This window comes from Tenrec ecaudatus, chromosome 4 (assembly GCF_050624435.1).
Source record: "Tenrec ecaudatus isolate mTenEca1 chromosome 4, mTenEca1.hap1, whole genome shotgun sequence".
Classification (NCBI taxonomy): Eukaryota; Metazoa; Chordata; class Mammalia; order Afrosoricida; family Tenrecidae; genus Tenrec; species Tenrec ecaudatus.
The window spans coordinates 134,961,035-135,033,123 of NC_134533.1; positions in this window are offsets into that span (position 1 = coordinate 134,961,035).

Consider the following 72,089-nt stretch of genomic DNA (forward strand, 5'->3'; position numbering starts at 1 on the left):
AATTTTGAGGGCAGGTCTTCTCCACATGTCTTCTCCAAATGGGAATATCAAAATTCCTCTCTGGAACAGCCCAAACCAAACCAAACTCACTGCCATCTTATTGATTCCTACTCACAGGGCCCCATTCGGAGGCTACAAATCTTCACAGGAGCAGTCAATTTTTCATTCTCTTAGCAGTCACTGGGGGTTTTCCGAAAGTTCCCTTCTATAAGAAGAGGAGGCAGAGAAGGGGGTGGAAGGGAGACTCCGGAAAGGGCAAGCTATGACTAAATAACAATGTATAAATTACCAAGGGCACATGAGGGAGGGGGGAGCGGGGAGAGAGGGGGAAAAAAAAAGAGGAGCTGATGCAAAGGGCTTAAGTGGAGAGCAAATGCTTTGAGAATGATTGGGGCAGGGAATGTGCGGATGTGCTTTATACAATTGATGTATGTATAGGTATGGATTGTGATAAGAGTTGTATGAGCCCCTAATGTTTAAAAAAAAAAAAAAGAACAGGAGGACAAAACAAGAGGGGCAAAATTCAAGACTGATTAGTGAGGACAGAATTGGTGCTTCAGGAAGGAAGAGGACAAGATCAAGGTTCTTTAGTGAGCTAGTGATCAAGCTGAATAGGCCACAGGAGGCCTCTTCACACTTGGTCACCTTTACTCTGATGGAGAGAGTTTTGTTTTGCTTCTGCTCTTTTTTGTGTGGTGATTGGCTAAAAGTAAGACATACAGTTTTTTGGAGTAATGAGCTAGTCTTTCTCTTCCATCTCGAAGGCCTGGTACAGGCCATATTTGTAAAATAGTGTCAAAATTACCTTACATTAATCACAAGGAACTAAGTGTTTTGAAATGCCAAGCCTACCAGCATGCCCTTGTACTTTGGTTTCTTTGCTCCCTCACATCAAATTGTAATTCTTCTGATGTCTGAAGGAATTCTTTTCCATGATACAGAATTTACTTATGGGAAAACCAACCACTCACTAGCAGTTGAATGAATTTTTAAAAGATTTCTTTTATATTCCATTGATGTATAATAAATGATTAGAAAAATTTGTGGTTTATAATAAAACAAAAGGCACAGTTATTTCTTATGACTCTCTTGGTTGGCTCAGTGGTTTTATGATTCACATGACATGGATTGGGGTGGAGAGATGGATGAAACTCCAAATGGCCTTATCCATAGAGTTGTGAATTAGTACTGGCTACCAGCTGGGAGCTCACTGGGGCCTGCTAGAGGCCCTAGTTCTGCTCTCCATGGTTTCTGAATGTGACTACTCTGGCTTTCTCGCATTATGGTGGCTGGGTTCTAGGAAGGAGCATTCAAAAAGCAAAAGGAAGTCCTAAAACTCCACGTGTGAGATTCTACTGATGAAAGCAGTTTCTGAGATTAGCTCAGACTGACAAAATGAAGAATTAAATTCTACCCCTCATTGAATGAGTGGCATACTGGTACAGGGATAGAAGGAATTAATTGCCATCTTAACTTAATCACATTTCTGAAGATTGAGATGTTTTTTTCTCCCCAGATTTATTCTACACTATGATAGTTTCATTAAATCCAAATATATATGCTAGCACAGTCTAATCTATTATTAGTATTATGTGGTCCTTTTATTTAGTTCTGGAACCGAAGGCATATTAAAGCTTACTTGGTCCTAACTGTATTATTTTGAGTAAAATGAACATTTAAAACATTACTAAATAAAATGTCAATTACTACTTCTTATTTTTAATATTTCTACTCCCACCAATAATACATTAATAGAAAAATATTTAAGGATTTATGCTAAAAATAAGTGAACTTAGATTTAATAAAACAACCTTTAAAAGAGGCAGAAATTTTCTGACAGGCTGACTTTCAAAAAGAAATATATATTGTTATAAATCACCAAATGATTATTAAGAAAAACAGTTTAATACATAACATTACTGTCAAAGTTTAAAACTAAAATAAACATCCATAAGCTAATATAATACAATGGAAAAAGCAAGAAGAAAGCTATCATGTAAAAGGATAGGGAAAACAAAAGTAAAAATGAGGCCAGTATTGGTAAAAATGACATTTAGAAAGAACATTCATGTCGAAAATAATTGAGAAATGTTTATCCATTAGGAGATCACTGTTTTATGTACCCAGAATGAGACATGGATATAACATATGTCAGCTCCTAAATCTGTTTTATTAAATATGTCCAAAAATCAACTTAAGGAATTAAAAAAAACACTACACTATTTGTCTTATTTATTAGCAGTATAGTCTGACAATGCATATATCCAGTAGGAAGCACGCTGAAAGCCCACACATAAGCCAGGCTGAGAAGCATAAGCCAGTCTTCTGTAACCAAAATCTCGCTATTTGTAAGTAGAGAAAAATCTGTGTGTGGGCCTCCTAATAGCGCGATGATAGACAGCATCATATGTTTACTTTCTGTTTTCAATAAGAAGAACTTTTATATTTATTTACAGCATAGAGGAAAAGATATTACTTTTATTTATGAAATGTAGGGATCTAATGGAGTCTGGAGGGAATTATTTTCATAGAATTCTTTAGAAAGCTTAGCAACTCAGAGGAAAAACTTTGCAGGGTTTAAAAATATTTTATATCCCATGGCTGGTTTGCAGATTGAGAAAATCTTGTGGTTGTTTATTGGCAAATATTTCATAGCTTATCTCAGCTTATATGAAATACCCTTTAAAAATGCTTAATATTCCGAAATTTTAAAGCTAGATGAAAAAGAAATTCTTAGGGCAATGAGGTAATTCTTTCTTTGCAAAAATTAAAAATATATATTAAAATTTTAACATCACATATTTCATAGGTAAGTGTTAAATATGTTCTTGTTATTGGGAATTGAATAAATTTCTTTTTTACTTAATTTTTACTAGTTGCTTATAGGTAATGAATTATTTGAATTAAAAAATTTAGGTGAGTCAAAACATCATTTTTTGTGTCCTTTGTTCTGAAGAGTACATAATTTTAGCAGAGACATAGCTATTAGAGAAGATAATAACATGATGGGCCTGATTGTCTTGGGGGAGAATGTCAACATTAGATAAGGCTAGAAAAAATGCTAGTAAAACACTCATAAGACAATGTGTAATATTGTGAAATGTAAAAGATAAATCACATTATTTATTTTTGATCTTTTATGCATGTATGCACATATTACATAAATAAAATGCAACCCTGATTATGTAGAAATAATTTAAGAGGACTGGTGATAAAGGGGGAAATGTAGTGAAATATCTAAAGATTATGCATTTTTTTAAATTAAATATTCAGTTCTGTCGATTCAATCATGGCAGTGGTTAGTAGTAGAGGTTCTAAGGCAGAATATATGAATTTAAATCCTTCTGTTGTAGTTACATAATCTGGTGTTAATTTGAGGATTAAGAATTTAAGGGATTAAGAGGATTAAGGGTGGAATGTAGCCTGTCAATCAGATCGCAGTTTGATGATTTCATTTGGAGGTGCGAAGGAGAAAAATAACTCATTGCAGACAGGACATACTCTCACTCTCTGAGAGACTCTCTACTGACAAGACACGTGGATCTGTACTGATAGCAGCAAGAGCCCTGGACCTGGAGGAGCCCCGTGGAGACCCATGCCAGTGCTATCACTTCCAAGATCGCTGGATCCAGAAACCCACTGGCCTGTGATCTTCATGCATTGGGTGTCATTAGATGAGTTTCATGAGTCAGAAGAGGACTTCATAGATTGAGATCAGACATATGGGCTAATTTTGGGTTTATGGACTTGAGATGTTTTCTCAATATTCAATTGCTCTTGTACATAAAGCTCTTTCTTATGCACATGAGTGCCTACGGATTTGTTTCTCTGGTCTACCTTCTATTAGCAGCAATGTAAGTGCAGCCTTTGGCCACTTAATTTAACTTATTGTGGTTCAAATTCCTCATTTTAAAGTTGAGATAATACCATGTTTTGATTTAAGGTGCCGTTGATTATAAGACACACCGTTGTTGTATGTGTTACTATGAAACAAAGAACACCCAAATAGGGAGTTTGAAAGAGAATTTTATGTAATGGATATTTACAAAAGGGCTATGATTTCAATGCTAAGAAAATTAGAAAGATGCCACACACACACACACACAGACGAATATTCGAAAACTGTGTCTCTTCAATATCGGTATTGATAAAAGATTGGTAGGAAGGGATTACATCACCTAAAAACATAAACTTTAAGTCAGTAGTAAAATAATTCAAGAGTCTGAGTTGTGCTACTGGTGTGATCTGAAATCTCACACCAGTAATTTAAGAAAAATTTATTGAATTTGGTCTTAGACTGATCATACTCCAGACGATTAACAGAAGCAAATCTAAATCTTCTCTGGAAAATCTAGGAAATCTAGACTGATGCCTCTCTATTATAGGACTGATATTAAGGCATAGATCAATGTCAGCGAGGTCACCCTGGGAAAAGGGTGTGTGATTGGTTGGTTGCAAACCCAGTCCCATCTTTTCTCCCTGTGTTCACTGTTAGCAACATGGGCTTGCAGCTTCTCCTGTCAACACGTCTTATTTATCTACAACGTGGATCTCTTGACTTGTTCAGGCCAATCTAGCATGGCAGATATGATGATTGGCCCATTTCAAATCTAGGCTTAAGAGGCCTTGTGCATTTACCTGTGCTTTCATGGAAGTCAGCTACCTCCAGGAAAATAAAGCTCAGCTCCTCTGCTCCCAATTGGTTACTAAGCACAAGGTCAGCATTTCAACATTGTCAACTGCTCCCGAGAGAAAGATGAGGCTTTCTGCTGCCATAAAAATTTACAATCTCTTCAGAAACCCACCTGGGAATATTTAGCATGTCCTATAAGGTGGCTATTAGTTGGAATCCACTTGATGATGGTTTAACTATTTGGAATCTGCTGGAAAGATGACAGATTGTGTAGATGGCCCCAACTAATTCCAACTGAAGCCCTGTTACATCACACAGCACCCAGCCTATCCCTCATCTGACAACAGATGCATGAGGCAGGCAACTTGCCATCACCTGAGGCCAGCCCAGAGTATGAGGACCTCCCAAACTGTAAACTCAACAAAAGTTTCAGGCTACTACGTTTTGGGGTAGTTTGCTAAGCAGCAAATGCTCACATGGTGTATCTTAGAAGCAATGAAGTACATTTGTAATGCCCACTTTAGGAGGCTATACGGAAAGAATCATTAGATTGCTGTATTTTGTCTGCAAATAATGTGCTCACATTAACAACATGTGTAGTGTTTACGCATACAGCAGACAGCGTGTGCTTAGCAATCTAATGGTGAGGGTGTTGCAGTTTAGAAAACTGTAAAATGTGTGCAATCATTTGTGAAAATGCACAAAAATATCAGTAATGCACATTAATTAGTGTCTCACATATGTTGTCTCTCTATTTAGAATATTTACTTAGGTTCTCTCATATTTGGTGGGTATTCATTTGTCTGTCTCTGTTATTACACAAAATAGGAGTTCTGATTTTTAGAATGATTGAAAAGATCAGACTCAAGAGAGAATGGATGTTTGTAACTGCCGCCCACTAGGTGAAACATAATTACAAACAACAAATATACATAAAGAGCTAAAATACAATTGTTTAGATGTCCAAAGAGGTAAAAACGGTTTATGCCAATATGGAAAAGCAAGTAATGAATTCTTTCTGGGAAACCTGGGGATAGCTTTATAAAGGAGGTGGAATTTGAATCAATTTGAATAGGAAGACTTCTTTAAGCTAAAGTGTCACTGTAAAGCAGAGTAGAAGCCAATATCAATTAGAGAAACTATTTGTGCAAAAACAGCTAAAGATTTTAAAGTAGCTATCATATGCCAGTCTTGCCTGCTTGTCTAATGTAATGAGAGTATAAGTAAAACGAGCGGCTGGGTATGACGCCAGGAAGAAACATTGAAATAGAAGGTCGAGTATTTCCTTAGATAAAAGGGGGCTTTTTCTTGTAAACAAATGAATGTCACCAAAGGATTCGAAGCAGGCTAATGTGTGGCCAAATCTATATTTTAAAAACAACCCTGAGAGCAATAAAGCAGAACTACTGTAGAGAGAGAAATAAACATTATCTTCTAGTTGAGAAATGATCAGGGACTGACTAAAATCTATTGAAGTTAGAGAACCTGAGAGATATTAAAAATGCACAGTTGAGGATAACTAACATTGTTATGTGCTCTGCTATGCAGCAAGTACTGAGCTAATTGTGCTCATCTACATTATTTTACATAATTCTTGTAAGTGCCTACGGAAGCTTAGGCATCACTCTATGACAACATTGTTGGTAGGTGTCATCCAATTGGTGCTTATTTAAAGAAGCTCTAGATGCACAATAGAATGAGGCACTGTCCATCCTGCACCCTCCTCACAACTGTTATGCTGGAGCCCATTGTTGGAGCCACTGTATCAATCCATCTTGTCAAAAGCTATCTTTCTTTCTTTTCTTTTTCTTTTTTTGCTGCCTTTCTACCTTATCAAGCCTGCGCTCCTTTTCCAGAGACAGGTGCCTCCTGATCACATGACCAAAGTATATGAGATGAAGTCTCATTATCCTTTCTTCTGAGGAACATTCTGTTATGACTGTGCTTTGTCCAAGAAGATTGCATTGTTCTTTTGGCAGCCCATGGTACTTTCAATATTCTTTGCGCGCACTGTAATTCAAATTCATCAATTCTTCCCCAGTCTTCCTTATTCAATGTCCAACTTTCACATGCAGATGAGGTGATTGAAAACATCATGACTTGGGTCAGGGTCAACTTAGTCCTCAAAATGACACCTTTGCTCTTCAGCACTTGAAAGAGGTCCTCTACAGCACATTACTCTTGACTGCTGCTTCCTTAAGCAATGATTGTGGATCCCAGCAAAGTGAAATCCATGACAACTTCAATTTTCTCTTTGTTTACCATGATGTGATCAATTGGTCCAGATGTGAGGATTTGGTTTTGTTTGCATTGAGTTGCAAAGAATACTGAAGGGTGTAGTCCGTTTTTTCCAACAAATGCTTCAAGTTCTCATTTTTAAATGTCTACACCATTCAATATTTTGCCACAGAAACCTTCAGTATTTCATTTTGAGGCTTGACTTTTCTTTCTTTTTTATTGGTACAAAAAAAAATCACAGAAACACTGGGCCCATTGAGACTAACTGTGGTAGAAAATATAGAAGGGCGAGAGAATAAAGAGAGATGAAACAAAGTGGTAAGTAAGGAAATAACTGAGTTTTGATCATCTGACTGTGGGGTTGGAGGAGTTCCAACTCTGTCTCAAGGTCATGGAGTGGTGTGCCCACTTGGTGTAGGGTCCCACAGATGCTGGCCAGAATTACCCTCGAAGGCAAGATCACGGCAGAGGCCAGGCAACAGTTCCCTCAGTGGTGTTGAGCACTGGAGTTCACTGATATAGCTGCCTTGTGCTACATGAAGCACTGCAGCAGGGTGGGGTGTGTTCCCTCAGCCACGTGTAGGGCCCCAGGATAGGCAGGACCTCCCAGCTGTGTGTAGGATCACTGAGAGTGGAGCTGGCCTTGTTGTCCTAGCAGGACCACTGATGCCCTAATAGCGCAGAGGTTGTTGGCTTTTTGTTCCTCCTGGCCAGCAGGAATTGAATTAAGTTATCCTGAAACCAAGGCTTGCTCCAAGGGGTCTTTGTTATGTTGACAGCCTCTGGGTTCTGTAGCTAACTCCTGGTCTTCCTTAGCAGGGGCTCCCTTATTATGCTAATGTATGTTAAAGGACTCATTCAACCAGTTGTCTTGGAGTTAAACAGGGAGCCTGGGATTTGCTGTTTTTTATTCAGAAAATATTTTCTCTGTGCTTTTTATATTGGGCTATGGCTGCCATGATTTTGGGGGCTGTCACACTGACCCTCAGAGGAGATCCACCTTATCAGAGAGGTTTTCTTCTCAGCCAGCTGGAAGTGAATTCGCCCCCAGGACTATGACTATCCTGTTTATTTTCTGCCACACTGCGAAATGCCTCATGTAAATTTCCCTTCTTCTTTTTCAATTGCTCCAAATATATGGAGCACCCCACAAACCCCAATCCCCAGGCTATGAGCTCAAGGCATCTAAGAGCACAGGGAGCTCTAGTGTGGGATCCTGTAACTAACTTTCAGACGGTCTCCTCCTATCTGGGTTTATGTCCCCTTTAAGGTGTCAGACTGGAGAAATTGATACTCACTGCCAAACTCGGGCTCAGGTAGTTGCTCTGTTGGAGCCCATCTGCTTGAACCTAGAGTGATTTAGTGCATTCTTGGTTCACTATGTGAGTGAAAAAATTTTAAAGCAGGGTTTAATAGAGACCCTAGTAGTACTGAGATTCTAATTTCAGGACTCTGCCTCCCAGTCTCCTTCACTTTATCTCCCAATTTTCTGGTCTGGTAGCAGGAGCTCCAGGTGGGTGAATCTAACTATATGCCATCTTCTCAGTTGTTGTTTTAAACTCAGATATATGATGGTTGTGTTAGACCTCTTGTGGGACAGACATACCTGGGTTCTTGTCTTTTCAGGAGAAAGAATTCACTCCAAAGCCTGGATAGTGATCCAAGTGAGTTTTAGAGTTTTATGCAAGTTAGAAGAAGTTTCAGGTTTATACAGGAACCCTCAGACCCAACACACCCTTACAGCCTGCCTAGAAGCTGCTCAAGAAAGTCACGTGGTAGGCTCCAGGAAACTGCCTTTTCAATTCCTCCACGGGGAGGTCTGGTTGATGACCCTGGTTGACCCCACTGGCTGAAATGAATTCACCTGGCCCAGATGGACCAATCCAGGTGCAACACCCACCTAAGTGTACAACCCCTTCTTTGCTGGAAGCTTCAACCACTGAGCATGCGCAGTGTACCACCCCTTCCTGGCTGGAAGCTCAAACTTCTGAGCATGCGTAATGGATGCCCCCCCTCCCTATGCTAAGCTACCTAACATTTCCCCCCTGAAGAGGTATGGACCCAATTCTTTGGGTACTGAGTGATGTCATTTCTAGCTACTTCCTGTTGACAAAATGAGAGAAGTGGGGCTTTGGGTCCACACCCTTCCTACTCTGTTGGAAGGAGTTGTCCATTCAGGGTCTAGGATGGATAAGGTTGAGGTGGACCAGGAGCTGGCACATTGTTTCAGAGGCCTTGGAAGCCTGAGAATTCCTGGAAAAACAAACAAATGCGCAAACAGGTGAGAACAGTTTAAGTGAGACAAGGGTAAGGCTATGAGGTGGTAGTGCCCTTTGAGTTAGGTTAGTGTCACAGGAAATAAATAAAAATCTTAGGACTAACAGACATGAGTGTTTGTTCACTGTGAACTCAGGAACGGGGTAAAAGTATTCACTCGCCGAAAGACTGTGAGGGTCAGAGGCAAAAGGAACTGGTACTGTTCATCCAACGCAATGCAGAAAAAAGGCATTCTTTACATCCAGGATGCAGTACCACTGTGTGGAGCTAGGGATTTCCCCTAGGAGGGCATAGGGTTTGGCACTACTGGGTCTAGTGGGATCACTGCTTCACTTATTATCCTGAGGTCATAGACCAGCTAATAAGACCCAACTTTCTTTTTAACTGGTAATATTGTGATGATACAGGAGGAGTTAACAGGGACCAAAAATCCATGTTAGAGAAACTTACTAATAAGGGGTTATAATCCTTTGATGGTTTCAGGTTTCAAAGGATACGGTTGCTGATGGGAAAACTGGGTAAGATCTTTTAGGAAAATCTTTACTGGGTAGCCTACTTAGCTTAGCCGGGGACTTTTGGGTCCCAAACTTCAGGAGTTATGGCTTGTTCCCACGGTGCCTATCAGGGAATCTGTGGCTCTTCCACCATGAGGAGCATTGGGAAAGCTGTAGAGGGATGAGGATGAGGCCTGATGATGATGCAGGTGTGTAGCGTGGACAGTATATCTTGGCCTATGAGAGAAGCTGGACATTAAGGGACTACTAGGAAGCTAGGAGAAAAATGGAAATTATCCCATAGGCACCTGAGGCGTTCAGTAAAATGTTTAACTACAGGTTTTCCTGACACTCCCAAGATGTAGCTGGTGCGGGGTGCCAGGAATGCAGGGAAGGAGATGAGGACAGAATAGATGGTCCCAGTATCTAAAAGGAAATTTACTGATCTACCTGCCATGTCGAAGCTCACCCTAGGCTCCAGTCCAGTGACATTTATCTCCTGCTGCTGGGTCATCTGGACTGGGTGCCTTCAATCCTCCATTAGCAGCTGCATTTGGTCTGTGTGCACCACTCCTCTAGGTTTTTGACCTGAGGACAGAGGCCATCCCAGTGGTAGGTCTGCTTGCAATGGTAGCATTGTGCTCGAGGAGGCTTGTTCCGGTTAGTGCAGTTCTTAACCCAATGACCCGGCTGCTGGCAAATGTGGTGCTAATTCAAAAGTCTGAGAAACCTGGGAGGCATTCGACTGGTGTCGGTTAGTGGTGGAGCCAATACCTGGGCATGCTGGATGTCCTTCTTTCTCTCCTTCTCCTTGGCCTGAACCTCCCCTTCCTGCTCCCTATTATAAAAGGCCAAATTAGCACAAGTAACCATCTCCTCTAGGGTAGATCCTTCAGGTTTCTTCACTAGTTTTTGGAGCTTCTTGCGAATGTCCAGTGCAGTCTGTGTGAGAAACTTGTCCGTGATTCAGACTTGCCCCTCATAGGATTCTATATCTATAGCAGTATGATTCTTCAGGGCCTCTTTTAGCAACACTAAAAAGCCTACCAGGAGACTCTGTAGGTCCCTGGTGAATCACTGTCACTTTGACATAATTAATGGCCTTTTGCCTACCTACTAGTCCATTTGTGATGCACACCAGGAAATGTTCCCGTGCCCATTTGTCCTCGGGATCACTATGATTCCAAGCAGGGTCAGTTAAAGGTACAGCAGTTTCCCCTACTGGGTACTTAGCACTCAGCACATGTAACTCCTTTGCAAACTTCCTAGCACCTTTGAGCACTCGTTCTTTCTCAAAGTCTGTCATAGTCTGTCCTAGTATGGCTATGACATCTTTCCAGGTGAAATCATAGGCTAGGGTGAGGTGCTGGAAGTGTTCTGTGTACTGTTCAGGTTTGTCAGAGTCATTTTTAATTTGCTTGAGTTCAATTAGAGTGAAAGGCTCGTAGAGTGCCTTGGGACCCAACTCCCCCGCTGCCTCTACTATGGGTAGAACGTTGGCAGGTTCAGGGCTGGAGGAATATTTGAGCCTCAATCCAGGGCCCCTTAGGAGGTCGTGGCTGAACTGGGTATGAAAGTCTCTACTGCTCCTCAAAAGGAAAAATGTTCTAACATATGGCATCTCTGCCCACTTCCCCATCCTTCCACAGAAATGTTCTAACTGAATCAGGCTTGGAAAGGAAAGTAGAGTGGCAAAATGGAATCAGGTTCTGTTTGTCCACCCTATCTGAATCAAAACTATCCCAAATAGACAGGACGCATCAAGGGGGAAATTCCTGGGTACTGAACTGTTAAGACCCATCTAGAAAACACAAAAGAAGGAGGTCATGAGAGTTTGATGCCTCAAGATCACTAACCACAGCTTCAGCATGCACCCCTAGAGTGCTGTGAGTCTGAGGCCTCAGGTAGGGGCACCTGCCTGAGGGTGGGGTCAAAGACCAGTCACTGCAACCAATGTAGATCCAACCATTCTCTAGACCAATGCTAGAAGAGCCACTGTTTGGTATTGTCTCATTGCCTTCAAAGATGCCTGCTGGCAGGAGCAGATTCTCAGATCTCTGAAGTGGATGTACATATATCCAGCAGCTTGGGAACCTTTAGGGAAATTGGAATTTCTGGCTGGAACAGCGTGGCGGCAGAGCTTTAGTAAGTGCTGTCCCCAAAAGTGTTGGAAGCAGTATCACTGAAAGGCGAAAATTAAGAGTCACTCATGCTAGGCTTGGCCTAGGACTGGGCAATGGAAAACCAGCTGGTAGGAAGAGAACAAACCCATGCTGGCAGAACACTAAAGCAGTTTCTTCATAAAACCAAGAGAAAACTAAAGGGAATGGAGGAATAGAGGGAAACATCTGGCTTCTGGAACTAGGCAGGGCTAACTCCTGGGCCCAAGCAACCCCCAGATGTCTGGAGTGGTGGTTGCTATCTTGGCCTAGGTCAGGTGCTCCATTACCCCGCAGCCAAAATGACAGACACCAGGTGGCGCCATCTTGCCAGGGAACGGAGAGTCTCATGGTTGGGAAAATGGCGGCCACAGCTTGCGGTTTAGCAGAAAGTCAGGGGGAGGCGCCACCAGAGCCAGAGTCCTGCAGAAACCAACCGGGTTTACACTGGCCTGCTCGATAATGTCACATGGTGGGCTCCGAGATCCTGCCTTTTCAATTCCTCCTCAGGGAGGCATGGTTGATGACCCTGATCAACCTCATTGGCTGAATTGAATTCACCTGGCCCAGATGGGCCAATCCAGGTGCAACGCCCACCCTTTCCTGGCCAGAAGCTTGAACCTCTGAGCATGCGTAAGTCCCTATGCTAAGCTACCTAACAGTTTTACATAAAATTCTGCTCTACCTAAGAGTTCTATGCCTGCACATGGAACATTTTTAAAGCAACAAAGGTACTTTATGTTTTCCAAAGGTGGTGAAATGCAGTCTTGTTCCCTCATTTGAAAAGCAGCTGGCAGACATAGTGATCTAATAAACAAATAAGTGTCAATTATGCTATGCACATCACTGTTGTCCATAAAATAAGTTATGGATCCACTAAAAACTACCTGGCAATGAACAAAAGGTTATGCAATCAGCTATCACATCTGAAACACTGAAGGTTTTCAGAGAACACAATCCCAGGATGAGGACCAACTGGAACCAGATTTGACCTAATTCTCCAAAAAGAGAGTAACTAAGAATAGATGGTTACAGGGTTAAGCAACACATGAGTGGACCCTGCACAGACGAACATCTGAACTACCTCAAATCTAGTTCCTAAAATGATATAATTAACTGTGGAGCTGAAAAAGACAATCAAGTAGAAGAGCTCATGGACTCTCAGCATACTAGGGTGACTAATCCATAGGTACTCAGCCAAACGTGGATTGCTCTGGGGCCAGAACTCAGTTTCCTGATGTGCAGGACACCCGTCATTATTTCATTCCATAGATGCAATCTTGAGAAGCCAAATATGCAGACTAAATTATCCCAGCTTTCCAAATGTAGATCAGTTTGAAGAGATTCTAGTCATACTAGTGAAAGCATGCACATTCTCAAATGTCTCCTTCCTTTTAGGAAGATTTGTGTCTAGAATAGGAGGCCAGTCAAAAATGAGAATATAATCATTAAACTAGTTCTCCTAAAATCATGTCATTAGTACCCATACAGATTAGTGCCTACTAGATCAACAAACAAAACTGTTATGTTTCTAGACCTCAGCCAGATAAAATCCTGAAGGAAAATGAGAGAAAAGATTAATTTCCCATGGCATCTATGTGAATAAAATAGCTAGTAAAAAATTTCATTAGAGGTGTGAAATAGTTATTTAATAGAACTCTAAAATGCTGCTGAAAGAAATTAAAGAAGACATAAATAAATGGACAGTGGCTTTGTATCCATAATTTGGAAGAATAAATAATTTTAAGATGTCAATACTATGAAAATAATTCTACAATTCAGTTCAAAATCAATCAAAATCCCTCTAGTCTTTTTTACAGAAAAAAAAAACAAATTCCCACACAAATTGTTATAGTATGACAATAATCCTTGAATAGCTAAACTAATATTGAAAGGGAAGTACAAAACAACATTCACACATCCTTATTTTAAAATTTATTATACAGTTACAGCTATCAAAACAGTCTGGTACTGGTATAGCAATAACAATAGCACTTAGACCAATGGTATGAAATTGAGAGTCCAGAAATAAACTTTCACATTGCAGGGGCAAGACTTTCTAGTCTAGGTTTTAGTCATGGGCTGTCTAAAATAATTTAAAAAGCACAAACAGATAAAGACAAAAATAACTCAATGGACCACATAACCCTAAAATGGTGTGTATTGAAAGCTTTTACCACAAAACAGAAAAGACTAATTACAAGCTGATATCTTCAGAAATACTACAGCCAATAAGAATCTAATAAACAAAGTATATATTTAAAACTTTAGCAACTTAAAACAAAAAGAAAAATAACCCAATAAAAATTAGACAAATAATTTGCTACCTAAGTTATTTTTTTACCAAAGAATTCAGCTGTTATTGAGTTTATTCAGATTCATACAGGAAATGAGCCTATAGGAAAGAGTAGAACTGCCCCTGTGAGTTTTTGTGATTCTAAATCTCTACAGGAGTAGAAAGTCTCATCATTCTTCTATGGAGTAGCTAGTGGTTTTGAACTTGTTGACCTTTCAGTTAGCAGCCCAATATGTAACTCACTATATCACAAGAGCTCCCACCAAACTCATGAAAAGATGCTCAACATCATTAGCCATCAGAAATATGAAAATCAAAACACAATGAAGTACTGTTTTACTCCTACTAAAATTTGAGAATGCAGGAAATTGGAACTTTTATACATTTGGTACTGGGAATGAAAAATTGTACAGATTCTATTGCAAATATTGGTTAGGCTCCTCAAAAAAATCTAAAAATAGAGCTATCCAATGACCTAGTCATTAATTCCAGTCCTAGATATATATCTAAGAGGATTGAAATCATGGACCTAGAGATTTCTATACAGTACTATACAGATTTCCTTGCAGTACTATTCACATTTGCCAAAAAGATACAACCAAAATGCCCAGCAATAGATAAATGGATACACAAAATATGGTCCATGCATGCAGAGGAAGATCATTCAACAAGTAGGAGAAATGAAGTCTTGAAAAATATGGAAGGAGCTTGAAGATGTACTGAAAAAGTAAGTCAACCTCCAAGAAAAACATTTAATTAATTTAGTAATATGAAAGTCAAGAACAGACAACTATATAGAGACCAGGGTTTGTTAGTAGTTTCAAAGGACAGAATGGAGAAGACCGAGGGTCACTGCATACAATCTGCTCCAATAATGGCAAATTAACATTGAGTCAGGAAAAGGGCTGCACAGCCAATGAATGTAATTGCTGTCAGTGAGCTTCACATCAATACAAATATGGGTTTTAGTTTAGATTTTGTCTTTTCGTTTGTTGATTTGGTGTGTTTGTTATAATTGTAACACATTATTAATGTCTTACATGTATCAATAATAATACATTAGTATATTTTAAAGTCCATGGTATACATTAATGTTTGCTCTTTTTGTTGTACAATGCTATGAGTTTTGATAAATGCATAATGAGCTCAAACATAAGAACAATTGTGAAGATGGTGAAATTGACAGTGTTTTGTTCTATTGTACATAAGGATTGCTATGAGTCAAAAATCAGTTTGACAATGCTTAACAAGATGGGAAATCTATGACAAGCTTTGTGAGAACCAGAAGCAGACTGCTCTCCAAAGTGATTGCATCATATGCATTCCCACCTGTCACTCCACATCTTACCCAGCATCTGGTGTTGTCCATCTTTCAGATTTTAACAATTTTAATATGTCTTTATCATAGTAGTGCATTGTTGGTTTAATTTTATGTTCCCTAATAATGTAATATAAAATATAAAATTAATATAAATATTAATAATAAATTATAAAAATATAAATTATAATAAATATTAATAAATTATAAAATATATAATTTATATAAAATTATATAAAATATGAAATTATAAAATATGTTTTATTATAACACTGGTATATTTTACATTTATTTTAATGTAGAGTATGAGATACAGTACAAATTTATGTTTTCTTGAATAGCTTACAAAAAAAGGTTAAATTGTCAAAAGCTATGTGAAAAATCTGTTAAGGGATTTTAAAAATTCACGGAAAAATTTTCTTTGATTCATTTTTTTCACAAACTTTCTGAAGTTTCCTCATATTTATGGCAATAGCAACAGCAACCACAAAAAGTAGCCACTGAAGCTGCTTCTTTACAACAAAACTCTTCCAGGAGTTTAGCTCCTTGATTTGAAGGTTCAGGGTCATAGTTTCATTGAACATCCCGGGTAGTTGGTCTAATGCTATATGGATTTTCCTGTGTTACTCCTAGTGTGGTGCATGGCATCAGGGTTCTTAAAAGCTTGCCAGGACCATGCACGGGCCTCTATTTGCACAGAGCAACAGAAGAAGGAAGAAAGAACAAGAGGAGTAAAGGAAATGTATGACTACATGGCTCAATCAAAAGAATTGGATAATGCCTGGCTACCATCATTGAACATTTTGACAGAAATTTCCACAGAATAATCCTGATAAAAAGAGGGGAAAGTTAGAAAAAAGTTTCAAATTCTCATGGAATCTACACCTCCTGAAGTCATTGAGGCTGGACGAACCCAAAAACTTTGATCTGAGATTACCTTTAAAATAAAACCTTAAAGCCTAAAAAGAGTTTATCTTAACCAGTAAAGAATGTCTACTTTGAGCTTTCAACTCTTTTAAGAACTCAGTTGGGATTAAATTGATAACAACAACTTGGAAGACCACATGGGAACAATGAGTTTATAGTAATAGGAGAAGAATCTCTGAGAAAAGTGAATCAGTATAGTTGCACAAATCAAATATTCTGCAGTGCATCTGCCCAACAATTACAACAAAAATAGAACCACCAGCTTATAAAATAAGATATCACTTATCAAAGAAAAATCAAGAAAGCTGTGCTCCCGTCTAGGTTCAAAGGATTTTAAATGTCAATTGTTCTCCAAGTTACAGATTACTAAATTGTGTTTAATGTGTTTTTCACTAATGCTTTCAACAAATAGCAGTTGCGTCTGGCCTGATGGTCTGTGTTGGAATAAAGCCATGTACCGCGAGGCCTGCTTCGGTTGCAGGGTCAGTCTTCATGGACTTTTCCACGTGGAAAACTTTCCCTGGTTTTCCTATTATCATTCTGCAAATTCTACTCCAGCGCTCAGAAATATGATTCCTAATACTCTTTTTAAACTCTACTCAAGGGTTAAATAAATGCATTTACATGCCAAGAGTAGTTATATACATTAGTAAGTAAATAAATAACCTGAGAAATGTAGTGAGTTAGTGCTTTATTTTTGGAAAATTATATAACTATGCAAAAGCATGTGGAAATTAATTATCATATATAGTCAGGAAAATAGATTCCCATATATTCATATTCAGATATTTCATAATTTCATGTATATGTATACCTGAGAGGAGAATCAGTGTTTTCAGTTCAGAGAACACAGACTATTTAGCTAAGAATGAGAGATTAAAGTAAAACACAGAATTATAAGTTTTTCCTTTGCTCTAAATCAGAGCCCAAGTGTGCAATTGGCCCAACTAGAGTGTTGTTTCACATCTGTTGTTTACACATTTCAGATTAATTAACGAGATGATCTATTTTTCTAAGCATTTTAAAGTTTCTTTTCTCAAGTCCTTGAAATCTGGTTACTTTTTCACTGATCCAGTTAAGTGGCCAATTCCAAGGACCTTGCTCACTTTTTAGTAAATTCTACTAATTCAGTTCTTAATGTGTAAATTCAGTTCTTAGTATGTCCCTGTTTCTAGCAACATTCTTCCCCCCCCCCCCATTGTTTTCTCTTGTTAGCCTGGGATAAAGCCAGACCACCTACTTTAGACACCACTCAGTTCTTTTCTTTACCTTTATAATTTATAATGTGTATCCCATCTCCTTCCAAAACAGTTTAGTCATTTAAACCTATGAGAAAATGGGAAAATTAGGGATAAAACATAGAATAAATGAAGCAAAAATACAGTAGATATTATCTCTCGTTTGAAGGAAGCAACAGTTATGGTTGGGTCTTGAATTGCGCTCTGTGTTTTCTGCCAGGTAGAACACAGAGCGGAGCATCTTGGACTACATCCTTTTCATTATCTGACAAAGTGCATGCACACATTGGTCTGTGCCGGCTGTTGCTTCCTGGAAATCAAGCAAGAATTTATGACATGAAACCTTGTAGAAGGCACACTGAGGAAGACAAAATTTCAATTATGTGATAGCAAACGGCAAAAATTCTAGTCAGAAGACACTTTGGAAAATTAGTAGCAGAAGGTTAAAGTAAAATGTAATGAAAATATTTTTAGGAGGGAACATGAGACAAGGTTTTCTATGACTTCACATTTTCAAGATCTACACCAAGGTAGGGGATAATTTAAAATAACCATGAGACATATTAAGCATGTCAGTTAGAGGCCTCAAATATCTGGTCGCTTAGATGATGTTGCCTAAGGGTAGACTGTTGTCAATTCGTGATTAAAGGCTACCCAAGAAAATGCTTTGTAAATATTCTGAATTGTTAGTTAAAACTAGCCTCTTTACTTTAGTTATTACCTAAGATGACATTTTTGTTAACTAGCACATTTTTCTCATATCAAACAAGCTGTATGTTAGGTAAAGATGCCTACCTAAGAACAACTGCTTCCTTATAATTGCCAAGCCACAGGGGAGTAAACACTCGATTATCTGGTACCTTCTGAAGTGTTGTGTCTTTAATGTGTGTTTGTGAAGTATTTTAAATCTAAATAAATGTAGTTATATCATGTCAGCGTGATATATAGAAATGTGTGTGTGTGTGTGTGTGTGTGTGTATGTGTATCCTGAAGTCTAGCCTGTCAACCAGGTCTCACCCTGATGGTACCACCTTGTGGCTGTGATGTTCTCATACGGAGGGCTCTGTCTCTCTTTCTCTGCCTTCACATTCCTGCTGGCAGACACTGATGGTGGCCAGAGCCCCAGAGATGCAAGTAGTAATATTGGATCCGTACCCTGTACCCACTAGAGTGTGGCTGCATGAGTTTGAAGAGGGACTGGCAGACTAGTATCAGACACATGATCTGACTGGAGTGGAATGTTCACTTGATGTATAATTACTGTTTGATATAAAGCTCTCTTTTATACATATATGAGTATCACTGGATTTGTTTCTCTAGTCAACCCGCCTCACACATTATGGTACCTTTGGAGTGGGTACTAGAAAAACAAATCATGAAGTTGGAGATTAGAGGCTTGTCTGACCTCTGTCTTATCATAAAATTTCTTCTTTGGCTAACCAGAGGTAAGATAGGGGCATGCCTTTTATTTGATTGTTTTCTGGAAAGGACATGGGAAATGAAGAATTTGATTTCTAGAATTTGTCTTTGGTTGCTCCTAACTGATATAGTGAAAACGAGTCTGATAAATGTAAATTTTGAGCTCAAGGGGTGAAATCACCCTTTGACATTCTCTGAGACCATGCTATTTCATCAGAAAGGCAGACAGAATGCCCCGCCCGGTTCGAAGCAGCCAGAGGCCAAGGCCATATTGCGTATGAATGGGATAGCTTAGATAAGAAATGATTGAATTGGACTGTTTTAAGAGCCCTGCTTAGGACCTGGCTGTATTAGGATTATATTGATTTCTTATACTTATTGTTATTGATATAATGTGTGATAGAAATTATTATTCAGAAGTATGAATACAGCGTTTGTAAGCCCACAACCATTCAATTGGATCTGTTAAAAACAGCTATATAAAATGCTTGCAAAGAAGGCTCTGCATTCATAAAGATTTGCTGAAAGACTCAATAAAAAAAGAAGCAATTTAACCTTTTTGAATTTTGAAGGAAGGTTTGCTCCTAAAGCTGGAAAATTCTGGATTCATGTAGGAACTCCGCTCTAGCACTGACAGATAAAGATAGCCTATCGGCAGCCTGAAAGCCTCAGTAGCTGGATCCAATTATTGAGTGGAAGTGGGAAAAACACAGCAGTCGAGAGCCAGGCCCACAGGGACTAGAGGGGAGGTGAGAGCAGGTTGGCTGGTCTGAAGTTTAAAGAGTTCAGCCGAACCTGAACCTAAGGCATGACCTAGCCAGATGGGAATAGGGTTGGTGAGAATTTGTGAAGGAGCCCATGGTTGAAAGGTGAGGCAGCTAATGGGCACTCTGGTGAGGCTATTTGAGGTGGCAGCCCACAGTGAGTTGACCAGATTATTTTTGTTTTGTTAATCATAGAAGAATCTTTAAAAAATGAACTATTAAGAATTAAACTAAACCTAGAATTCAATTAGTATAAGTAAACTGGAAACCATACCCTTAATAATTACTCAAAGCCAACCTGTTGGTTAGATTAATCTTGATTATTTAAGTATTAGTGAACAGTCGACAGGTTATTATTTCATTGAGATTGAGTTGAAGGAGCCCTGGTGGCATAGTCAGTTATTCATTGGACTGCTAACCACAGGAAAGTAGTTCAAAACCACCTTATCTCCTACAGACTGAGTCTCAAAAACCCATATTAAAGTTCTAATCTACCTTATAGGGTCATTGCTGTTCTTAGGAGCAATCTTGTCAGTTCCAACTCACAGCAACCCATGTTCAATGTAACAAATCATGACCTTGTCCTTTGCTATCTTCACAATTACTGTCTTTGAACCCACCACTGTAACCACTGCATCAATCTATTTTGTCACGAGTCTCCTTTTTCTGTGCTCCTCTATTTTACCAAACGATGTCTTCTCCAGGGACTGGTCTCTGATGATAAAATACCCAAAGTATGTGAGACCAAGTCTTATAATCCTTGCTTCCAAGTAACATTTTGGCAATGTTTCTTCCAAGACAGGTTTGTTTGTTCTTTTGGCAGTCCATGGTACTTTCAATATTCTCCAATTCAAGCACACCAATTTTCCTTTGGTCTTCCTTATGCAATGTCCAAAATTCATATGCATCTGAGATGACTGAAAATACCACGGTCTGGGTCATGTGTACCTTAATCTTTAAAGTAACATCCTTTATCATCACCAATTTACAATTCAATCAATATAAATAAGACCAATGTCCTCACAACTGGATCAATAAGTAACATCATTATAAATGGAAAAAAGGTTGAAGTTGTCAAGGATTTTGTCTTGCTTGGATCCATAATCATTATTCATTGAAGCGGCAGTCAAAATATCAAAAGACTTAAGTAAATCTCCTTCCTAAGACATCTTTAGATTATTGAAAAGCAACATTACATGTGGCTGCATGAGCCTGAAGAGGGACTTATCGACTAGTGTCAGACATACGTTGGACAGAGTTGAGATGCTTACTTGATATATAATTACTTCATGACATAAAGCTATTTCTTATACATACGTCAGTGTCAGTGCATTTGTTTCTCTGGTCAATCTATGCTAACACATGCATGTTTGTCTAACGGTTGTTGCAAATTGGATAAATATCCATTCAAACACTGAAAAGGAAGAGTAATGAGATATACAACATTTTTTGTCAGCATTTTGCTTTAAGATTGCATGTGTTTGATTTTTATTACTGGTCCTAATGTAGTAATTTGTACCAAATGTGTTTTCCTGTATAAAATACATAAAATAGCTCTTTATAAGTAGAAGAAACACACAAGAAAGGACTGTGATTCATGAGAAAAGAAAAACGAATGACACAAGCCCCACAATTGCACTATGGCTCTGCCTGACAGTACGTTCTGGACTGTAATACAGAGAGAGATCATGACTAAAGCAATGTTAGACCTTGCCAGATCCATGTCAAATTTGAATTCTGATGTCTATATTTTTAAAATGTGGTAGGATCTAATAGGCCAACATATTCCTCAGTTGATGTGCTATGTTAAAAAATATATAAATTTAATACTATCTAGTATAAGTAAATTTAATGTTGAAAAACATAATGACAGCAGATCATATTTTGTAATAAATCACCAGGACCAGTAACAATATATTTTCAATTCTTCACTAAGTCTTTTATTTTAACAATTAAGACACCAAAAACTTAGAAAAATCGGAATCAGAAATAATTTGGGAGCAAAACAAACTCACGTCCATCATGTTGATTCAGGCCCATGGTGATCCTACAGGACAGAGGATGGACGACTTCCCCTCTGTGTTTCTATGTTAGTCCAGATGGACTAGAGAAACAAATCCATAGACACACTCATATGTGTATAAGAAAGAGCTTTCTATACAGGAGCAGTTGAATATTGAGAAAACGTCCTGGTCCAGCCCTATCCAGATCAAGTCCATAGGTCCGATATTAGCTCATATGTCTGATACCAATCTATAAAGTTCACTTCAGACTCACGAAACACATGTAATGACACTTAATTCAGGTAGATCACAGGCCAGGGAGTGGGAAGTCTTGTGGATGCAGTGGAGTTGTAAGCATCTCAATACTAGCAGGGGTCTCCACTTGGCTTCTCCAGTTCCCAGGGCATGGTGGCCATCAGCTTAGTGTCATGTGTCTTGTCAGTAGAGCGTCTCTCAGGGAGTGAGCAGAGAGTCTCCCACCTACAAAGAGGAAAATACAGGAATTCCCAGAATCCTCGGGGAAGGCCATGCCCACACAGAGGCCTCATTAGTTATGACTGGATTGACATACTAAACTCCACCCTTCACTCTTAATCCTCACAAGTCCCAAATTGGCACCAGATTGTGTAACTGCCACAGCTTCCAAGACTGTAAACTTTTTCAAGAATAGAAAGCCTCATCTTTCTCCTGTGGAGCAGCTGGCGATTTCTTTCTAGCTCCTGGTTCTGGGGTGAGCATTCTGAAATGTAACCCACTGGACCTCCAGTGGTCTTGGAGTATAGAAAGGAGTTTCTAAATCCACAATTAATATCAGACTAAATAAAGAAGCACTCGCGATCTTACCTTTATGAAACATAAAAAAGCGCAAATATTTCTAGCATCTTTGCTACTTAATATACACACAAGGAAGTTTCAAATAATTCAGGGACCAATGAGATTAAAACATAATGAAGTTTATCTAGAAACTTTTCTATTTCCATATATATGTAAATATATTTAAACATATGTATCTATAACCAATATCCTATTGTTAGAAATTTTATATAGATCATAAAATAATAAGAAAATATACATGTTTGATGCTATCCATAAGGTTTTTAGTGACAGTTCAAACCAGTTCAGTCATGACTGTTGAAGGAAATCCAGAGCAGACTCAAATTTTTTAAATGTGGGTGATCCAAAACGGTAACTGGAAATGGAAAAATTATAGGAGAATGGGAGACACAGAACAAATGTGGTAAGCCCTTTTGGAAACTTGATATGGAACATTAGATTATTTCCACTGTTAAAGTGCAAAATCTGAGATTTTTTTAACGTAAAAGAGAAAAATATTTTAATGATGATAATATAATTATCAAATTGGAGAAATAAAGGGCAGAGAGGAATATACAAGGTGTTCCACTGTCTATAGTAATGTATCAGTATTTATACAGTAAAATCAAGAAGTTGTGCTAAAAGTACTGATTGATACTTGATGAGGTAAGGCAGCCTATCCAGAAACGGGGCTTTTGCTATGCCTGCTTTTAAAAGTATATGTGGGTTATAGTAATTAGAGGCAGTACACATTGCAAGAGGATCACAAGGCAGTCACAATCTGCTTGCATGCTATCATTTTATGAGAAATGATGTTATATTCCTTTACACGATGGGCTTTGTTTCACTCCCTCCCTCTGTTTTCAGCTAATGAATTTTTGATATGAATAGTCTAGTTAGGGTTTATAAATGAGCAGTATATGCTCAAATATTATAAAGAATAGAAAAATAGAATCTTTTTTTTTTTATTTAAAAATCATTTTATTGGGGACTCGACAACTCTTATCACAAGCCATGAATCTATCCATTGTGTCAATAATATTCATACATTGATTGCCATGATCATTCTCAATACATTTCCTTTCTACTTGAGCCCTTGATATACGCTTCTCATTCCCCCCTCCCTTTCCTACCCTCCCTCGATCAAGAATGCTTAGTAATGTATAAATTATTATTATTATATTTTATATTATGAAATATTTATTTGTAATTACAAATAAATAAAATGTTTCTTTTTTTTTCTTTTTCTTTTTTTTTCTTTTTTTTTTTTAATTATTTTTTATTTTTTAACAAATTATTGGGGCTGATACAATTCTCTTCACAGTTCATACATATACATACATCAATTGTATAAAGCACATCTGTACAGTCTTTGCCCTAATCATTTTTTTCTCCTCTTTTCTTCATTTACATTTTATTAGGGACTCCAACAACTCTTGCCACAATCCATACATATACATACATCAATTGTATAAAGCACACCCATACATTCCCTGTCCCAATCATTCTCAAGGCATTTGCTCTTCACTTAAGCCCCTTGCATCAGGTCCTCTTTTTTTTTCCCCCCTCCCTCCCTTTTCCCCCCTCCCTCATATGCCCTTGGTAATTTATACCTCGTTATTTTGTCATATCTTGCCCTATTCGGGGTCTCCCTTCCCCCCTTCTCTGCTGTCCCTCTCCCAGGGAAGAGGTCACATGTGGCTCCTTGTAATCAGTTCCCCCTTTCCAACCCACTCACCCTCCACTCTCCCAGCATCGTCCCTCACACCCTTGGTCCTGGAGGTATCATCCACCCTGGATTCCCTGTATCTCCAACCCTCATATGTACCAGTGCACAGCCTCTGTCCTATCCAGCCCTGCAAGGTAGAATTCGGATCATGGTAGTTGGGGGGAGGAAGCATCCAGGATCTGGGGGAAAGCTGTGTTCTTCATCGATACTACCTCACACCCTAATTAACCCATCTCCTTTCCTAAGCCCCTCTATGAGGGGATCTCCACTGGCCGACACTTGGGCCTTGGGTCTCCACTCTGCACTTCCCCCTTCATTTAATATAATATATATATATGCATACATATATACATATACACATATATACACATACATACACACACTTATATCTTTTTTTTTTTTTTTTGCATGATGCCTTATATCTGGTCCCTTGGGCACCTCGTGATCGCACTGGCCGGTGGGCTTCTTCCATGTGGGCTTATTTGTTTCTGAGCGAGATGGCCGCTTGTTCACCTTCAAGCCTTTAAGACCCCAAACACTATCTCTTTTGATAGCCGGGCACCATCAGCTTTCTTCACCACATTTGCTTGTGCACCCACTTGTCTTCAGCGATCCTATCATGGAGGTGTGCAGTCAATGATATGATTTTTTGTTCTTTGATGCCTGGTAACTGATCCCTTTGGGACCACTCGATCACACAGGCTGGTGTGTTCTTCCATGTGGACTTTGTTGCTTCTGAGCTAGATGGCCGCTTGTTTATCTTCAAGCCTTTAAGACCCCAGTCACTATCTCTTTTGATAGCCGGGCACCATCAGCTTTCTTCACCACATTTACTTGTTCACCCATTTTGGCTCCAGCTGTTGTGTCGGGAGAGTGAGCATCATAGAGTTCCAATTTAATAAAAGAAGGTATTCATGCATAGAGGGAGTGTTTGAGTAGAGGCCCAAGGTCCTTCCGCCACCTTAATACTTGACCTATAAATATAGACACAAAGATCTATTTCCCCAACCTCCTATATATATTTGCATGTACATGTCTTTGTCTAGACCTCCATGAATGCCCTTTGACTCCTAGCTCTTTCCTCCATCTCCCTTGACCTTCCTCCTGCCCTACTACCATGCTTCATTGCCACCTGGGCTAGAGTATACCTCTTCTCTAAGCAACCTTACCCTTGATCATTTCCCACCAGGCCTGCCACTCCCCCTTCTCTACCCTTTGGGGTCCCATGTTTTTCCCTTGTCCCTGGGTTTGTTAACACCACTTCCTTACCCCCCCCCCTACCCCCCACCCCAAGTCCCCCCGGAACTGTCGGTCCCGTTGTTTTTCATCCAGATAGTTCATCCAGCCTGTCCTATTCAGACAGACCTGTGGAGTCACTAACATGCACGAAAACTAGACAGAGGAACACAAAGCAACAGTATACAACCAGACAACAAAACAACCAAAACAAACCACTGAAAAAGAACAGAACAAAACAGTTCACAAGAGAAAAGCTTGTAGTTAGTTCAGGGATCTTTGCTGGCCCTTAGGAGCGTTTTCCAGTCCAGTCTGTTGGGGCACCACGCCCTGGCCCCAAAGTCCACTTTCAGCATTCCCTGGGGACCTTGCCACTCCATTCCCTTGCTGTTCCGCTGCATTCCCCCAGTGCATTGCCTCGGTGTGGTGGGATCAGGTCAGGTGCAATTCCCACACTGTGTCTCCGGTGCTGTCCCCTGTATCGCCCTTAGTCACTGAGGGGCATCATGTCTCATAGTAGGGCCAGCCATGTTGTTCTCTCTGTGGACTGGCTGCTCTACTCAGGAACATCATCATCACGGCCTGGTGGGCCAGGCTGTGCTCCACTCTCTCCTCCTGCCCCTTCATCTGCTGCCGTGTGCGCTGATCAAATATGTCCATCTCCCATAGCTGCAGGGTCAATGTCGTCCTTTGGAACAAGTTCTTTTCGGGGGAGGGGCAGGAATCCACTTAATTTATGATGCTGGGGCCTGCCTCCCAGACCTCTCCACCGGTTCCGTCCTCCACGCCGGGATATTGCATTCACACCTTGCGACACTGGGTTGAAGTCTGGTCCCACTTTCCCTGTGGAGATATAAGCCATACCCTCCCCTTGGGTGGATTAATGCCCCATTTCTGTCATGCTGATTGTACTTACCTCAGAGGACTCATGTTCTACCTGTCCCTTTGGGACTGACTTACCTCGCTTAGCATAATTCCTTCCAGCTCTTCCCATGAAATAACGTGTTTCATGTGCTCATCGGTGCTTTTTAGTGCTGCATAATACTCCATTGTGTGTATGTGCCAAAGTTTGCTAATCCACTCGTCTATCGATGGAAACTTAGGCTGTTTCCAAGTCTTTGCTATTGTGAATTGTGCCGCAATAAACATTGGAGCGCATATGACTGGTCGTGTTTTATTTGCTGCTTCAACCGGGTATATGCCCAGTAGAGGGATGGCTGGGTCGTAAGGTAGATCAATTTCCATTTTCTTTAGGTATCGCCAGATTGCTTTCCACAGTGTCTGTACAAATCTGCACGACCACCAGCAGTGGAGGAGGGTTCCTATTTCACCACAGCCCCTCCAACACTTGTTGCTCTCTGATTTACTGATCTGGGCTAGCCTCAGGGGTGTTAGGTGGTATCTCATGGTTGTTTTGATTTGCATTTCTCTTATGGCAAGGGACTTCGAGCACTTTCTCATATATTTATTGGCCATGTTGATCTCCTCTCTAGTGAAAGTTCTTCTCATTTCTTTTGCCCACTTCCTTAGGGGGTTAACTGTTTTCCTCTTTTTGCAGGTCATGATGGTGTTGTAGATTTTAGTAATGAGCCCTTTGTCTGACGTGTCATTACTAAAAATCTTCTCCCAGTCTGTGGGTTGCCTTGTCACCCTCTTGGCAAAGTCTTTCGAGGTGCACAGGTGTTTTATTCTTATTAGATCCCATTTGTCGATTTCCAGATCACCTGTGTGTGTCCCCTTCCCTGTTGCAGTGAGCCTATGTGCTCCCTGGGCCAGTGCTCTGAGATTAGTCCCGATTCCCTCCTTAATAGTCCTGATGGTTTGGGGTTTGACTTCTAGATCTGTGATCCACCTTGAGTGTATTCTTGTGCATGGGGTGAGGTAGGCGTCTTGTTTCAACTTTCTACATGTGGATATCCATTGTTTCCAGCACCACTTATTAAAGAGGGCATCTGCTTCCCACTTGACGTTTTTGGGACCCTTGTCGAAGATCAGTTGTCTATATGCTGATGATTTTACTCCTGGGCTTTCTATTCTTTTCCACTGGTCTGAGTGTCTATCATTGTGCCAGTACCATGCTGTTTTGACCACTGTAGCTGTGTAGTAGGCATTAAAATCAGGCAGGGCGAGTCCTCCAATTGTGTCCTTCTTCTTGAGGAGTTCTCTGCTAATTCTGGGTTTCTTCCCTCTCCATATGAAGTTGGTGGTCAGTTTTTCCAATTCTTTGAAGAAGATTGATGGTAATTGGATTGGTATAGCATTGAACTTGTAGAGTGCTTTAGGAAGAACTGTCATCTTTACTATGTTCAGCCTACCTAACCATGAGCAGGGGAGCTTCATCCATTTGTGAAGGTCACTTTTGGTTTCCTGTAATAGGGTTTTATAATTATGCTTATATAGGTCTTTAGTATTTTTTGTTAACTATATTCCTAGGTATTTCAGTTTGTTCTTGGCTACTGTGAAGGGTACTTCCCTCTTAATCGCCTCTTCCATGGCCCTGTCCGATGTGTATAGAAACCCTACTGACTTCTGTTTATTGATCTTGTATCCTGCTACCCTTCCGTATTCCTCTATTGCTGTAAGTATTCCAACTGTGGAGTTTTGGGGGTCTTCAATGTATAGGATCATGTCATCTGCAAATAACGATAGTTTCACCTCCTCCTCTCCCAACTGGATCCCTTTGATGTCCTTCCGCTGTCTTATGTTGTTAGCCAGGACCTCCAAAACGATATTGAATAGAAGAGGGGACAGGGGGCATCCTTGTCTTGTACCCTTTTTCAGTGGTATTGTTCTTGTCTTTTCTCCATTGACTATGATGTTGGCTGTTGGTCTTTCATAGATAGCTTGTATGAGCTTGAGGAACTTACCTTCCAATCCTATCTTCATGAGTGTTTTGATTAGGAATGGATGCTGGATGTTGTCAAATGCTTTTTCTGCATCTATGGATATTATCATATGGTTTTTATCCTTTTTCTTCTCGATGTGGTGTATGATATTGATGGATTTTCGGATGTTAAACCATCCCTGCATCGCTGGGATGAATCCTACTTGGTCGTGGTGAATGATATGTTTGATGTTCCTTTGTATTCTATTGGCCAATATTTTGTTAAGGATTTTTGCATCTATGTTCATTAGAGATATTGGTCTATAATTCTCTACACTTGTGGGGTCTTTTCCCTGTTTGGTATCAATGTAATGCTGGCTTCGTAAAATGAGTTTGGGAGCTTGCCGTTCTTTTCTATGTTCTGGAATACTTTGTGGAGGATCGGTGTCAGCTCTTCCCTGAATGTTTGGTAAAATTCTGCTGTGTAGCCATCTGGCCCTGGGGCCTTTTTCCTTGGTAGGTTTTTGATGACACTCTCTATTTCTTCCTTCGCTATGGGTTTGTTGAGGTTCTTGATCTCTGTCTCAGATAATCTAGGGATAGATTGTTTTTCTAAATATTTATCCATGTCTTCCAGGTTTCTGAATTCATTAGAATACAAACCTTCATAGTACTTTGTGATTATCCTTTTTATCTCATTGGGGTCTGTTGTTATTGCCCCCGATTCATCCCTCATCCTGGCTATTGATGATTGTTCCTTTCTATCTTTGGTAAGCTTTGCCAGGGGAGTGTCAATTTTATTAATTCGTTCATAAAACCAGCTTCTAGTTGCGTTAATCCTTTGCATTGTTCTTTTGTCTTCCCACTGGTTTAACTCCGCCCTGATTTTTATTATTTCTTTTCTCTTGCTATTGGAGGGGTAGTTCTGTTGACTCTGTTCTAGTTGTTGGAGGTTTTGTGTTAACATATCTGTCATACGCCTTTCTTCTTTTTTCATGTATGCATTCAGTGATATCAAGCTACCTCTGATACCTGCCTTTGCAGTGTCCCATAAGTTTTGATATGTTGTATGCTCATTCTCATTAGTTTCTAGAAATTTCCTGATATCCTCTCTGATCTGGACCTTAACCCATTCATGTCGCAGGAGATCGTTGTTTATTCTCCAATTGGTGGCCCTTGCTTTTCTGGGTGCCCTTCTATTAATCTCCAGCTTTATGGCATGGTGGTCTGAGAAAGACGTCTGGATAATATCTATGTGTTTGAATTTACTCAGGCTGGCCTTGTGCCCCAGCATGTGATCTATTCTTGAGAAAGATCCGTGTGGATTGGAGAAGAATGTGAAACCTTTTGCTTTTGGATGAAAGGCTCTATAGATGTCTATCAGGCCCTGTTGCCTAATTACATTGTTTAGCTCTCTGGCCTCTTTGCTGAGCTTCTTTCCCTGTGACCTGTCTTTCTCTGATAGTGGAGTGTTGAAGTCCCCCACTATTATTGTTGTTTCCGTGATTTCTTCTGTCATTTTTTTAATAGTTTGTTTGACGAAATTTGCCGCACCATTATTAGGTGCGTAAATATTCAGTATGCTTATTGCTTCCTGGTTTACTGAGCCTTTGAGCATTATGTAATGTCCCTCTTTGTCTCTTTTTATGTTTTGGATCTTGAGATCCATTTTGTCGGAGATTAAGATAGCCACTCCTGCCTTCTTGGAGTTACCATTTGCTTGGTAAACTTTCTGCCAGCCCTTTATTCTCAGCATATGCTTGTCTGCTTGCTTAAGGTGTGTCTCTTGCAGGCAGCAGATTGATGGGTTATGTTTTCTAATCCAATCCTCCAGCCTCTTTCTTTTAACATATGAATTGAGCCCATTTGTATTCAAAGTGATTATTACAATCTCTGGCTTCATGGTTGCCATATTCTGTTTTGTGTTTTGGGTCTTTTCCTATCTTCCTTCATATCAGTGTACTGCGTTTGAGTGGAGGGTTTCTATCCTGTCCTCTTTTCCATCTGATACCGTGTTGTCCTGGTACGTGTTGCTGGCATGTTGGCTTCTAGATGGAGATGGGCTATATGGTGGTCTCCTGGTGGTTCTAGTTGGAGCTTGATCTTCTGGCCATAGTGAGTCAGCCAGTATGTTCTGCAGGGTCGGGTGACTTGCAGTATATTTTTTGAGTTCTTCCTTGTCCTGGAAGACCCTTATCTTACCCTCTATCTTAATGGATAACTTGGCAGGGTATAGGATTCTGGGGGAGGCATTTTCATCTTTCAGTTTTTGGAAGATGCTGCTCCATTCTCTCCTCCTCTTCATGGTCTCAGCTGATAAGTCTGAGCATACCCTTACCTGCGCTCCTTTGTATGTGACTGTCTTCCTTTCTCTTGATGCTCGTAGAATTTTCTCTTTTTCCTCTAAGTTGGATAATTTTACAATTATATGCCTTGGCGTGTTCTTCTTGGTGTTTAGCTTAGCCGGCGTCCTCTCTGCTTCCTGTATGAGAGTCGGATTCTCCTTTGTTAGGTTGGGGAAATTTTCTTCCAGGAATTCCTTTGCTATCTTGGCGGTCGATTTGTGTGTTATGTTGTGTTCCGGTAGACCGATTATTCGAATATTATTCCTCTTCATAGCATCTGTCATTGATCTCAGGCTGTCTTCTGTTTCTTTAATTTTCCTATCTGATTGTTTTTCTCGCTTGCTTCGTTTGGTTTGAGCGTCCTCGAGTTCACTGATACGGTTCTCAGCCTCCTCAAGCCTAGATATAGCTTCTGTGACCTTTTGTGTGGCCTCTGCTACCTCCTCTGTTAGTTTCTGCAGTTCCTTTTGGTGGATAGTATTCATCCCCTCTATTGTGGACTTCATCCCCTCTATTGTGCATTTCATCCCTTCTATCGTTGCATCCTTATTTTGGTTTGCTTCTCTTAGCTCCTGTATTACTGCAAGCAGAGATCTGAAGATTTCCTTTTGTGGCTGATCTATATCTGTTTCTTCTATGAGTGACGTTAGGTCTGTTAAAGTGCCTCGTTTTTCTGATTTTTTTGTTGGGAGTGATGTGGTCTGTTGATTTTTCCTTGATCCTTTAATAGGCCCCATGCTTCTGGGAGACAGGAGTAACCTTATTGTGTGGAGGCTCAGGCCACTGTGCCGTCTCCTGGGGTGGCTGGGGCGGGCTGCGGCAGGCTTAGGGCTGGCACTGGGGACCCAACAGGGCCCCAGGTGGTGAGAGCTGGCTGGAGCTCACTGACGGCTCCTCAGGGACTGCAAAGCCGAGACCCAGGCTCCACTGCAGGTGGAGTGTTTGATCTGGCCGGGCTGTGAGCGGGGAGGCCCCTTGGATAGCTGTGCCGGCAGCTGCGGGACACTGCGGGGAACAATGGTGTTCGCTCTCCGCCCTTTTGGCGCGAAACCGCAGGGGGTAATGGCGCCGGCAAAGGAGGCTTGGCGCGAAACCGCAGGGGGCAATGGCGCCCTTCCTCTGCTCAGGCTCAGAGTCGCGGCCGCCGGGGTCCCCGCAGCACCCTGGGGAGGGCACCTACTCTTGTGCCTTGCGCAGGGGGGGCCCTTGGTGGGCAGACTCAGCAGCGCGGGGCGCGGCGCTCCGCGGAAGCTCAGGGTCCGGGACAGGCGCGGGTTGGGCTATGGCTCCTTTTGGCGGGAAGTGCTCAGCGCAGGGTCCCCACCAGGAGTGGAGCTGGCGCTAGGCTGCCAGGGGCTGGCGGGGGCGGGCGGGGGTGGGAGGCCGGCGCACGGAGGGCAGGTGGAGAGGTCCGCGGCAGCGGTGCGGGTGGATGGTCCCCGTGGGGGACAACCCGCGGGTCTGCTCCCCTGAGCTTGGATGAATGGAGGGAGTGACGTGGGCCCGAGGGCAGATCGCTGCCCTGCGGGGAGAGGGGAATCGCGGCAGAGGAAAGCTTCTCTCCCAGTGGGGATCCGCGATAGGGAGTGGGGAGTGGGCCGCTGGAGTAGGCAGGGCAGGCAATCGGCTCTGGGCTGGCGTCCGGTTTGGGGATGGAGCCTAAGCCGGTCGCCAGTGAGCTCACGGCAGCTTAGTGGCCAGAGACGTCCCACGAGTCCGGTCCTCTTTCACCTAGACCCCTGCTCCGGACAAATACGTGGGGTAGGACTGGGGTGCTGTCCCAGGGGGGATATTTCACTCACCAGACTCTTACTATTCAGCTACCTGGTCGCCAATCCCGCTTTGTTTGGAGGAGTTCTCAGAGTATGCGGGTGTCCCTGTCGGCCATCTTCCCCCTCCAAAATAGAATCTTATTAACATAATCACATGATAGTGAGCCATCATAATAAGATATCTAGACCCTCAGAAACAACATGTTCATGAGACTTAGTATCTGCTCCCAGAAAAATTTAAAGCCTCAGAAAATGTTAAGCATGGTTCTCTGCTATATTTAGGGTTGCTATAATTTGGGATTGTTTTTATGTCCATGGGTTTGGTTAATGAAACATAAGATTTATTCTGCAAGGTTTTCAATCATGCAATGATTTGGGTTGGTGACTTGTTTATCAAACTCTTAATATCCAGTATGCTAAGTATGTGCAAGGGTGACTGAGAATGATTCAACATCTTCACTATGACATAGCTTACTTTTTGCATCTGTATTCTTTTGCTTGGTTTTGTTTTTATGTAAGGGCGGGTGTAGGGCAAGGCCACATTGCAGAAATATGTAGGATTCTAAAAAGTGAAAATTAAAAATCATGCTCAAAGAATAATCTTGATTCTGACTGAAATATAAGTACTCTAAAAGTACATTACTCTTTTCACAGGCATTAAATTGGCTCTTATAACATTAGTAAGGCATTTCATACAAAATTTAATTACTCCTAAATAATTATTTTAATGAATGCCAGTAAACTAATGAATACAATTGAACAGATCTGACATTCGAATCCTTTGGTAACTAATTGGAAGGATCAGGAAAGGGAGAATTGGTAACAGGGTAACCGGAGCCACGCAGCTTTCTGCCGCACATGTTGGATGTCCCTGCATTTCCTACGCACTTCTCCCTGCTCAGTCAGCGCTATCAGCAACGGCACAGACGCCTTTCTGAGCCAGGAGGCAATCTGAAAATATTCGACTATTGAGCACATTTTTATCAGAGAGTTAAAACACTTCATTGAACTGCATTTTATCAAAAACATAATTAGCCACTTTTCTCATGATAAGCTACCTATTTGATGGTAAATAATGGGCAACAAATAGACTTTTCAAGTTCAAGGATACCATAACATCAGAATTTCATTTCTAGATAGTTTGCTCCTCACACACCACTCGTGTTTAGAATAGAGGGAAAAGAAATAAGTCTGGTTTTTATTCGAGGCATTTTTCAATAAGGGAGCCATTATAAACAGGTAAACTTCCTAATACCAAATTTTCTTTAAAATTGGAGGAAAGTAAACCTTTGAATTTTGATAATTACAAATGTTTATTATAAAAAATAAAACTCACTGCCATCCAGTCACTGCCAACTCATAGCAACCTTATAGGACAGAGTAGAATTGCCTCTGTATTCAAGTATTCAAGATTATAACTCTTTATGGGAGAAGAAAGTCCTGTCTTTCTCCCATGGAGTAGCTGTTGGTTTTGAACGGTTGGCTTGGAGATTGAAGTGCCATGTATAACAAAAAACTATCATGGGGTAAAAGGGTTCATGGGGGATGGGGGTGGGAGGATGGGAGATGAGCTTATATCAAGTGCTCAAGTAGAAAAAAAACATTTTGAAAATGATGATGGCAACATATGTATAAATGTGCTTGACACATGGATGTATTGGGTTAAGAGCTGTATGAGCCCCCAATAAAATGATTTTTAAATAAAGAAGTATGAAGCCTTTAATTGGCAAAAATAGGATAGCATATCCATAATCATAAGCAATATTGAGCAGGTAAACACATAGGTGAAGGATAAATGGAATAATTAGGGTAATGCAATAACTTGACACAAATGGCTCCTCTGACAATAACATTGACAATAACAATGGCAGAAGGCATGTGGTTATAATTGAAAATGAGCAACACAAGTGGATCAGAATTCTGATTTACAGTATGAGAAGAAAAATGGCAGATGTAGCATTTACTTAGGTTACCAGCACTCTCCACTAATTGTGCATATTTAATAAGGATATCTCGTCAAGTCTTAATAAAGATTGTAATGATGAGGTCACAATATTTTAACACAAGCTTTATAGTGAAAGGAAACCAAATAATATATGAGGTATTTTTAAAGATACAATTTGTAATGACTATGAAATAGGTCTCCTTGATTCTTGGTAAACAAGAGAGGAAATAAAACATTTTAAAGAAGGAAAAAGATAAGAATTTATTTAGGATATATATATACATATATATTCATAGTAGTTACTTAATCTGGTGTCAGTTTGAGACTTAGGACTGAAGGGGTGGAGTTTAGCTTGTCAATCAGGTCGCAGCTTGAGGACTTCATTTGGAGGTGCTAGCTCGCAGGAGGTGGGACACATGCCCACTCCTGGGAGACATTGCAGCAGACAAGACAAATGGGGCTACATCAGTGCCCTGAGCTGGAGGAGCCACCTGGGGACCCCTGCAGTGCTGAGGTGCTTGCACTGCCACAGGATCCACAAGACTTTCCACCCACTGGCCTGTGATCTTCCTGCTTTTGGAGTCATTGCAAGTGTTTCATAAGTCTGGAGAGGACTTTATAGATTGATATCTGACATGTGAGCTAATATGGGACTTATGGACTTGATCTGGGCTGGAATGTTTTCTCAATATTCGATTGCTCGTATATGTAAAGCTCTTTCTTATACACATATCAGTGTCCATGAATTCATTTCTCTAGCCTACAGAGACTAACACAAGGGGCAAGAAAGAGAGACGTTCTCCATGTTTCTTTTATAAAAAGGTTGCATTCCCAAGGAGACATCATCAAGCTGTGACCTGATTGAGACATTGGACTCCACCCACACAAGTACCATCAGCTTGACATAAAACTAACTCTCACAGTGAGGGGTCACATTTCAGATCATAAACTTTGCATTCAACCACTTAAACTCCAAATTAATTTCCCGAATAGTTTACCCTTTACCTGTCAACAGTGTATGTAGCCCGTTGCTTTATCTTCCCTGCCTTGCCCTCCCACACCATCCATTCTTGGTAATTTCCAAGATCTGTTCTCTTTGATATAAAAGTCAATATCTTGCTTGCTTGTCCCTTATAACAGTGGTCCCATGTAATATTAGTCCTCTTGTGATTGGCTAATTTCATTCAGCGTTATGTTCCCAAGAACCATATCACGTAGTGTATTATGGTCTCATCATTGTTTTCCCCAATGCATACATATTATTTCACTGTGTATTTTTACCTAAGTTTCTTTATCTAGTCTTATAGTGTTGGGCTTTTAGATTTTTTCCATTTGTTGCTGTTGTGAATAGTGCTGCAATGAATGTGGGTATGCATTTGTCTATTTGTGTTATGACTCTTCTGTAGGATGTATACACAGCTGAGGGATTGCTGGATTGTGTGGAATTTATATTCATAGGTATTTGAGTAGCACCTTACTTCTATTCACAGTGGTTATACATATTTGCAGTCCCACCATCAGAGTATGAGGGCTACAATATCTCCTTTATCCCTCCAGGAAGCATTGGTTATTTTCTGTTTTTTAGAACTTGACTGTTGTTGCCCGAATAAGGTGTAATCTCAATAAGGTGTTTTGATTTATGTCTCCTGGATGACTAGAGATTGTGAGTATTTCTTCATCTATTTATTGGCTATTTGAATATAATCTTTGGTGATTATTCATGTATTTTGTCCATTTTTAATTGGGTTATTTTCTTTTTCTTATTGAGCTGCTGTTTTTTGCTATAGATTTTAGTTACTAGTTTCTTGTCCATTGTCGTGTTGTCAAAATAATTTGCCCACTGCGAGTTTTCTTTTTGTCTTTTGATGAAGTCTTTTGAAATTTTTTAGTACTCAGTATTATCTACTGTCTTGTCATCAACTGTGTAAGTGTGGTAGTTACAAAATTCTGTGTGAGCTTGATGTGTAGGGGTGGAGTCTACCTTTCAATCAGCCTGATGGTGCCTCATTGTGGGCATGACCTCCTCATAATGAGGGTTCTGAGAAGCTCCCCACTCTCTTCCTTCACCCTCTTGCTGGCAAACCACTCAGGGGTCTCTCAGAAACCTTCCAAAACCCTGTGGTGCTTACACAGCCATTTGATCCACAAGACTTTTCACCCACCGGCCTGCGCTCTCTCTGCATTTTGCATAATTGCATGTGGCTGCGTGAGTCTGAAGAGAGACTTATGGACTAGTGTAGGACTCCTGGACTTGAATTGGACTAGGCTGTGATGTTTTCCTGATATACAATTACTTCCTGATATAACACATGTATGAGTGTCACTGGAGATGTTTCTCTAGTCACCCTGGCCTAACACAATATGTTTCCTTCCTTATATTTGATTGTTCATCTGTGCCCTGGCATAGGGCCTATAAGTTTGTCCCTATTTTCTCATCTTTTAGTTCTGGGATTTGTACTTTGGTCTATCTTGAGTTTGCTTCCATATATAACTCCTGTTTCATCGTTCTGCAGTTGGAGATCCAGTTTGACCAGCTGACATTTGCTGATGAGGCTTTTTCTTTGCCCATTTAATGCTTTTTGACCCTTTGCCAATGATAGTTGTCCATAGTTGGATGGATTTACTTCTTGGTTTTCTATTATGGCTCATTATTGTACCAGTACCAGCTGCTGTTAGCATTGTTGCAGTGCAATAGGTTTTGCGTTGGGAATTGAGAGACCTCTGCTTTGTTCTTCATTTTGGAGACTCTTAGTAGATTTTCTACAGCATAGTCTCCCTTGTTTGGGACTTATTAAGTTCAGGTTTTAAAGATGTCATATCAACTAGTAAAACTAAACAGGATTTGGAAATGTGGTTTCTTATATATTTTGTCTGGGAGAAAAAGCTTTCGGGCAAGATTTTAAAAACAATAAGGGTGGTGGTCATATTTATTATGTGGAGATAAAAAATAGCTAGATGGGTTTGGAAAAGTTCCAACATGTAGCTAAGCACTGCTGTTGTTGTTCGATGCATCACATGGGTTCCAATTCATAGTGACCCTCTAGAGAACACTGCCCAGTACTAAACCATCTCCACACTGTTGCTCATGGCTACAGATATTGTGTTAATCCATCTTGGTAGTCTCTTGCACTTTTTTTTATTAGTCTTCTACTTTTCCAAGCATTATGTCCTTCTCCAGGAACTGGAGAGTTTAGATCCAAGTAAAACTTATTCCTTGGCAACGTCAATGATTTCTGCTTATCGTGGTATTGTTTATTGGTCAAGTTGTAGGGATTTTTGTTTCCTTATTGTGAGCTATGATTGATATTGAAGGTTGGAGTTTCTGAAAGTGATCAGTAAGAGCATCAAGTTTTCTTCCCTTTCAGCAAGCAAGGCTGTGTCATATGAATACCAGAGATTACGCATGCCACATTCTTCACATTGTCTAACTTCTTATAATATTTCCTAGCATTCAAATGGAATAAATATGGTTAAAATATAGCTCTAGTATACTTTTTTCCTCATTTGGTTCCTCAGTGGGTTAAGCTTTGGGCAGCTAATCACAATTTTGATTGACGGCCTTGAGCTACTACGTGGGAGAAAAATGAGGTTGTCTCTTCCCATAAAGATTCACAGTTCCAGAAATCCTATAGACATACTCTGTCCCATAGGGTTGCTATGATTTGGAAACCACTAAACAGTTTGGTTTTGGATTAGCATCCTCTTGTCCTGTTTAAACATCTTGTCCTATCTATAGGTTCCTCATGAACACAATGAAGCGTTTTGGAATTCCCATTCTTCTCAATGTTATTCTGAATCAATTAAAAAATTTGAAATCAACTGTTGTACCATTCTTATCTTTGAAGAGTGAATAAAAACAAGTAAGCATTCTAATTTTCATTTATTTTAGCTAAAATCCACTTATCAGTAATGGTATTCCTGATTACATATCCTAATATGAACCACGTATTTGAGTTTTTGATGCTATCAATCTTTATACGAGCATAAAACCTTACCTTTCTCCCATAAAACAGCTGGAGGTTTCAAATTGCTGACCTTTTGGTTAGCAGCCCAACTCATAAGTCACTATAGCACCAAGTTCTGAGCCAAATGTTAAAAGCAGATAAAAGAACTTCCTAAGAAGTCAGCCTGCTGGCTTAGAGGTGTTGAGTTAATGCTGCATTTAAAATGGCTACACTTTTGGGGGGGACATACGTGTCAATAATAATTCCTAAAATTATTTTCCTATCCTCCAAAGTAGCCTAGCTGATGCAATAACTGTAAGTTAGGGAGCGAAGGACTGGGGCTATGGGTTGGGAAATAGGGACAGAGTCAAATTGGGTAATAACCAATGGGTTTTTGTTATTCTTTATATATTTGAATGAGGACTTATAATTTCCAGCAGCCTTATGGACAAAAGGTGAAAAATATAATTTATAATAAAGAAACTTTGAATCAAGCATTTTAATGAATGCCTCTTTAGTTGAATCAGAGGACCTGGATACTTTTTTGTGTTAGACTGCTAACTCAAAGTCAACCATTTGAAACCATCACCATTCTGCAGGAAAAAGATGAAATTTTCAACTCTCATAAGAGTTGCAGTTTCAGAGGGTTGCAATGAGTCGGAATTGCCTCAATGGCAGTGAGTTTAGATTTTGGGTTTTAGTTGAATGATGGCTTTTTAACCATCATTTGGAAGTCAAAGCAAAAACCTTTTAAATACTGAAAAGGAAGTTGAGTTCATACACACCAAAAAAAATAAAAATAAAAGGTGTTCAAGGTTACTTGACTGTCTTCAACAAAATATGTAACATTATGCAAAGTATTTAATTCCCTACTATTTGAAAGATGTTACTAATAAGTGTTATTTATTCAATATGCTAAGCTTATTTTTATTTAACAAACATTTGATTCTGCAGTAGAATTCTTGCTTCCAAGCAAGAGACTCAGCTTTAATTCCTAGCCAACGTGCTTCATGTACAGTCATTGTCCTATGGGCCATCCAGATTCCATCCATAAAGAACTGGAAAAACTAGTCACCAGCTATATATGGAAAGGAAAATGATGCCAGATGGAAAAACACTAATAAGAAAGAAAAACGAAATAGGAGCCCTCACACTTATGGACCTCACATCTATGATGCAACTATAGTAGTCAAAATTGCCTCGTATTAGCACCTAAACCAGTGGAACAGAATTTGGAACCCTGAGGAAAATGCATATAGAGAACTATAGATAACTGATCTTTAACATGGGACTGAAACTCGTAAATTGGGGGCAAAATTCTTCATCAGTTAGAGCTGGAAAAAGTAGTAGAAATATGAAACAGGATCCACATCTTACACTATGTATATATATATATATATATAATTTAGGTTTTTTACATATATATATATGTAAAAAACCTAAATTTAAAACATAAAACTATAAGGACCCCATACAAGAAGAAATAGGAACAACTCAGAGAACCCAATACATGGCATAAATAAGTACACTGTCAACTGTAACTGAAAGCATACAAAGAATGGAAGACAGACTAGATGACTGGGGTGTACTAAAATTAGACACTTATGGGCATAAAAATGGTTCACTGAAAAGCAAAAGTGAACCTACAGACTCGGGAAAAAATTGTCCCTTTGTCATTAAAGATTAATCTTTAAAATTTTAATACCACAACAAGAAAAAGACAAATAAGCCAATTAAAAGTTGGGCTGACCTGCTCAGTACTCACCCTCATGAAGATCATGAGTACTATAGCAAACTATAGTGAGGAAATCATATGGTGTCCATCTATTAAAAAAATAGTATCTAGTATCTGGGGTTTTAAAAACTTATCTCACAATAAGCAGCCATCGAAGTGCTAAATTCACATGAAGAAATATATCGGCTTGTATGATCCAAAGATTATAAATAATGAAATCCAAACTCAGAAAAAGGAATAGTACCAGAGCCTAAATTCTAATCACTCAGCTTGCACATGGTTATGGATTATAGTGGAGGCCAAAAATACATATGCAGGGTTGAGTCTTTAGCGAATTCCCACTGACCATAGTCTAGGAATGTGAATAGCCTTAATAGCAGACAAAGAGCATTCTAAAGTGTATTTTAGCAAATGATGTTACACTGATATGTAACATCTTGCCACTTGATCTCCCTTTTGATGCATTTTGAATTAATTTTAGTTTTATAATATTTTTTCTATTGAAGTTTGTTGCTGGGTCTTTTTTTTGTTGCTTTGTTTTGTACGTTTTCTGAATAGAGAAGTCAGGATGGAAAGGCCTATGATGACAGTAACTGGATTAATAATTTCTTGGGGGTTCAGAAGAAGAGGAAATGGGAAGTCAACAGCAGCGGGTACAAAAATTAAGAAAATGTTCCAAAGTTGATTGTGGTGATGCACAATGCTTCTTAATAAGACTGAGCTATTGAGTTGTATGATATGTTGATTATATCTCAGTAACATTATTAAAATTAAATATTTAAATCCTACTATTCACAATGGTCATGTAGGACCAAGCAATGAGTTCTTCAGTTGTGTACAGAGTCCTCGTGAGTCAGAGAATAACTAAAAAAAAAACAGCATAATTTAATTTATTGAATAGCTGAGATGCCGACAATAATTTCCAGTCAGAGTTCCCTGGGAATGCATAAAAAATAAAAGGCCTAATTTTTATAAATATGTATGTCTGTAAATTGAAGACTAATTTTTTATCACTTGATATAAAAACTTCTTATTAAAGCACTTAAGTATAATCAGGAAACTGGAATGATAAATATTGCCTTAAATAAGAAATTCTATACAGCTATCTTTTATTCTAAGATTCAAGATAAAATGATAAAGGCTAGGGATATACTCTTTCACCTATGGTGCTCATAAAGAAACATTCTTTGAGACTCTAACCGAAAGGAAATTATTAATGTTATTAGGAAAGTATAATTCATTATAATGGACTAAAATATGCTATAAAACATTTAGTAGCTTACAACAATATAGATCTGTGACACCTTTCCTTTATTCAAATCTCTTTTCATTGAACATGTCAATTCCTCATGTCATTTTCACTCCCAAGCCCAGAATGCTTAAGCAGCCCTGTCTAGAGCAGTATCCCTCACTCTAGCAAGGGGAAAGATGTAGTGAAGCACATAAAGCTGTTCAAGTTACCTCCTGTGGTGGCATGTATCACTTCCTCCAAATATCTAAACAAGTCCTAGCAACACTTAACTCTAATTGGATAGAATCATGCCCTTGCCTGGAAGGAAAAATACCTGGAAATTTTTCTACATCCTTGATATCTAACTCTTTTGAGCACAGTATCGAGAGTTTAGTGTCCAATTCTCTTAATTTCTCAGATTGAAAGTATCTCCTAACCTTTAGTATTCCTTCATATAAAATAGACAAGTCAGAACTTCTGGAATTGCAAGACAGTTAATACTGTTGGTAGCAAATCTGAATTTAGATCTCTAAAGGGAAGAGTCCTTTACAGAAGCATGCATGACTTGTTCATACAAGTGGAACTAGGAATTTGTATTGGTGTCTTGGTTTTCCAACTGATATCTTCCTTGGCTTAAGGCAAGTTGTTTAATAACACTATCCTTCAAGAAGATAAGGAGACAGAATGACTGATTGACTGTGGTACATTTCTGAGCAGAGCAAAGAAGTGACTGAGATTAATAGCAGAATCTTCCCGCTAGATGGGAGCTTGAACTACTCTGTGACTGACACCGAAGAAGAAAAGCATCGTCATGCAAAGTGCTTTAAATCCTATGGGGCGGACTGTCTATGTTGTAAATAGTTATTACATATGAACATGTCATATTTTCGGCTCTGTTTTATGCTGATATAAAAATAAAACCCACAAGCTCAACTGCAGCTCTAATTTTCTTCTGTACTTATAAAAACATCATCAGGAATTAGCTACATATTCTATTTATCTGATATCCCTACGCATGAATGTATGCATAACTTAGTAAAGAATCCCATGAGGAGCAGAAATAATTTCTTTAAACACAAGTTCTTATGCACATTTGTAAGTAAATAATAGCACATTGAAATAAACCCTTTTGATTAATAATAAGTAATCACAATTCAGACATTTTTGTGTGTTAAGTTATGGTGTGCTGTTGAGTCAGTTCCAGCTCACAGTGATCCTACGCAGGATCAGACTGAAACATTGCCTGGTCCTGCAGCATCCTCAACATTAGTGCAATGTTTGAGCCTAAGCAGGTACTGTGTCAATCTCTTTAGTTGAGGGCCTTCCTCTGTTTTAATGACCCTCTACCCTAGCATGATGTCACTTTCCAGGGACTAGCCCTTCCTGGCATGTCCACATACACACAAAAAATTCTTGTCATCCTTACTTCCAAGGAACAATTTAGCTGTACTTTTTACCAATACAGATTTGTTTGTTCTTCTGGGAGTCCAGTTGCTTTCAATATTCTTCCCTCAAACTATAATTCTAATGAGTATCTTTCCCTTCTTCATTCAATTCCTAACTTTTATAGGCCTATGTGATGATTGGAAATGGCCTATCTTGAGTCAGGCGCACCATAGTCCGCAAAGTGACATCTTTGCTCTTCGAGACGTCCAAGAGTTCTTGTGCAGCATCTTTGGCATGCTTGACTGTTACTCTCACGAGCATTGACTGTGGATCCAAACAAGATCAAATCCTTGACAAGTCAACTTTTTCTCCATTTATGATGTTGTTGTCTATTGGTCCGATTTTGAGGATTTCGTTCTTCTTTATATTGAGTTGTAATGCATTCCAAAGGCTGCAATCCTTGATCTTCACCAGCAAGTGCTGCAAGTCCTTCTCACTTTTAGCAAGCAAGGTTGTATCATCTGCATATCACAGGTTATTAATAAACCTTCCTCCAATTCTGATGCCTTGTTCTTTTTCACACAGTCCAGTTTTTTTAGATTATTTTCTCAGCCTATAGATAGAATAAGTATGGAAAAGGGTAAAACCCTGATATATATCTGTCTTGCTTTTAAACCATGTAGTATTCCCTTGTTCTGGTCAAACAACTGCCCTTTAGTCATGTACATTCCCACAGGAACACATGAAGCGTTCTGGAATTCCTCTTCTTCTCAATGCTATGCCATTGCATAATCAATAAAACCCAAGTGAACATCTTTTTCATATTTTCTACTTTCGGCCAAGATCATCTGACATTAGCAATTACCAAGTACTCCTCTGAATTCAGCTCAATTTTGGGTCACGTGTGGTCTATGCATTGCTGCCACTGTTGCTGAATTCTTGAAAAATAAAATTACAGTTGTTTACATATTTTGATATGCTAGTATTTGAATTGGAGCCTCATTGTAAGGCATTAGGGGAAATCGAGCCTCTGATTCAAACACTAGCAGATCAAAATATTTAAGCATTTGTAAACATTTAAAACAATTTCAAAGCATAATCATTATAGATAATAAAACAAAATATCCACTTCTATAGAGTTGATTCTGACTCAATGACATTACAGGACTCCCTCCGGGGTTTCTAAGAATGTAATCTTTTTTGAAGGCAGCCTGATGGCCTAGTTAAGTGCTCTATTTCTAACCAAAAGGTCAGAGCTTTGAGTCCATTAGTTGTTTTGTGGCAGAAAGATAAAGGTCAGAACTGTTTTACTCTGCTCTGTAGGGTGAATGTGAATCATAATAAATTCCATGGCAGTGGGTTGTAATCTTCATGGAAGAAGATTGTCAAATCAGTTTCATAGCAAGAAGCTGATGGGTTTCCATTCAAACACCTGACCTTAAGTTAACAGTCAAGTACTTAACCACTATGCCAAAAGGGGTCCTTATGCAGCATTTTTTTTTCATAGCCATCAACTGGAGTCTGACTCATAGCAAGCCTATAGGACTGAGTTGACATGTCCAGTTGAGTTTCTGAGGCTGTAATCTGAGGGTCAGAAAGCCTGGTCTTTCTCCTGAGGAATGAAATGGCTGATAGGTCCAAATTGCTCAGCATATGGCTAGCAGGTCAACAAGTAACCCACTCCACCACCAGGGTTCATATGCAGCGTATAGCACAGTGTATACTGTGGTGAGATTAATTTCTGTATGCACTCCTTTACTTGGTTTGATTCTTTGGAAAAAGAACTTGAATCCCCCCACCCCTTTTACCCCTGTTCTAATTTTCTACCCCGAAGGGCATTTTGCATCTCTCCAGGTTGACCAACATTTTAAAAGTTATAACCAGTTTGTGGACTGATGATGAGTCTGCCCTGTGGTTGGTATGAACTTGATAACCTACTATGCAAATGAACTGTCTGTGGTCTGCCCTAATAGGATTGGCCAGGTTTACTGAGTTATTATTTACATAAAATAAATCGCTTTCCTTAGTGTGTAATTCTAAAAACTTTAACCAATACATGGAAACAAAGGAATAGAATCGGTATCACAATTAATATAAAGAACAGTTACTGTTGCCACAAAATATCTCCAGCTGTCTTAATGTAGTCAGCTATTCCTCCCAGTTCCCATGTCTCTGGTAGCCACTAATATTTTTCCCTTCCTAATTCTTTGCCATTTCTATATCAAAATCATGCTTGTTGCTGTCAAATCTATTCCAGTCCAAGGAGGCCCTATGGGACAGGGAAGGACTACTCTATCGAGTATCCAAGGATATACTCTTTATAAAGCAGATTGTCATGTCTTCCTCTCATGGAGTGACTGGTGAGTTTGAACCACAGACATTTTGGTTAGCAGCCAAGAATTTAGCCCATGAACCACTAGGGCTCCTGCCCTTTTCTATTAAGTCATATAAATATGATTGTACATTTGTAACATTTTGAATGTAGCATTTTTCAGGCATCATAGTGAATTTGAGATTTATCCAGTGTAGTTGACTGACAGTATCAGTAGGTGGCTCCTTTGATGATTTTTGTGTGTGTGCCATTGAGCCGAATCCAACTCATAGTGGCTCTTTTTAACACAGTAGAACTGGCCTATGAGTTTACCTAGTCTGTCATCATTAATAGCAGCAGATCCTGAGTTCTTTTCTCCTACGGTATAGCTGGTGGACTCAATCAACAGTTTAACAGTTGAGGACTACAGAATGCATCAGTAAGGGTACTTTACTGCTGAGTGGTCTCCCACTATAAGGATGTTCCGCTATTCATTCACCTTACACCAGTTGAAAGATATTGGAATAATTTTCAGTTTGAATGATTATAAAGAAAGTTTATACAGATATTCACTAACTAATTTTAAATGCACATAAAGTTTTCATTTCTCGTAGGTAGCTTCCTAGAAGCTAAAGTGCTATGTCATACAGTAAGTGGATATTTAACTTTGTAAGAAACTACTAAAGTGTTTTCCAAAGAACCTGTGCTTTATGTAATGCCTGGGGAATTCTTACTACATTGCATAAAAGTTTCAGTGGCTCTGCATCCTTGTTAATTTGGTCTTTATTTTGTTTTTAGCTATTTTAATAAGTGTATAGTATTGCAGCATTGTTGTTTTAACTTGTACTTCCCTTGTGGCTAAGGAGGACAAAAATATTTTTATGTGCTTATTTCTTATTTACATATCTTCTTGAATGAAGCATCTATTCAAATAGTTTGCATCATTTTTACTATTTACATGTACTGAAAGTTCTTAATAGAAATGGTTACAGGTTATGTAAAAGATATATAATTGGAAATAATTTCTCTTAGATTGTTGCTTATTTTTCCATTCTCTTGAAGTATTTTTCAAGAGCCAGTGATTCTTAATTTTGAGAAAGTCCAATTTAACTACTTAGAATCTTATAAACCATAATTTTTATGTGCAAAGTTTCTCATGAGAAGTCTATAGTAATCCTTATCTTTATTCAACTGTCTGGAGTGCCTTATTTTTTTTCCTTGACAGCCTTTAGAATTTTCTATTTTACTTGGCTTTCAAAGTTTGAATATAAAGAATCTGTGTGTGCTTTGTAGTGGTTTGTTTTAGTATTTATCCTACTTGAGATCTATTAAACTCAAGTCTTGTTTCTTTTCATACTACCATACGTGTGGTAGTTACATCGTCTGGTGTCAATTTGGGACTTGAGAGGATTAAAAGTGAAGGGGTGGAGTCTTGTCTGTCAATCAATCATAGCCAATGAGGCTGGGCATGACCTTCTCCTGAGAATTCTCAGAATTCCTGTATTTTCTTCCTTGGAGGAAGGAGACATTTTCTCTCTCTGCTCACTCCCTGAGAGACGCTCTACTGACAAGACACATGGCCCTCTGCTAATAGACCCTGTGTCCTGGGAACTGGAGAAGCCATGTGGAGACCCCTGTCTGTGCTGAGATGCTTACAACTCCATTGGACACACAAGACTTCCCACCCACCTACCTGTGATCTTCCTGCTTTCAATGTCATTACATGTGTCTGAAGAGGACTTTATATATTGGTATTAGACATATCTGCGAATATCGGACTTATGGACTTGATCTGGACTGGGCTGGGATGCTTTCTTAATATTCAACTGCTCTTTCTTATATACATATGAGTGTCTGAATTTGTTTCTATAGTCTGTCCGGACTAACACAATAGCCTAACTTAATATTTGTCATGAGTATAGCTTGTTTGCAGAAGCACTAGTGGTGTAAGGACATACATGATGGACTGCTAACTGCTCTAAAACCACGTCGCTTGGCAGGAGAACGGCAAGGCCTTCTTCTCATAGAGAGTTAGTCTCTGAAACGCTCTGGGGAAAGCCTATAGCGTAGCTCTGAGTACAAATGGACTCAATGGCAGTGAGTTCAGTATTTGAGAGCTTGTGTTCAAATCAAGGATGTTTCACATACAGCTCTTAAAGTTGAATCATATTGTGATTATTCTTGAAGAAATGCAGGTCTTAATAGCATCTTGCAACTGTATAAATACTTTTCAATACAAATTTTAAAGTGTTTAAATCTAACATATAGCAATTTCAAAACCCATTTACTAATTTTATGTTATGTTCGGTAGGATTATTATCAGACTAATACTTAGGGAACTGATTGAGTTTGGCAGTTTTCATTTTAAAAATATAGAATTTTCCTCAAATATTAGAAGTATGCTGGCCTTATTGTTTTGTTAGAATTTTGCAGGAAATCCACTTTCATTTTTGCTATAAAAGGAACATATTTTCACCACAAATTAAGGTTTTGAATGTTTTGATCTATTCACATGCTTTGGTGCTTCACTGCTAGTGAAGAAACTATTTTATTTAGGTTTTCAACTTTATTTCTTATATCTGTTCATACATTTTAAAATAATCACAATTGTTTCCATTTCTACCATTATATTCTCATTGCTCGTGTTCTATGCTTATTTTTATTAGTTGGGATTAAGTACAAATATCATATCATTCCATATTTCAATCATGTCGAGTAGAATTTTACATTTGCTACCACAATCATTTTTCCAACAATCTTTTCCTACATACACTCCTTGACATTGCCTCCCTTTTACCCCAGCACCACCATTGAACTACCCCCCTGAACTCCTTATTCTACTTGCTATACCTATCCTGTACCAATCCTGGACTTTATATACCCAAAGATGGAAAAGCATATCAACACAGCTTCAAAAGTATGATCTCCAAGGAGCCTCGCCAAGGCTGTCCTGGCCTCACACTTAAAAAAAAAAAAAAAGTATGATCTCCATTGACATAACACCTCTGAGACACACTCTATTATGAATAAACAAAACCTGAATGAACAATGCAAACCAAAAAGTGGAAACCAGATTAAGTCCCACCTGCATCATAAATCTGTTCAGGTCAGATTTATGCCTTTGATCTTCTATACTTCTCTCTCTCAAGCACTCTATTCACTGACCACCTTCATCCCATCCCTCAATTTTAAATAGGGGGAGTTCTCTGAAAGCTTATTTCCTATGTAGTTCCACTAATGGATCTTGGGCTCCCCCTGCCATCCATCTCCTTCACCCTGGACTCTCAGAATTAGGCACTGATACTGATCCCTTCTTCGACTTCGGATTATATGGATTTCAATCCTTTGGTGATTGATGATGGTGAGCCTCTTCCATGTGGACTTGGTTGACATCTCACTTACATGGCTGCTTGTTTGAAACAATCAGTAGAATGGGCACAAGCTCAAGCTTGTAGAGCATCCAGTCTTCTGGTTGGAGTCCAGACAGCCTGGTAAAGAGCCAGACCAGTGCCACTGAATCACACATCATCCGCTCCAAGTATAGTGCAGAGTACCTGGCCAGAGGCCGCTTCAGGACAGCTGGGATCAAAGGTTGGGGAAGAAGGGTAGTTGCTGTCTGTTGAGTGGTTCCCATATGAATCTGGGGTGAAGTCCCCCGAAAGGGAGGCAGCCCTGTCAGAGGGATGAGGCTTACTGATGTGAGGGGCAGCACAGTAGAGGGAAAAGGTCAAGTTTGGGGGAACATAGATGCATGTCTGTTGAGTAGAGGGGAGGGCAGACCCCCAGGTTTGGGGAGGAGAGCCTGAGAATGTTGGGAGAATATTAGGTGGTATGTTAGACAGGGTTCTCTAGAGAAACAAAACCAGGATACTTATGATTTTATATATATTTATATAGATAGATATACAACATACGAAATAAACAGCTAATTAGTCTATAGAGCAGTACAAATGGCTCAGTGCAACTCACTTCCATGAGACAACTAATACACTGGCAGTCCTTCACATCTTGAGGGCTGCCGGGTGCAAATCAAGGAAGCAGACAGCTGAGTCCTCTGTAGAGCAATTTAGGCAATTCGGCCACAGGCAGCAAATCAGCCAGATGACAGGGTCGAGCAGGTCTTGAAGGAACCTCAAACTACAGTGACACAGTCCACCGGTTAGGTTTCCCACAGGTAGTGTACCTTGCAAGTTGAGGCAGAGAACCAGCTAAGGCAGCTGCACACTGGTCAGTTCATCAAAAGCAAAGACAAGAAAGGCTCACTGAGCCATTTATCTCTCCACCCTTCAATTAATCCCACATGTGTTCATTGGCCAGGTTGTCATAATAAACCTTCCTATCACAGGTGGGGTGTGTCTTTAGAGGCATGTGGTGCAAGGGCAAAGTTGAACTAGGGTGTCTGTGGGTATCCTGGGAACCTAAGCCAGGTGCTGTGGAATGCTAGGACACTGAATCTTGCATCTATGGGAACTCCACTGGGTGAACTGAACTCCATCCCAGACACACTTAGAACCTGAGGACTAAGCCGGAAAACACATGGTGTCTGAGGAAGCAGAAGACAGCTGTACCAAGAGCGGTGTACTATTGGTTGGCGGACAAACAAATTCTTGCTACATCAAAATGTCATGCATGCTGTATTAAGATACGTATTATTCCGGAAATCTTGTGATAGTCAGTCTGTTAAATATTGCTTGTGCATATTTATATTAGGGTGTATCTCAGAGGGACATCGCCATTGGAGGGTCACCCTATTAAAGCAATGTTATTTGTTTTTCTTTTTCGGTAAATGAAATGCAGGGACATTAAGCCTATAGGAAAAACAAATAGAACAAGTGTTTGCAGGGGAGGGGAGATAAAAGGAGTGGGAGATGATGTCAAGGATTCCAGGAAGGAAAAGTATGTTTGGGGACTAATTATGGAAGGCATTGTACAATGCTGTTTGACATGATTGAACTATGGAATGATATGATATATGCATTAACTCATAAGTTGTAGCAAATTAAAAGAAAACAAACAAGGAATCAGGGATGGGGTTTGGGCTCGCACTAAATCCTAGCTTCAACTTAAGAAAAATTAGTGGTTACATCATTGCCCTGCTTGATACTAGACCTCAGGAAAGGAATAGAAAAGGTACAGGTGCTGTAGCAAAATGTGGCGAAGAATGTAGATGGTGTCTGGCTATCAGATAAAATAGCATCTGGGGTCTTAAAGGCTTGTTCTAGAATTTTAATTAAACTTGTGAACTGGTACCTTTTAATCATTTTCAAAGGACTATGTTTGATTTTTCATATCTTTTAATGATTCTACTTTTTAAATGTCAAGTTTTTTAGTTTATTTTTTTCTTTAATTTATTTTGCTGTTCTCGCTTGTTAAGTTGAGCATCACTCCCTATTACATCAAGTGTATTTTAGGCCGTAAAAATGTCAGAGAATCTTATGTTTTCCTTATTGTCATTCACTTCTAAGTTTTTAGAGAAGTGTATTTTAAGGAAGACATGGACTTATGGTGATTGTAATGAATGATATATCTGTGTATGTTTGCTAATGTTTTTTCATTTGTATAGAACAGTTTGCATAGCATCTGATTATGTCAGATATAAATTTTAGATGTATATAATTTGGGAACTCATTTGTGAAAATTATGATTGAGATTCTTTAAATTGAAATTGTCTCTGGGATCTCTTCAAACATTTATGACAATATCCTGAGATCAGTTGCGGCACAGTTGATTCCAATTCATGTTCATCCAATGTGTCCATACATTTTCAAAGCTGTGATTTTTCAGAAGTAACTCACCAGGGCAGTTTTTGAAGTGTTCCCTGGTGGGTTTGAATTGCTGAATTTGGCCTAGTACTTGTGTGCTAGCAATCTGTGTCACCCAGTGTCCTGACAGTGTTCTGAGTATTTGAAAAGAAAGTGTATATTGGAGGTTGTATAGTCAGGAGACCCAGTAGCTCTGACTCATAGTCACTCCTTGTACAATATAACCAAATGCTGCCTGCTTCCGCTTCATGTTTCCCTTTGTTCTTACGTGTGACTCCCCCCCCCCCCTTGCTGTAGCCGCGGTGTAACCAGTCTCCACACTGGTCTCCTTCTTTTCAGCTGACCTACTTTACGAAGCCCCCTCAGCAAATGTAACAAATAGAATTCCAACTTCCTTTCTCCTTAACTATATATACATATATATATTTAACATATATGTTTTTCTTTTTTTTATTTGTCATTCTGTATCCTTGGATGTGAAAAAATATGCTCCTAGTTTCATCATATGTTTGATGACACACAAGTCATTAGAAATATGGACAATTTTGACAAAGAACCTAGAATTCACAGAAATTTAGAAGATCAAATCAAATCTGTGTGGATCAAGTCATATTTCTTGGGAAACCCATTTGCAAAACTTGATAGCACATAATTAAGTCACAGGAGCCCCGGTAGCATAGTTGTTAAGAGTTGGGCTGTTAATTCTAAGATCAATAGATCAAAACCATGAGCAGCCACTCCTTGGGGGAAACACAGGGCTTTCTATTGCTGTAAACAGTTGGTCTTAGGAACTCCCAGGGCAGATCAACTCTGCTCTGCATGGTTTCTATGATTCAGAGTCTACTTGATGGCCGAGTTTGCTTTGGCATTTGAGTTAAGTCATAGACAAGTATTTCCTCAGGAATGGAACAAAAATTGGCTTTCCGATGGGTTAGTTGTGATTTTAAAAAAAATCCAATACTGTAGTCATAAGTTGAGTTAAGGACGAATTAGCTTTCATGGAAGAATACAGCTAGGCTATCCCAGTTTCAGATGTCAAAGCAGTCTGGAGGCAGAAATGGAGTCCTATAAGAAGTAATAAGCAGCGTTTTTCTGACTTTCCACCCACAGATATTTGGTATAGCTTTCAATTTTCAAAGTCTCCTCCTTCCAAGTATTTAACGACTCCCAGATTTCTTCTTGCAGCAGGCTCTAACTGAGTCTGAGTCCTCAGCTGCTTTTGGTCCCATGTGAAGGAGCCTCACTCTGTTCCTGATATACAAGAGACAACCAAGAGGAAGCCAATGAGGTTGTGCCAAAGACTGTGAGTCCCTCATTCCCTGGAGCCCCAAGTCTTGCCTCAATGCTCATCTACCAAGGCTGAGGACCTCTACAGCCACTGCTATGCCTGAGTGTTCCCTGCATCTTACTTGGGTTATTTGGAGCTCTGTTCACTAAGCAAAGGGGTGACCCCTTGCCAAATGGAGAGATCATAGCTGTCTACCTTTTCTGGTAAGTCTATTATTTGGGCTCTCAAAAAGTTCTCATGTTCCTTGGGTCCCAGTATTTTTTTTTTTTTTTGTATAAAAGTGGATCATGAGTCCTTAGAACTCAAGTATGGATAAATGACCATTAGCTTACCATTTCAGGCACTGTAATGTATTAAAATCACCAGTTCCCTCTGAGAGCAGTATTAAGCCAAACACATGACTCCTTAAAATCTCCTATGGGAGTCTTTTCTATGTAACCCTCCAACTCTTAATGCAAAGAAACTCCTGGAAGCCATCTAATTATTCTTCCATAGGTTCCCAAAATTTGTCTCAATACAAGTGGATACACAACAGTGAAATGGTCACCTTCCCTATCAGATGTGCTCTGTACTTAGCCTCCTGAAAAATTAGTAAAGACAATTCACAGTAATAATCCTATTTGATAAGCATTTATTGGAAATTTACATAGAGAAAGGATTTGATGGTACATAGAGCAGTGATTCATTTGGGAGGCTGCCTGTTGTCAGGAACCAGGAGCAGCAAGTGGGAGAAGTTTATGGGCAATAACAATTCCCTCTGAGTAAATTATGGCTGTGTATTCATTCTGGGACATTTACTACAGTCTCCCATAAATACAATTAATGTGCTGAACTTATTTTCAAAGCACAAAGCAGAGTTATAACTTATCTTAAAGTTTTTCAGTGGAGAAGCATATAAAACAACTTCAAAGGAGTCTCTTTGGGATTGACTTAATGAAGAATTAACCAATATCTTCATTTTCTTTTTGGAAACTGGTACACATGAGTAGAATTTCCCCTCCGGATGTGGCACATTTTCAAAAGCAATAGTCAAAAACTGGATGCTCAATTACTGTTCTCGCTTTATCATTCCTGCCTCTCCCTACCTCCACCTCCCCAAATCTGAATGACACTTAAATATGGTACTGAATCCTTTAAAGCAGCTTGCCACCATGAATAACACATGTTTAAAGGTAAACATGAGCCACAGACAGTTACTTAAATTAGTTTTCAATTATCCAAAAACACACTGTTAAAATGAAGGCTTCATGGGAGTTTACGTGAAGCCTATGGAAATATTTCAAGTTTATTAAAAACCTAGATATTCACCAAGTACCTAAGTCACGCTGTTGTTATATTCCACTGGTTTAAAAACAAAAGAAAGGAAACAATGATTGGTTTTATGGATTGAGAAACTAGAAATGCATTGAAAGAGATTTTGTACAGATTTCAATCCCCCAACATCCATTTTCTTTTCTTTGTCTTTCACCAATCTCAGTATTTATTTTATATTGCTTCATTAAGAGGAAGGAAAACAGTGCAGGTGGGAAATAGGTCCATCAGGCAGGCAACAGAGCATGCAAGTAGGCTGCAGACCAAGTACTTAAGCATCCACACTAAACCACATGGCCGTAAATTGCTGTCATTACTTTCTAAAAGTTCCCTGGACTGTGCAGAATTGCCCATGCAATCATAATTACAAAGCAAGTTGTAGTAATCATTAAACAAACACTACAACTTATGCAGCCTTAAGCAAAATGCTTGTTTTCCCATCCAATGCTCTCATACAGGACCAAGTGGGATGTAATGGCTCAAAACGTGTCCTCAGAAATTCAGAGAGAGAGAGTATGCTTTCCACAGATTATCATTCTTCTTACACGAGCATTTTGCATGCTCATGTTTCACCAAATTTCTGAGCCATTAAGTAATCAAGGCTGCTTTGAGGACTATCTCGTAAACATATGTATACACAAATTTGAGCTACCCACACAGATGAGCTCTTTTTACTTGGTCTGTCACTTGCACATATGGTTTTACATTGTTGGTTTTCATGGAATGAAGTTAAGCTTGGAAAAGTGGCATTAATGGACACCAATGATAGGACAGATGAATAAAGTGAGTTGTGAATATGAATAACCACCAGCTAATAGTTTGAGCCCATCAGCTTCTCTGTGGGAGAAAGACAAGGTTGTCTGCTCCCCAGAGAGCTACAGTCTTAGAAACGCTATTTGGGGTTTTTTGATCATGGACAGTGGGTTTTCCATGCGGCAGCGGCACTCCTGGGCGGCACATTCAGTTAAGCACCCGGCTCTTCTCCATGAACAGGCTAGTGGTTGCACACAGGATGATTATGTGTTGGAGCTGGCTTCATAGCAAGTGCATTGTTTATTGGTTTTGCATGTTTTGTTTGCCTGCTTGTTTATTTGTTTGTTTTAAATTATGTGGCAAGGTGCAAAGCTTCTTTTATTTTATATCTTCTTTTTGGAGTCCCTGGGTGATGCACACAGTTAATGTGCTTGGCTGCTAATTGAAAGGTTGGAGGCTTAAGCTTACTTAAATGTGTGCTACTTCTGAATAATTACCCACAAATTCTATGCAAAAGTAGAGTTCTACCGTGGCATACATAGGGTGGTCATGACCAGAGTCAACTGAATGAATGCTGTCTATTTTTTTTATCTTCATGGCAGTCTTCTAAAACAGACTTGTTGACTTCATTTCACGGAGGAGAAAATTAAGGCTCAGAATAGTGCAACTATTCAATGCTTTCACAAGCAGTTCATGTCAGAATCATGATTCAACCTAAGACAAGTGGTTTTTGAGAATAACTCTCTTTTCATGTGAGAGGAAATCTGAGAGAAAAAATAAAGGTAAATAAAATGCCACCAACATTGATTTTTTAAGATTTCACTCTAAAGATGAGGCTGTCTGAATAAGTACAATAAAAGGACAACTGTTATCACAAGTAAAAATCAATTAATGAGCCAACACCTGAAAAAACATAACTACATTGGTCTACTGCAGGCAAAATCAACACTTAACTCTAAGTCTGACATTCATTTACATACCTTTATTGAATGTTGATTTGCAAGGCATTTGCTAGATAATACTGAAACAGAAAGGCATAAATCAGTGATCGTGTAGGAAAGGTGAGTATCATACAACTACGTTATTCGAACAAACTGCACGATTTAAGCGGAGGCTTACTTCCTCATTGTGTGTGCATATATATGCGCGCACACACCTAAATATCTTTTAGATACCTATATATCACATATACATATAAACATACATATATATTTACATATTACATATACACATATGCATATACCTATGTACAATTTTGACTTCCTTATACTTTCCTCTTTTCTTTCTCCTGCCCTACTATCATGTATACCCATTGTTCACCACACAGTGATTCTTCTCGGATATATTTCAATTGATCAAACAAGACCAGGAACACTATATCCTCCTTACCTTCACTTTTAGATCCCTTTCTATCCCCCTGTTCCCCTGTCCCTGTCATTATTTGTTCATCACTTCCCTCCCCACTCCACTTCCTCTCCTATACCCCACCCCCAAACCATGGGTCCTGTTGCTGTCTCCTTGAGATTGCTTATCCTGCCTATCTTATACAGATAGACACCAAGAGGAAGGAGAGAGAGACCATACAAATAGTTCTAAGTCTGACTGTTGCCCTGACCCAGAGTAGATGAGTATCCCTCTGTTAAATACTGAACAGGCCTTGTTATAATCCATTGGTCTAATCATCTTTTCTTCCAGGGATCCATAACCCAAGACCTGATTACCTAACAGTATGTATATCCCTTTCAGTCCTCAACAATTCATGTTCTACAGAACCCCATTGCTCTTCCTGCAATCAAAGACAGAGTGGTCTAGTGCCCCACCTCCAACCCTGTTGCACCTTAGGCTTTCAGTGCAGCCCTTTGCAACCCCAACTAGTTCAGATGAGGTTCAAAGCACTGCCCCCTGAGTCAGAAGTCTACAATTGAGATTCCTCAGGGACTTCGTTGCTTTGCTCCCATTGCTGGTCTGTTGCATTACCCTCAAAGCAGGTGCATAAGCAAATGTGGTGAAGAAAGCTGATGATGCCTGGCTATTAAAAGATATAGCATCTGGGTCATAAAACTTGAAGCTAAGTAAGCAGCCATCTAGCAGGGAGAAGTGTCGACAGAAATAGGTATCAGAAATTCAAAAACAAGGAATCAAATTTACCTGAAGTTGTGTAGACAAAGTGGAGACCCCAACCCACCTGTAAGACAGTGAACAGTTCCTCACAGAAGGGATGATATATACAGGGTGCAGTGTAGCACTGATGAAAAACTTAAATACCCTTTAGTTCTTTAATATTTCTTCCTCTTACTATTTAAGGTCTTAGTTTCACCTCATTAATCTTGTGAGACCGGAGTATGCTCACTTGTATAATTAATGTCATTCTATGCATTAAATTCAAGATAGATAAACCCTTCAGAAATAGTAATGGGAGTAATGATTCCCTGTGGGTATGGGAAGGGGGAAAGGAGAGGGGGAAAGTGGGAACCTATAGCAATGATGACTGTATAGTTCCACTAGAGGGAGATGAATATACAAAATAGTAAATGAACAGATCCATGAATGGTATAATATATGAATATATACATATATCCATATCTAACTTATATAATATAATACAGTGTTCATGGGGGGAGAGTGGGGGAGGGAGGGAGGGGATAATTGGGAGCGGGTATTAAAGAACTCAATAATAAAGAAAATGTTTAGAAAATGGTGGCAGCAATTGTACAATTATGCTTGATCTAATTAAATTATGGATTGTTATAATATCCACAAGAGATCCCAATAAAATGATTAAACATTAAAATTAAATTAAAAGAAAGGTACAAATTATGGATATTCAGAAAGAGAATTAAAAGACAATAGAGTCAAGACAGAGGAAATCACAGGTGGTAGTATAGCTTTGAATTTCTTTTTTAACATTTTATTAGGGGCACATACAACTCTTATCACAAGCCATACATACATCAATTGTGTAAAGTACATCTGTACATTCTTTGCCCTCATCATTTTCAAAGCATTTGCTCTACACTTAAGCCCCTTGCATCAGGTCCTCTTTCCCCCCCCCACTCCCCCCTCCCTCATGAGCCCTTGATAATTTATAAATTATTATTTTGTCATATCTTGCCCTGTCCTAAACAAGCGGCCATCTAGCTCAGAAGCAACAAAGCCCACATGGAAGAAGCACACCAGCCTGTGTGATCATGAGGTGTCAAAGGGATCAGGTATAAGGCATCATCACCACAACAACAAAAAATATCTTACCAGAGTGAATGAAGGGGGAAGTGCAGAGTGGAGACTCGAAGCCCATTTGTCGGCCACTGGAGATCCCCTTGCAGAGGGATCTAGGGGAGGAGATGAATCAGCCAGTGTGCAATGTAGCAACAATGAAAAATACAACTTTCCTCTAGTTCCTAAATGCTTCCTACTACCACCACTCCCCGCAAATATCATGATCCTAATTCTACCTAGCTTTGCATTTCTAATGAAAAATTAACTCCATCCTACCTGCGTCCTCCCATTGCCTCTCCCTCAAAGGAAAAGCAAGCAGGTAGTAGTCCTTTGTACAAAAAGAAATATAACATTTTGAAAGGTAATAACCCCTACTTAAACTTCCAGGGGAAACTGAGGCATTGGAAAGAGGGAAAAGATGGAAAAGATGAGTTGGTGGGGAAGTGACATTCATATATACAGCAAAGCAAAACTGCCTAGAAAGCAATCACAGAGCCATGCAAGAAGCTTTGTGTTCCACATCCCACGTTAATTAAAGAAATCACATGTAGTTTTGCTGAAATAAAAGTGTGGCCACTGTCAGCTCAGAAAGAAACCTTTAATCCTTCATGACATGACCCTTGGACACCTGGATAGCTTTCCCTTTAATAGCCACTGTACACCCCAGCTCCTGCAACACTGGACTTTGGGGAGTTCTGGGGAGCATTTGCATGCTGCTCTATTTGCCTGGGTCCTTCAAAACTTTATCTTCCTGCTTCATTTTTTTCAATGCAGCTCATGGATCTCTGGCTTTAGGAAGACTGTTCTAATTTTTCCAAGAGAGTACAGGTGTGTCTATATGATCCCATTGAATTATTTTGTTCAAAACACAGTTATAAACTCCAAACATTCAACAATAAACAAAAGTTTCTGCCCTTGTAGAATTTATATTACAAATAAATGCTCAATAAAACTTTTAAAAAATCAGATATTGGTAAATGCTTTGAACAAGGAAAGCAAGAAGGTGTGATTGAGGCTTAGGAGACATGATGGCAGGGTCATGTGGTGGTGGCCTGCTTCACCTTGAATCCTGCTCAGGGAGATGAGAGTTGAGCTAAACACCAACTAAAACAAACAAGCTCGAAAAGAAGAGCAAGTTGAAGTACTGGTTCCCAAGCAATAGTAAGAGCAATTGCAAGAGCCCTTTCACAACATTTCTCAAACAGCACTCTAATTGCCTCCATAGCGGTAGTTTGAAGGTGACCTGTGGCCCCCTGCTTAAACACTGGGCACACTGTAGGTAAAAGATGCGGCCGTCTGTTTTCATAAAGATTTACAGACTGGGAAGTAGTATAGGCAGTTGTAATCTCTCCTACAGGGTGACTATGAGTAAGAATCCACTTGACAGTCATAGGTTTAAACTACAATCAGCATTTTAGGAGGGAAAGGTTCATGATGTAATCATTTTTACATCCCCAGCATATAACTAACACTTGGCAAGTGGACCCTCAATTTATGCTTATAAAATGAAAGAAAATAAAAATGTTTCTAGCCTAAAAAATGTTTACATGAGTATTTTTATATAACTGATTCTAATTATTCACAGTGGTTTGTTTATAAAATTACAGCAGATACTTAGTTAGAGGATACTGAACCTAGAAGAAATTCAGGGTCAGGTTAATGCAAACCTCTGGTCATAATTTCATTGAGGCTTTTTACTCCATAAAGATTTAGTGTCTAGCTACAGGCCAGTGTCAGACCACAGTTCCAAAGATTCAAGAGTTACAGTCTTGGAAACTTACAGGGGCAGTTCTATCCTGTTCTATAGGGTGGCAGTGAAGATGGGCTATTCTAAGCAACACAATTATCAGCAAAAATGCAAATATGAGAAAACCGTGACAGTAAATTGCACTTGTTCACAGCGTGAAAGCGGATGATAGAAGGAAGGGCATTGCTTGGTCAGACACAGCTAGAAACATGAACATTAAGCGACTCGGGTTTGTTTGTTCTGCTCTGTGTATGTCACAAATGAAAATAACATGAACATAAAAGCACCAGGAGTACTAATGTTAGGGCTAAAAATAAACTTTAGAGTGCAAGCAAATTTGGGGAAAAAATCATTCATGAAAAATCAGGAGCAGCTCTTGTATATAAACATCGAATAGCATAATGAACAAATGATATCCTCATTTTACAAATGTAATAGAGTATAAGGGGTCTTTGCAAGGATGAGTCCTATTGTTCAGAGACATAACATGTGCCAGGTGAAACACCACCCTAAATGTATTCAATTAATCTTCTAGGGAACAAAAAAGCCCAGTAAGAAGAGCACTGATGTTTCAATGTACCAGCCAACCTACTCAGCCAGAAGGACTGCAACCCAAGCCAAACACACAATTGGACCTTTGAAAGAAAATTTGTTCTAAAATATAAAGAAATGTCACTGCCAGTATCCAACCTAGGCCTACATATTTGAAGGAGTAGCTGTTTCTAGACATAAAAATAAGTCTCTATCCAATATTATTAATTAAGTAATGTGTTCCAAGAAGATATGTTGAAGTTGGAGGTTACTACATCTTAACTACAAAACTGAGAATTTTGATTCAATTAAGTTGTTGAAGAAACTTAACTATCACATCAAACAATTCCAAAATATTGCCAGGACTATCCAAAAAATAGAAGGAAAGTGGGAAAGAATTTCCTTTTCAGAGCCCTGAGAAGTAATAACCTGGTTGGCACCCTAACTTATATTTCCAGCCTCCAGAAAAATGACAATAAATTCCCATTGTTTAAAGTTCTTTATTATGGCATCTCTAGGAAACTAAGATTCTTAACAATTCTAGAATTATGTAAGATGAAGGGTTGGACATATGAATGGAAATACCTCTCACTGACCTCTACATTTTGTGATCAACAACTAACAGCATAACATAAAAGGAGTATATTTTCTACCTACATTTATGAAAGTTGACCAAGCTAAAATAGCACTGAAAGGTTAAGAACATTGTTGGGCCACAGGACAATCCATTATAACCAGAAGTGGCTTAGTTAGTGGATCCTAAGCTCCACCTCAACCACACCATCAGCTATGCCATCAGGAAGTTGGCTGTAGTAATATGACTGAGTAAATTCCACTGCTAAAAGCACAGATATTGAATATTTTAAGACATGGTTAGGTCTTTGAAATTTTAGAAATGTTGGAGGAAGGGCATTCTGTGAAAAAGTAAATATTCATATACAAGTATGAAGAGATTGGGACTATTGAAGATGGTTAAATCAAGGAAATTGATTGGAGCAGAGATAATTTAACATAATCTACATATTTATAGCACATAATATACTAGGTATGTATTATGGTACAGATTGAGAGTGTTGGAATTTAGTGATTTTTGAGTTCTGGTGATTAGTATTTCTTAAACTTGTGTTTCTCTAATAATGATGAAAATGGAGATAAATCACATCTAGGGAGCTTTTACAAAATAAATTTCTCTAGTGCTCCCTCAGTCAATAATTTCCATATCCTGTGATTCCAATATACTCCTTGTTTCAAAGAAGTGGGATATGTGTTACTTTAAAAAAAAAATAAATAAAAGCTCCCTACGATTCTAATTTAACTTTTTCTCCCTTGCCGTTCTCTCTCTGAATTGAGAATTGTCCTATTCTGTCTAATATTAGTGTCTCAGCCTAAGATTTGATTACAACCCTAGAGTGACTCAGAATTGATGCCATTAGTCTATATCCAAAGAACAAATGAATTGAGTGTAATATAACGATTATGTAATAATTGAAAACACCTTAAAATCAAAGTGGATTTACAATCATACATAAAATATTTCTCCCCCAAATATGTTAGACCTAGGACACTGCTTACAACTAATGGTAAATGATTGTCAAGTTATCTCTCTGAAGACATCAGCAAACCAGAGCAAGAAGACCCTACTGTCTGTCCCACCATAGGTGGAGCTCATTCCCTATTGTTAAGGGCAGTGTATTGGTCCCCTTGAAAGCTTAGAATAAATCATGTGTCCAGCTCAGGACAATCAAGGTTAGGCTGCCATCATGAATCTAGGATCCACCCCTCTTGTCACTTGTGTACCCTTAATCCCTCTTCTTCCTATAGCACGTTCACCCCTAGATTGTCCCCCTCCCATTGCTGTATTGCCTATAGTGCAACCCCTTCCTGTGACATATGTTGTTCCTGTAATCAGGGGACTTGCACCTCCCCAAAAGATATATAAGCCTTGATTAGAAATAAATCCTTCTCTCTCTCCTGCCCTCTCCTCCTACACCTCCACATGGACCACCAAGAAGGGCTGAGGTGACCATATTACTATGAAACGTATCTGACTCCTTTATTTTACTCTCTCTCCTATCGTCTGTGACTTTACTGCTATCTTTATCTATCTTAACCGTACGGTTGCACCTATGAACCTGTGATAGTGTGAGGGGTTGGTTTCCCCTCACAGGTGGCTCCAGGCCAACATTATAAAGAATGCAGATTCTTGCCTCTTTCATCTGTGCCTTCTTTTTTTTTTTTTTAACTGAATGTTATTTTTATTTTTTTTAAATTAATAAATATTTTTATTGGGGCTCATACAACTCTTTTTTTTAGTTCATTTCTTTATTTTTATTTTTTAATTTTTTTTAATTTTATTTTAACAATTTATTGGGGCTGATACAATTCTTTTCACAGTTCATACATATACATACATCAATTGTATAAAGCACATCTGTACAGTCTTTGCCCTAATCATTTTTTTCTCTTTTCTTCTTTTACATTTTATTAGGGACTCCAACAACTCTTACCACAATCCATACATATACATACATCAATTGTATAAAGCACATCCATACATTCCCTGCCCCAATCATTCTCAAGGCATTTGCTCTCCACTTAAGCCCCTTGCATCAGGTTCTCTTTTTTTTTCCCCCTTCCCTCCCCTTTCCCCCCTCCCTCATATGCCCTTGGTAATTTATACCTCGTTATTTTGTCATATCTTGCCCTATCCGGGGTCTCCCTTCCCCCCTTCTCTGCTGTCCCTCTCCCAGGGAAGAGGTCACATGTGGATCCTTGTAATCAGTTCCCCCTTTCCAACCCACTCACCCTCCACTCTCCCAGCATCGTCCCTCACACCCTTGGTCCTGAAGGTATCATCCACCCTGGATTCCCTGTACCTCCAACCCTCATATGTACCAGTGTACAGCCTCTGTCCTATCCAGCCCTGCAAGGTAGAATTCGGATCATGGTAGTTGGGGGGAGGAAGCATCCAGGATCTGGGTGAAAGCTGTGTTCTTCATCGATACTACCTCACACCCTAATTAACCCATCTCCTCTCCTAAACCCCTCTATGAGGGGATCTCCATTGGCCGACACTTGGGCCTTGGGTCTCCACTCTGCACTTCCCCCTTCATTTAATATAATATATATATACACATACATATATACATATACACATATATACACATACATACACACACTTATATCTTTTTTTTTTGCATGATGCCTTATATCTGGTCCCTTGGGCACCTCGTGATCCCACTGGGTTTGTTAACACCACTTCCTTACCCCCCCCTACCCCCCCACCCCAAGTCCCCCCGGAACTGTCGGTCCCGTTGTTTTTCATCCAGATAGTTCATCCAGCCTGTCCTATTCAGACAGACCTGTGGAGTGTGCCTTCTATATGTAGCACAGTCCCTTGCTCTGATATTATGGTACCGAGATGGCAACAATAATTCTAGGTACCACATGCAAACATGATGTCATTCAGAAAAAAAAAGTAATTTCTTCATGTGTATGTCTTTAAAATTAGTCAGTGAGCAAAACCTCAACAACCCCAAACATGTTCATGTTAGTGCCTCATTACCAGCGTCATTTCTCAGTCACATGCAGTCCCTTTTCCTGACAAAGGGGTTAGGTCCCATGACTGGTTCAACCAATCCTCATTTACATGAGAATTACCAGAGAGCCCACCACCTGATGCCCTGATTTAATTAAAGCAGTATGAAGCCTGCATACAAGATGTTGTTTTAGTTAGCCAGGTGATCTTAATTATAAGCAGGGCTGTTGTAAAGCATGATTTTCCGCTGGGAAATAAATCTATGACGCCTTAAGAACGTGCCTACCTGGAACAAGGAATTGAATAACATCAAGGTTGTGCTTCAAAAAAGTGAACACCAGGTGGACCACATAAAGTACAACAAATACTTCAGTTTACTCCTTGAAAGAAAGTCCATGGAAAAGCTGAAAGATTGATTTTTTTAGTTGCTATTTCAAAAGATAGATGGTTCTTTCATATTTGAATTCATGGTTTTTGTATTTATGATTGAGGAACCACCAAACATTTAAAAAATCACTACACACATCTTTACATATTCATCTTGCAATAAAAATGTTCTATTCTTGTCTTCTTCAAAATAAGATAAAACGGTGAGATATTTAGTAATATGTGTGACTCTGTTTCTGATGGCTGTATGAGAGTTTAAATTCTGAGCACCTAGTTTATAGGAGCTATGGATGCGAATGAAAACCTAAACACCATTTGAAGAGTTCTTGGGCAGATAGGCAGGAATGGGATGTCCATTGACACATGCCCAAGAGAGCCAAGCACGAGAACAAAGGGCGGCGCACTGCACATGCTCAAAGGCCTAGGTTTTCCCGTGGTGGGCATGGGTGGGCGTTAAACCTGGATCGGCCCACCTGGGCCAGGCGAATTCGATCCAGCCAATGGGGTCGATCTGGGGTCGTCCACCATACCTCCCCCTGGAATCCTTGAAAAGGCAGGAGCCAGGGGGAGAGAGGAGGAACTGGGGAGAGAACGTTGGAAGGAACTTGGAGGCGGTCTTTGGAGGAGAACTTGGGAGAGAGATCTTTGCATGATGCTGAGCAGTCTCTGCCAGGCTGCATGGTCGGGATGAATCCTATGGGTGCCGCATAAAACCTGGAATTTCTTTTAAGTCTCAAACTCACATGGATCATGAGCCAGGCTTTGGCGTGGCTTCGGCCAAGGACTGATGTGTAACTCTAGCCCAGAGAGAGATCTTACAGAGTCTCCATGTAAATTAGCTTTTATTTAATTTATTTTGCTCACTAATTGAAGATGTAGATAACCATACCCCAGGCAAATTACATTGGAAAGTAGATTACCGCCCACCCGCTCCCCATCCCAGCCCACCAAAGTAAGGACAACCTGTCTTAGGGCTTGCCTGGGTGTATGCTGAATGGTGATTATGGGAATGGGGACAGTGCAGAGGTATCAGCGGTGCCCTCACACCCTTGGTTCAGAGGCCCTGGAACAATCTTGTAAGCTCTTCTAACTAGCATAATGTGCATAACCTCAATCATGGCCCTGCTCCCACTTCCATAGTTCTACGTGTAGCTGTGGTGTATTGATTTGCCAACAATCATGGATTTGTGACAATGTTCTCTGTTCTATGTCTTATTTAACTAGCACCCTAACTGTGAATCTTCAGATGCCATTATGACCTCCTGCTAATGGCCTCTTTCATTTGGATAATGTGTCTGCATCTTTATGTTGTTTTTGTCTCTCTTAAGGCTTAATAAGTATTCTCCTTAAATTACGTTTGAGATAGGGCTCTGTTTTATACTCTGAAATACGGCACTAATGATTGTCTCGTGCCACTTTTTTTTAAACCTCTAGGAAAGCTCAAATGTCCTCTTCTCCTCATTATCCCCAGGGAAAACATAGATTTAAAAAAGCATGTAACATTGGAGGAAGATGGAAGTAGCTCACATTTTCATTAGAAAGAAGACATTTAAGTTCCCTTCGGAAATATCCTCATAACTCTTTCTGAAATGTGTCCTTGATAGTATTAAAAGAAGTTCTAAATTAGGCTGTTCTAGGAACTCTATACAAAGCACTGGGGCCAAGGCAGTTTCCTGTCAGTCCGTTAGGATGATGACACTTCTAGAGTTTTCACTCGTGGCACTCGTGTACAAGAAAGAAATGGTCAGAAGAGACTTTTTCCTTTTGATTTCAGTTGCACTGCTGAGGCTGTTTACCCAACAACATTCTTAGACTAGTTCATTAGATCTAAGTATGGACATAGGGGCGGGGAGCCAAAAAATGACCATGCTGTGCCTGGCCCAGACCTCCAGGAGAGAGACTTTCTTATTAGCGAGTTATCTTTTACAACAACAACTCCAGGCCAGAGCATGCTAGAGGTTTCAAATGATAGGGATATTCCTTGTCTGTCCATTCATGTGCTAATACATGTGTAGGAACCAGTTGCTAAATCTCTATCTATAAAATCCTTAACCTGGCTATTTCCTCATTCTGATTGTTTGAATTTGCTATTACAGAAAATCGGAAAATAATAAGAAGAGAAAAATTTCAAACTGCACCCGATCTCAGAGCCCCTTCCCCTCCACACTGTATCCTTATGCTTTTTAAACAGCTTTGCCAGTATAATCATCTTTCCATGTTAAGCGGTGCGCAGTGTTCGTTTTAGCGGTACAATGCCCCCATTGTTTGGAAGCAAGATGATTTGCTTAACTTACTGAGAGTTAAGCTTTTGCTAAGTTGTGTTTTTTCAAGGAGAGGGCCAAAGAATATTCTTTGAGCTAAGTATTTTCCACATCCTTGGTTATGTTCTAGGGGGAAATTCCCCAAAGTGGAATTCTCTGTCCAAAAGCATGAACATTTTAAGTCTTTTGATGTATATTGCCAAATTGACCGGCAGAGTGGCTACACTGAAATATGTGCTGGTCAACTCATAAGCACCCCATTTCCTCTTTTCTTCGTATTGCACATTATTCGTTTATTTATTTGGCTTTTGGTGGATTTTCCCTGGCCAAAATAGCTTGCATATTCTGGTTCCACAAAAGAAGCCTTGAAGAACATAATAAAATACCTAACATAACCTTTTTCGTGAACAAAATGTGAGGATTGTGCAATAACATGGGCAAACTCTTTCCCCATTCTGTCTCAAAGCTCCACTAGCTTCCCCACTAGCGAATCATTACAATGGGCCATGGTTTATTGTAAATTCTTTTTGTGAATGAAATCATTTAATCCCATAACAACCTTCACAATTGGTTCTTATTAGCATTCTTTTTTTACAGATGAGGAAACATAATACATTTTTTGCTCAAGATAACATGAAGAACAACAGAACTAAAATTTGAACCTGGGTAATCCTGAGTGTGACTGATGTGACCTAACAACTTCCAAAATGGAAAAAAGGAGGAAATTAATGAAGAGAGTGAGGAATAAGATAAAATATGGAGAATGTGGAGGGATGTAAGAGGAATCAACAACCTTATATTCATAATAAAATATGAATATAGTTTGCATTTGTTATTTTCTCTAGTAACATATAAAGGAAATTATACTAGTGTGACCCAAAGTGGAACTATGCAGCACAAATCAGAACCTTCTATTGAGGATTTGTAAGGAGAAAATCACCTCCTGTACCTCTAGACCTCGCTGTCAGAATGAATCATTTCAGGAGCTCTGGTTTGTACATGAGGCTGTTCAATTTCTCTGCCTCCAACAATTTATGGGTCAAACTGGGTCAGCTAAATCATTAAAATCCCTAATTGATAAGACCTCTTTCTTTGACCAATCATATGTTTGGTTTAAAAATAAAACAATAATGTTATTATTGTTAAAATAAATAATATATAAAATGAAAGTAGGGCCTGACTATGTATTTATTTTTAGCACTGACAGAGCTTTTATGTCCACATCCAAATGCCAGGTGGAGATTCACAACACTGCTCATTAATTCTAGATGCTGAAATTATATAGCTTTCGCACAGTCAAATATTGCTAACATTTGAGAACTTCCATGCATTCCGGAACAAAAGCACTTCTTGAAAGAAAATAATTATGGACCCCAGTGCTGATATTTTCCTGAGTTGTATGCTTTTAAAGATTTGGGAGAAATGAACAGTATGATTCACTAAACCATTCAATAGACTTATCAGTTCTTTTCAGAGTGATATATGAGGGGATACCCCCCAATAAGTGGAACAGAGCTAGGCAGAGCACAGCTTTTTCCTACTAGGCGAGCATCAATCAACTCGCTCTGAGTTAGTGCACCCAGTGGTATCACCTGGGATGGTTCTCTCTGGTCACAGTGATTTTTTTGTGGAAGCAGTTTTGCTTGAACCTCATTTTTGGCGATAGCTGATCTAAGAGAACAGCGTGCGGATGTGAAATTTTGTTTCCTGCTCAGGGAACATGCTGCAGAAACTGTTATGATGTTGAACACCGTGTACAATGGCAGTGCTATGGGGAAAACTCAAGTGAAGGAGTGCTTTTCTCATTTCAAATAGGTGAAATTGATTGATTACAAACCTTGTTGTGAACAGCTGTTAACTTCCCAAAGGGATGAAAATATCAATGGGTAGTGTATTTGGAATTCATTACACCAAGTAGGAATGTTAATCAACCTTTCTATTTAGAGATTCTGAAAAGATAGTGTAGCAGTTTGTGACAATGAATGCCTGATTTGTGGCAGACAGGGAACTGGTTTTACCACCACCAGAACAAAGCACCTGCTCTTTCAGCCATCTCACTGTGCCAATTTTGGGGAAAAAAACTGCATGCATCTCTTGCTCCACACACATTACTCACCTGCACTCACTTTGTGTGACTTCCATTTGTTTCTGCGACCGAAGAGGGTCATGAACGGACAGCGATTTGACAACATAGAAAGGGGAAGAATAGAAGGGGGAGGTGCTGTCAGCCATCCAAACAGATGAGTTTGAATGTTTCCAAGAATGGAATTGCAGATTTGACAAATGTATTAAGTGTGATGGAGAGCACTTTGAGGTGCTAAGCTTGTTTTTTTAAAAATGTTAATATGTACCTTTGAAATAAAAATTCCAGGTTTTTTTTTTGGGGGGGGGGCGGAGTCAGAAGGGGTTAGCCGCTCATATTTGTATGGAAACAGCAAATGTCGTATGTCATTGCTTGATCCTTCTAGCTCTCACCCAATTTCAACACATTTCCATTCCTGAAAATGCTAGTTCCCCAAAACTTTTTTTTTTCTTTTCGGGACTTTGCACACCACATTGGAAATGGATGTTCTTTTGTACTGCCTCTTAACGTTACAACATCACATTCTTGCTAATTAGACTTTGGGGATTTAGTAATGTAAGAAGGTAACTTTATTACTTGGCTTTAATCTTTAATCTCTCTCAGGTTTCTCTCCTGCCTCTTGATCCATATATAGGTTTCACATGAATTCAACGAAGTGTTCTGAAATTCCCATTCTTCTGAAGGTTGCCCATAGATTGTTATGATCCACACAATAGAATGCCTTTGAATAGTCAATAAAACATAAGTAAACATCTTTCTAGTATTTTCTGCTTTGACCCCAAATTCATCTGACATCAGCAATGATATCCTTTGTTTTAGGTCCCCTTCTGAACCCATCCCAAACCTCTGGAAACTGTCAATCAACATTCTACTGCAACTGTTATTGGATTATGACCAGAGAAAATTACTTGGTGTGATATTAATGATATTGATTTATGATCTGTGTATTCTGTTGGGCCATCTCTCTTTGGATTGGGTGAAAATATGGATCCCTTTCGGTCAGTCTTCCAAGTTGTCTTCCAATTTTTTTGGCATAGATGAGTGAGTGATTCCATTTCTTCACCAGTTGATTGAATATTTCAGTTGGTATTACATGACTTGCTGGTACTTTCTTTTTTGGCTAATGCCTTCAGTGCAGCTTGACTTTTGCCCTCCAGTATTATTGGTTCTTGCTCACAGAGCATGCCCTGAAACAGTAGACCATTGACTAGTTCTTTTTGGTATACTGACTATCCATACTTCTATCTTCTTTTCATGTTCTATATCATTCAATATTTTCCCCATAGAGTGGTTAGATGTTTCATCTTGAGGCTTGAACTTATTCTTTAGATTTTTCAGTTGAACAGGAAACATAGGAAATCCAGGAGAGATGATCCCTTCAGGATCAGTGGTGAGAATGGTGATACTGGGAGGGTGGAGAGAAGGTGGGGTAGAAAGGGGGAATCAATTATAAGGTTCTACATATAACCTCCTTTCTGGGGAATAGACAACAGAAAAATGGGTGAAGAGAGGGAGACGTTGGACAGTGTAAGACATGACAAAATGTCACTAATGTATAAATTATCAAGGGTACATGAGGGAGTGGGGAGTGGGGAGGGAGGGGGAAAATGAGAAGCTGATACCAAGGGCGTAAGTGGAGAGCAAATGCTTTGATAATGATGAGGGCAATGAATGTACAAATGTGCTTGACACAATGGATGAATGTATGGATTGTGATAAGAGTTGTATGAACCCCCAATAAAATGATTTGTTTTTAAAAAAGATACTCTGATCATGTTCTTCCTATTTTGTTTTTTTTTTACCTCTACACTTTTGAGTATTTTATTATAATATTTTATGTTGTCTTCTTGAACTGTCCTTTGACATTTTGTGTTTAAATGTTTGACCTCATCATTTCCTCAGTAGGAACTCACAATATGAATGAAGAAGGTCTGCGTTTTCAAGGTAGGGTATCACAGTGACATGGTGGGAGCAAAGCCTTCAGGGTCTTCATTTGCTGATGGGGCACAACTCAAAATGAGTAGAAACAGCTGCAAACATCAATTCTTATTTGGAACATGGAATAAATGAGGTACAAATCTAGAAAAATTGGAAGTTGTTAAAAGTAAAATGTAATAGATAAAAATGATATCATAGTGTTCTTGTGCTGAAAGGGACTGATATTGGATTTTCTGAATCAGTAAATCATATGGTTCACTGATTGTGTCAAGAATGACACAATCAAGAGGAATGTTCATCATCAAAAAGGACATGTCAAGGTCTAGCTTGAAGTATAATTCTGTCAGTGGTATCAGAATACAAAGAAATTCAATCAATATAATTATTATCCAAATTTATGCACCAATTACTAAAATTAGTGATGCAGAAATTGAAGAATGCTACCAATGTCTTCAGTATGAAATTGATTAAACATGCAATCAAGATGGATGGAAAAGTATTGGCAATTGGAATGCAAATGTTGGAAACAAAGTAGAAAGGAAATTATTCATAAAATATGGTCCTGGTGTTAGAAACAAAGCTTGAGATCACCTGATAGAATTTTGCAAGACCACAACTTTTTCATAGCAAATACATTTTTCAACAACACAAAAATCAACTATACACATGGATGTCTCCAGAAATTAAATAGACTATACCTGTGGGAAGAGATAATGGAGAAGCTCAATATCAGCAGCTGAAATCAGGTCAGGGGCTGATTGTGGAACATACCATCCATTGTTCACACGTCAGATCGGGATGAAGATAAAAATAAAAACAAGTCCACAAGGGCCAAACCAAAACCTTGAGCCTATTCCATCTGAAGACAATTGATGTCAAAATATACGATCTCCCCAAAACACCAGGGCCACAGAACAGACAGAGAGGAAAACCCCCTGTTGCCAGTGCTCTGTCAGCTCCAAAAGTTGGATAATGAATTACTTTGTTAAAGCCATCACCAGTTGTACTTCTGTTATAGAAATTAAAGATAGTACAGGAACTGTGTAAAAAAAATGCTTCTAGCTGTTGCTGGACCCATCTTTAATTATACATTTATTTATTGGGTACAATATGGGTTCCTCCTTTCTCAATCTGTCACCAAAAATAAAATCATTGCTGATTTTAACAAGAGAGATTTGTCATGGTGAAATGGGTGCTAACTAAATCCAGATGCTAGCCAAAAGGTTAGCATTTGAACCCACCAGCCCTGCTCCACGAGAGAAAGGAACTGGTAATATGCTATCAGAAAGATCATGCCTAGGAAATGAGATGGTGCAGTTCTATCCTCCCATAGGATTTTTATGAGTTACAACTGACTGCACAGCACACAAAAATTTTAACAACACAAATAGCTGTCCCTTCAAGGTAGTAGATTAAAAAATAGCTGTAGCAACTTGGTCTCTAACCAAAAGGCTGACTTAGTCCTAATATATTTACACTTGTACTCTCTTCAATGTTGAGTAACTAAAGAACCTAATGTATAGATAAATACTTATATGTTGATCAAATAATTATTAAGTGGGAAAACATTGAAGAATATCTAGGTGAATGTTTCATACAGCCAACCTCATTATTAAACTGAGAGATGATACTGCTCTGAAAAATCAGTTAAGCCTTAGGTTGTTCTACAATTCCAAAAGATGAAGATAATACTGAAAATAGTCTATAGTGAATTTTAAAAAATATAACAACTATATATCAAGCATAACTGAAATACGGTATCTATCAGATTAAATTTGGGTCAGAAAACAATTATTTTTTAAATGCATTACGTAAGCAAATTTATGGTATACATGGCACACAACCTAAAGCTGGAAATACAATGCACACATCTATTTTTTAGAGCCTCAGTGGTTATTTAAAATAAAAAATACTTTATAATGAATAAAAAATAAAGACAAAGAGGTTCTTCAAATCAATTAGCACAATACAGGATTTATAATACAGTGAAAATTGTTGCTAATAGCAAAATTAATGATTACTTTACAACCTAGAAGGTAAATCAATAGAGTTAGCTTGGAGTGCGTCAGCCTGTCAGTAGTTATCATGTTTTAGGATGTTTGATAACCACAGCTAGTTTTCAGTTGGAAGGACTTCAAACTGCTCAAGACAATCTGAGCCCTCTGATGGAAAATCGCTCAGCAGTGTTTTCCATTCAGTGTCTCTCTGTTTTACAAATGGAAGCATAAGACCACATG